Below are 72089 nucleotides of genomic sequence, written 5' to 3' on the forward strand. Positions count from 1 at the left end.
TAGGACGATTCCCCGCTGTATATCAATCGCTACATTAAAGTGCTTAAATTTTGGTTTAAAGTGTTAAAAACTAGAAATTGGGTGTTTTAAAAACGGTGTATTCAATTATGCTGGAAAACGTACAAAAGAATAAAAAACTAATTTGGTTGGGTCAAATGTAAAATCAATGTTATATACGTTTGGTTATGGGTATGTTTGGGAAAAAACCCTTTAAATTGTAATGAAAGTCACATTTATTATACAATTTAAACAGCGTTTGTTAGACTGTTTTCACTCAAGAATGGAAAAGTAGCTTAGAGAACAACAGAGTGTTAACTGTATATAAGGCATATTAAACATGACTTCAAAAACGAAGAGTTACTGAGTTCTGTTAAAAAACAAATTATTTTAGACAACTTATTACAAAATTTGATTATCCGCTCACAAATTACGCATCGAAACAGGAAGGTATGGACAAAATAGAATTGAAAGAACTGGAAGACGTTGTAGGAAATATGTAATTCTTCTGATATTGAAGATGAAAGTTCCATTTTGTTATTATGTGTCCCCAAGTATTAAATGGATTAGGAAAGTTATATTGACAATTTATTTATTTTGAACCGACCTGCATGTTTAAATTTCTTAAATTTAATGTCAGTCACAAAACATAGATGTTTTAAACAAATTAGCATGCTATCTTAATTGTGCTTTAAAAAATCGATCCAACGAACTGCTATAATTTAATGTTTGCTATAACCTCCACTAGTGACCATTTGTTTAAAAAAAAGCAACAACATTAAATACGTTATATTCAGAAATTGCCAAGAGTTACTGTGGCGATTTGTACTGTTTCTGTTACACATAAAATGTTATTCAGAAAGTTTATTTATCTCTCTCTGTACTCATGCTGTAATTGATTTGACTTTTGTTATTATATGTATTGTATTTATATAGACGAGGAGCGTAGAGCTCAAGCTCTACAATAAAGATTTTGTTCTGTTCTGTTCTATAAAGTTGGTAGTTTAGAAAGTAAAAGTACATATATTTAAATCTGTAATTAAAACAAAGTTCATTATGGTATGAGTCCCCTAATGCATTACCTCCGCTTTGAAGAGTATTCAAATAGGCTAGAACTCCTGTCAACTGCATTGGAACAGAAAGGCACGGGTTCATACCCCAGAAACTTTTTTCTTTCTTTTTTTCTTTTTACATTATTTATGTGTCTCTTGGATCACTCGTGGAAAGAAAAAAAAATGTTTAATTTTATTTCAATAATTATTATCATTATTCACTGGCTAAATAGAGCCAAATAAAATTAAAATATCAAATATGATAAGCGATATTTTCAAAGACTAATAAAATAATAACAACAAGGTAAAAGTATTTTATATTTGACAAGATCAGCCATTAAAGCAACAAGAAAAAATTAAGCCAATCTTTGAAAGCAGCCACTCATTTTAGTAAAAATTAGGGGTATTTTGAATAACGCCCGCTAAGTAGGAAAATGGTCAAACAAGTGTTTAAAATGAGTGGGATGGGGTGGGGTAAACTTTTTTATACATAGTTCAAATATTTTGTGTAGAAACAATTATTTTGCTCGTGCGATTTGTTTGCTGATTGCTCTTATTTGTTTTTTTTAAGCAATGACCATAGAGAAAGATTTTTTTCATAAAAATGATATTTAGAGTTTCTCATTTCTGAAAAAGACCCTTCTAATGTAAGAAAAATCTCGATAACTCGTACACCATACGCTTAACTCTTGTGTCCTTTAAGGTATATAACTGCCCTATCTGGTAAATTTTACAGTTTTTATATGCCCATTAGGTGGATCATACATTAACAGTCTTGAAATGATTTGTGTTATTTATTGTTGATTTCAAAATAACTTATAGGATGTGAACTCTTAACCGTACAAAGTGTTATTTGTTCTAACAAATACATTGATATGAAGGTTATATCGAGAAAAATAATTACAATCGTTAATTTTGAAAATGAAACAGCGAAACACACAGAAAGTAAAATACCTTAAATATTACAAATTCATTAGTGAATATAAATCTAAAATATTCCTGACTGGTTTAAATATGAAAATGTCACTTCTACATTATACAGTTCTTCATGAAATGTTTTGTGTTTCGCGAAAAAAGCAACAATACTTATTCTCTTAAAATATACTTGAATACTTTATACATGGACATATTTGATATTAATCTTGTCAGCTATTACATCTTTTTCCTATGTTTGCGCCTTTTTATTGATGCTATTTACAACCGGGGAAAAAGTATTGTCATATTTGTTGGATATCCTGTGGCGAAACTAAGACATAAATGTAATGCGAGAAGAAATAGTGAATCTTTGAAAATATTTCTCATTTAAATGCATAATTATATGACCATGAGCTAATGTCGTATCTGCTATACTACTTAATTACTTGCGACTTTTGAATATTTCACAAACCCAAACTTTGAATGTGTCTCTGACGGACAGGTACCGTAATGTCAAATAAATTCCTCTTTCTCAAAAAATTTTCAAACCCCGCTCCCGCTACTTAATTACTTGCAGTTAAATTATCAATTTTATCGAACGACGATATAATAAATTTATGTACAACTCATATATAACGGGCCTGTACCTTTAACTGTTTGGAAGTAACTAAGTGCATTGTATAAAGGAACGATAAACATAAACTGAAATCATTATTAGCTCAAGGTATCGGATATTTAGATATAAGATATTTTGACAGAATAAAGAGCTAGAGATTTATTTCATATACAGAGCATAATTGAACGATATGGTAAGAATTACCGTTGTTTTTATTGCTATCATTTTGTATTTATTTATATGGCAATTAATCAGTTTATTTTATGCTTTTCAGTGGATTACTGATTTATCCGTGAAAATTATATTTGATAATTTCACAGTGAAAATTATCAAAATATAATTTCACACTTTTCAATGACGAAACTACTTTTTTAAGATTTTCCCGATGTGGTACCTCAATTTTATTTTTGCTGACTATTCCGACAATGTCAGGCTGCTTAAAGAAAAGCAAAGCTGAAATTGATAAATAACTTACATATCAAAATTTAGAAAAAGAAGAAAACTTACAGTATGTCACTTCTATTCATTCAAATTACCAATCTCCAAATATCGTCTCTTTAATTTTTTGTTTCATTTTTACAGTCTGAAAAATAAATTCCTTCAACATGCAAAGCTGCTCTTGATGACATTTGGGAATATTTAAGTATCCTACGAGCAATAACTGCCGTATGCTTTATGAAAACTTGAAAAGCAATGGCAGCTTTCACTCGAAGAATATGTAAATAACCCAGCGTTCGTAAGGCTTCCAAGTTTTCCAATTTCCTATCCACTTTTTGAATGTTTACACATCTGTCAACACTTATTTATTGTCTGTTACAATCCTCCAATAAGTTTTCTTTCTTTTAAAAAGGTGTATGACTAACAAATCCAAATGATATCCTTCTGAATCAAACACAATTATTTTCCTCCAGTGAAATACACAACTTTAAAAATGGCGGCCGTTTACATTTAACAAAGCCAGGTCTAATATAAATTCGCAGTCAGTAACAGAAATATGGATGGATGGTTGGACTTTTTCTCCTACTAGAATTGTTTGTTTTTACTTTTTATTATTAAAACAAGCAATCAGACATATATTTTTAATAAAATGAATACTATCACTACCTTTTAACATTGATTGTGGAACTTATTTTTCAGCCCATGACTTCTTGTATTTAATGAGAAATTCGACTTTTTTGAGGCTCTCAATGGGGAAAACAGATTTTAATATTAACGTAAATATTAAGGAAATTTCGTTTTAACCTGTTTTTAAGCATAAAATAAAAAGAAAATTTGTTTGTTTGTTGTGTAAGATGTAATTTTATTTCATCTCGTGAACTTTAAAAACAGTATTCTCACTCGTGGCTACGCCATTCGTGAGAATACTGTTTTTAAAGCCCACTCGATGAAATAAAATTTCATCTTACACACAAACAAACAAATATCCTCTATTTATTAATTTTATTCCAGAAGTTGTTAATTATACGACAAAACACAATACGTGTATATATATGGACTAAGAAATATTTTTTTTTCAAAATCGGAAGACATAATTCATGGAATATTGTCTTGTGGTCTTTTAACTTGTAACATCTCCAAAACCAGCCTAACTTATAATTTATTCATTATTTATATGTTTCTTAACATTTTTTAAAACATTTTTTTATATAAATTTATCTTATCCTTTTGGGTGGATGCTTGAACATTATTTTTAATAATTTCACAGTGAAAATTATCAAAATATAATTTCACTCTGACTACTTTTTAAAGATTTTCCCCAGGTGGTACCTCAATTTTATTTTTGCTTACAATTCTGACATTGTCAGAAAAGCAAAGCTGAAATTGATTAATAACTTTCAAAAGTAATAAAAAGAAAAAAAAACTTACTTCAATAACTTCAAATTACCAATCTACGAATATCGTCTCTAAATTTTTTAATTTTGACATTTTTACAGTCTGAAAAATACACAGGAAAAAACTGCTCTTGATGACATTTGGGCATATTAAGTATCCTATGAGCAATAACTGCCTAATGCAATATGAAAAGCAATGACAGTCAAAAGCCCGAAGAATAGAATAAGTAAACAATCCAGCGTTCGTAAGGCAGTTTTCAACAATTCCATGTTTCCAAATTCCTAGCTGCTTTTTAAATGTAAACACATCTGTCAACATTTATTTATTGTCTGTAATAATCCTCAAATATGTTTTTTCTCTTATAAAATAATTAATGACTAACAAATCCAAATGATGCCCCTCTGAATCAAACACAATTATTTTCCTCCCGTGAAATACACAACTTTTAAATATGGAGGCCGCTTACATTATTCAAAGCCTTGTCTAATATAAATCCGCCTTAAGTAACGAAAATAAGTTCAGATAGTGTGACTCTTCCTGTTTCTAGAATTGTTCGTTTATATTATTAAAACAAACGGTCAGCCATTTTTTTACTAAAATAAATAAGATCATTGCCATTTAACGTTGATTGTCAAACTTATATTTTTAGCTCAAGACTTCTTGTATTTATGAGAAATTTGTCTCAAATTGAGGCTACATGTACCAGTGGGGTAAACAGATTTTAATATTAAAATTAATATTGAGGAAATTTCATTATACCCCCACAAACAAAGTTAAGGGGGTATATAGGAGTCAGCTAGTCGGTCGGTCTGTCTTCATCATGGTTTCCGGATGATTACTAGAGTTTGGAATGAGGTTTTGTAATCAAACTTGGTATATAACAACTTTATGTGGAAACCCCGGTGTGTTTGCATTTGGACCCCCTAGAGTCAAAGTCAAGGTCACCGTTACCTAAAATAGAAAAATGGTTGCTGGACAATATCTAGAGTTAGGAATGAGATAGTGTAATCAAACTTGGTGTACAGCAAGCTTATATGGAGACCCCGGTTGGTATTGCATTTGAATCCTTTGGGTCAATGTCAAGGTCACAGTTACTAAAAATAGAAAAATGGTTTTCGGACAATAACTAGTTAGAAATGAGATATTAACTTAGTGTCAAGCAAACTTATATGAAGATTAGTTGGTATCGCATTTGGACCCCTGGGGTCAAGGTCACCGTTACTGAAAATAGAAAAATGGTTTTAGGACAATAACTACAGTTAGGAACGAGATACTGTAATCAAAGTTGGTGTATAGCAACTTATAAGACTATCCTTATGGTGGCTGATTTGTGCCATTTGTGTTTTCGCCACGCGACCCCGCCAAGCGAAAGTCGAAAATAAACAAGTAAAAATGACGGGGCTGCGGAGCGAAAACACGCTAACTAGCGGGGGCAGGGGGGGGGGCAAAGTTTAAAAAATAAAACTTCGCCCAGCGGAGTTGCGGAGCAAGATTTAAGAATTAAAACGACGGGGACTTTTCGCTTGGCGGGGTCGCGGTGCGAAAACACGAATGGCACAAAAACCAGCCACTATAAATCTTGGATGGGATTGCAATAAATTGGAATCATTTTTTGTACACAGTTGATACTTTATTTACTATAGGTAGAACTAAAATTTTTCTTGTGGGGTATTAATCACCTTGAGTTATAGGTCTTTTTTAAATTTATCTATTAGCATAAAATAAAAAGAAAATTTGTTTGTTTGTTGTGTAAGATGTAATTTTTTTTCATCGAGTGACCTTTAAAAACAATATTCTTGCGAGTGGCGTACACACAAACAATAAAAAATATCCTCTATATAAACTTATCATAAATAATCGTTATTAATACAAACAATGTTATTTAGATTTTAGCTTCAAGATTTTTCTCTTTAAAAGTTCAGTTATTTAACCATACACATTTTTCCTGTAAATCGATGCCATATTTTGGTTGTAAATCTATAATCAATGTAGAAAAGATCTTATAAGATTTGATAAATTTCGTTCTTATTCATTTCCACATTGTATAAAAATGAATCCGCATATCATATATTGTGTATGTTCTGGAATAAAATGTTTAAACTAGAATCAGAAGACTTCTTGATAGGTTATGTTAGCTGCCATTATTGTTTTGGCAAATTTAACCAATTTTGCATGTGCGTTGAAAATTTAAAACTGAAATATTCAATTAATGTATATATTTATTGGTTTCAAATTTAATTATACGAGTATGTTTCCTTTATCCTTACTGTGTTTTTGTAAATATACTTGTTTAAGTTGTGTTTGACTTGAGAATATGGACTTTGCCGTGGCAAGCCGTTCTTTGAGAAAACCCACTGAATGTTATTCCAAGAAATACTTCAGAAAACTGTGCCATAACATAAACTGGTAATAATGCCCCCTCCCTAATTTTATTTATCATTCTCATGAAAATTAGCGGCAGTGAATGTTGTGCTTTGGCCATCAGTCATTAAATATTTTATTGAGAGCATTGTCGTTAAAAATATCATGTGTTGGCTTTGTTGTTAAGGCATTAACGGGTTTGAAAATATCTAAAGTCTAATGTGACAATAATTTCAAATCCGTGCCTTTTCCCATCGTACAAGGTTGAAAAACTACTATTTACATTTTGTAATATCCACAGGAACTTAGAAAAATCCTGTCAATACTAGAAAGTCTGATATCAAAAATCGGCAATTCTTCACTTCGCCATGACCTCACACAGTTGATAGATTTTGCAAACGAATGTGTGCATAGTTTTATGTATTCATTTGATGTTGATGGAAATGCAATATTGGAGGAAAATGAAAGACTAAGAAAAATAAAATGCCCTAGTAGAGTAGAAGTGGAGCGTTTGTATCAGACATTGCAGAGGTTCAAGTCTTCTATACAGATATCGAATGACAAAACGGATACGTTTAAATCAAAAATTCATGATAATGTTATGAATTACAATGAACAGAAAAAGAGAAATAAAGAAGAAATATCGAATAAACAACAAGATATCGCTAAATGTGAAGACCAAATTAAGAATGTAAACAGTACAATTGAAGCATGTGAAAAAAGGGCAATCGATATGGAAATTGGAGCGCATGAGCTTGAGAGAAGAGCTAGAAGTTTGCCAAAACGATCAGCTCGACATCGCGAAAACGGCTTCCTGTGGACACTTGCTAGTACAACAGGTGGAATTGTTTTTACTCCATTTACAGGTATGATTGATACCTCAGATAGAAATTTCTTTTGATTAAATGAGTATGACTACAGGCAAAACTTATTATTTCTATTAGCTTAAAACTATTTATCTCCTAAACTATTATAGTAATTATGTGAAATACCAACCGGGTTCACTTGCTTAATGAATCTTTATTTATTTTCTCCGCTATTTTATACGTTTCGTCTTTCAAGTTTACATTTGGGATATTTTATTAATAATAAAGATATATGATTTCTTCATAAATTAGCAGCAGCAGAGTATATATAACTAAATAGACATCGCGATTTTCCAATAAAAAGCGACGTTACAAACATGCATTATTATAAAAATATATAATGATAAAATCTCTTCTTTGCTGTATATAATTAATATCAAAACGCTGATTTAAAGTCGTCATAGCTTTTGGCCATTCCGTTGCATATATTAAACATACAAATATATATTTAAACAAAGCTAAGGAAGTGACATGTTGTGTGTCGTTATTTTTTAGTCTTTACTTCGTAAAGTCTATATAATATGTTTTTTGTGGTATTGATACGTCCCATATAGTTGATCGAGCCCCACTACCGAAAAGTCACTGACTGTTTTTTCCGTTTGTGTGAAAATGCGCAGCGACTGGATCGTTGTATTTGGTCCGCATTATTGATACTTAATGTCCTTGGTATAAAGTGCTTCATATTTTGCAAAATATAACATTGGCAACGCTTACAATGATCTGCAGCTTACAGTTTACTGCATAAACAACATTTGTCGATTTACACGTTATCTGAGTGCACCCCTTGTAAGAGGCCCCGTTCATATCAATAAATGTGTCTGCTTCAATGATGTAAGGACAAAACTCACAATTTTTAGATCTGAAAGGCTATTAGAAGAATTGCTTGTTGTTGTGGTCATGAACTAAAATGTCCTGCAAATTATTGTCCCGTCTAAATGCCGTTATTGGAGGATTTTGAACTATTTCTTGCATCCTGTTCTAGTATGTGTTTGCATATTATTTGTCCTATATTCGGAAGCACTCAGAAAAAACGTCAGTGAGTGCCAAGGGGACTCTCATGATTCTTCAGTCGGACGAAGTCCGTCTGAGAACAGTTCGACTTCGGTAAAATATATATTGAATATAGTTAGGATTTCTATTGTTTATTCTAAAATTACAAACTGAAATCAGGGAATCTTATTACCCATTGAACCATGTTTCCTCTAATTTAATATTTTACAACAGTTAATACTGCTTTTAAATATTTCATTAATTCTGGAACTTTATTAGCATAACAATTACGGTATTTTTCAATATGTATAAATGACATTTTGTAAGTTTTGTCTAAAATAACGAGACAACCAATGACGCTCATAATCATGAAAATATCGAGGTACAATAATACAAAGAACATTATAAAACAATTAGTTACCTTCTTTCTCTTTTCACATGCTTAAGAAACTTTTTCGGGGGCATTAGTCAGTTCTTGTGCGTGACAGTTCTTGTTTATGCATGTATCTTTGCATATATATACATAAAGCACATATTCGTTTAGCATCAAAACGTTAGAGAAAGGTACAACAGTTTCATTTAGCAACATTTCTTACAGTATTTCCTAAATCTAACTATAAAATTGTATGTTAACAATAATACTGTAGTTCCATATCCAAGGCTTAAGTATATCTATATTAACGGAGGAAGGTAGTCTAGTACTGGTGTAACTTTCCAGGAACGATGGTTAGGAAACCACCCGCCTATATGATTGAAATACTGTTCGGAAAAGGCGTAAAATAAAACAAACAAACAAACAAACACTATCTAACTTAAGTTTGATTCTCATTTCATAACATTAAACAACGCAACATTTTGCTTCATTAATGACGTTTATATATTTAAAACGACAATAATCATCTATAAACGATATGCATGAGGGAAAAATGAACTGAAGCAAAATTATTGAGAATGAAATAATTATGTTTTGTTCGTGGTAGCGTCTTCAATAAAATGTCAATTTTTTATTTGTTTGGTTTGGTGTTACGGCGCACTAACACAATTTAGGTCATATAGCGCCAAAACAGGAACGATGATGTTGGCTTACCTCGGGTGTAACAAACTGAAAGCAACACAAGGGGTCAAAACAACCTCACCTGCTGTCGCTATGAAACGCATAGAGTTCAGTAATTCGAACCCACTTAGACGCCTCTTAGAATAACGCAGGGATAAACGGTGACTTCAATTCTGATGCCCCAATCCTTAAAGGCAAACTCTCAGCCTCTAGGGGCAAAATAGTAATGAGAACTTGCACACGTAATTACTGCCATTATTAAACATGCGCTGAATATGTATTCAACTCCGAAATAACCTATGCAAGTAAAAACAGGTTACCTTCGACCGAGTCAAATACACGAACAAGTTATCACACTCAAGATAGAATAATCTTATGCAAGTAAATTTTAATCCAAACAAAGCTATACAGGACTGCACAAAACCGAAAGACTATTGAAAATCTAAGGAAAAATATGTTTAAAACATATCGACCTTACAAGTAGATACTAAAGAATAACATGACAGACGGCACAAAACGCCAAGGCGTTTGACGTTATATCCTTTGTTGTTTTTTGCCGAAATATAAATGCACCTGAAAAAGGCCGAATGGCGGAAAGCTACAACGATATTTTTTATCAGCGCTTGTAATTAAATATATTTATTGATTTAACAAAATCTTTAAAGATTTATGTGTAGTTTATGTAACAATCAATTATGTTTAATAAATGATCTGTTATTTTTTAACTGTTTGTGTCGGAAACGTTTTTGTTGTTAACTTATTAATAAGTAGCTAAGTAAGTAGCTTAGAGAAAATTTTATAAGTTTTATACGATTTAAAATTAGTAAAATCAATACTTTCTTTTTGACATCTTATCATAATTGTTATTGCCATGCATGAATTACAAATCAATATATGTAAATCAAACACCTTATAACACTTGTTTATTTGTGTGTGTGTCTTTTTACTTAACTTTGTATTTTATATTTCTATTTTCCAGCAGGTGCATCATTGGTTGCAGGCCTCACCTCAGCTGGAATAGGTTTGAAGGTTAACTTCGATTCTGCCAGTGACTGTGATAGAAAAGCGACTAGTTTAAGGTATGGAGCAAGTATTGAAAGAAGAAAGGTAGAAGATCAACATAAAAGAAAATGTGAACTTCTTGCAGAAAAGCAAAATATACACACAAAGATATATACCTATGAAAGGACAATAAGTAGGTTCACATTGCTTAATATTATCTTGACTACATATCCATTTAAACAAGATACCAAATTGCTAAGAGAACTGTTAATTGCTTTAGTTCAATTTATCTTCTCATTCATTTTTGTTTTAAATTTTTTGTAAGAATTAAAATATTGCACTTTTTAATAATTTTTTAAATTCAATTAGAAAATAATTATATGACTTTTTTATTCCCTTATATGACTTTTTTTTATTCCTTAGAAGAGTTATCCGAAGTACATGACACACTGGATTTATGCCTGAAAAAATACCTCTTGCCTTCAATTAAAGCTACTGAAGATGCAACATTTATCGTCTTGGTAAATGTAATATTTTCTTGTTTAAAGTCATATACTTATAAAGACTAAGACAACTTATAATCACACGTCTAATTACGCCGCTGTGAATTGTTAGACAACATACCAAAATGCAAGCTGCACGTGAATTTGGAATATGTTTTTGCATCCGAATTGCCATCCGATCTGTTCAGCTGAAACCAATCAATATCAAATTATCAATAATTAACGCTCCTATTCAAAAATACATATAAAAATATTATCACAGTTATATGGCATGTAAACGTGACTAACTACTAAGATAAGATTTATTTATATAAAAGCTTTACTTCTTTATATATGTTAACTTCAGGAAATAGAGAAAGCACTTAAAAAGACAGAACTTCAAGGTGATACACTTGTAATTTTGCAAAAATTGTTCGTAGAAGAACCAACGGGAGACTTTTATGACGACACCTATGAAGCAATAGACACTTTAAAGGTTTTACTTATTCTTGCTTAATAATCTTGTCTTGTTCATTACGATGAAATAGTCCATGTCGTTGAATTAAATATTATTACTTTTTCTTGTTTAAGACTTCATATACCATAGCATAACGAGCTGCATGATACGTAGGTTAGCGTTTTAAACTGTGTAGTTTGTTAAGATCTGTCACTCTAGTGTTTACAGAGGATCAAACAAACCCAATCTCATTAACATCATATCATGATTGATTTGAAAGATTAAACATACCCGGAAATACAATATCAATGAAATAGATATACAGAACTCGGGGGGGGGGGGGGCTATGCAAATTTGTTCGAGAGATCGGTAGTTCGAGCCAACTGGGTTGAACTATTGTTACCTAAAGGTTTTCTAGCTTACATCGGTCGAATGATAAATACGTCTATACAATTGTGTGTTGGTACATCTGTTCGTCGAATATGTCATATTCAAAATTATTATCCAATGTTTTTAATTAAGTATTAACGGTACGCTGTGTTAATCATTGTAATTTGTTGAGTTCGATTGGGCAATCAGAACAAACTTGTTGAACAATGTTCAAAATATTTTTATATGTTTATTATGGGATGAATTTAATTTATTATAATAAACAAATTAATCAATAAAAAAGCAGCATCTATTTATAGTCATTTACTAAAAGAGACACGCGTACAAGTACCATTCTATAGATAGATAAGGGGGCGTCCGTGGCCGAGTGGTTAAGGTCGTTGAAACCACTTGCCCCTCACCGCTGTGGGTTCGAATCCCGACAGGGACTTTGGATTCTTTCATGTGAGGAAGCTATCCAGCTAGCTTACGGAACGTCGGTGGTTCTACTCAAGTGCCCGTTCGTGCCTGAAATAATGCACGGAAGGGCACCTGAGGTCTTCCTCCACCAGTTAAGCTGGAACGTCGCGATATGACCCATACTGTGTCGATGTGACGTAAAAACCCATAGAACAAACAAACAATAAATAGATAACACTGTGACAATTCACGTTATATGAACCACGGTTGTAATTAAAGCCGTCCGGGTAAACGTTATTTTTTATTGACTTTTGCATATTTCACTTATTTAACGAGTTATTGTCTTTTTATCGTTACCATAAACGGCAAATCAACAAAATTATCATAACAAACAAATCGGTTACAACACCTCGTATTTTGTATTTTGTATCAGTTGTTTTAATTAACCTTAATTACCTTTATCACAATCACGAGGTGTTAAAAACAAGTGTTTCTGACTGTCATTTATTTAGGACATGTCGGCTTGTTGACCGAAAAGGTGCGATTTTTCACTATATTTCTGCCGAAGGGACCAGAGATAAGGTTCGAAAGTTCGAGCGATCGGTGTTTGAGCGATCCGAGGTAGAACCATATATATTATATAGGAATTTTGCCGGGACTGGGCGGTGAGTTCAAGCGAAGGGAGGTATTCGAACGATCCGAGTTAGAGCGAACGAAGTTTAACTGTATATTTAAGACACAAATGTAGGGTTTAACTAGTTTGTACCTTAATCAAATGTGCATAAAAAGAGAAAATATGGTTCAAAAATACCTTCGTGCTAAAACTTTTGTTCCTATTTAATTAAACAATCTCTTTAAAACTCCACCATAAAGTACCATTCAAAACATTTTGGTATATATTTTTCAGAAAAGATGGAAAGAACTAACAGACAAAATATTGATCTTCAGTGGATCAAGAGGAATAAAGGTCTGAAGTTTGAGGAATATCTTCTTCCATCGACACACTTTATGCTTATTCTTATTTATATTTGTATGTGTGTGTGCGCGCACGCTTGTGTGTTATGTTGTTTTTTTGTGTCAACTGAGAGGAATTAAATCTGAAACACCTTCAAATCAAGATCATACATTAGCCGTGAATGATGTCCCGTTTGTAAAATGACATCTAGTGACTAAGTTCTTGCTGCCCCATGTCCGACAACATTGTATTAGGGCATTGAGTAAAAAGAATTTAAGCTGAACATTGTAGGTGATTACGAGACAAATAGTACAATAACATATTGGGTGACCGCTAATGGCCGCGCCTATAATTAAAAGATATTTTCTAATTATTTGTTAAAACTTTCAATATTTGAATAATAACATGTACCTTGCATTAGGCAAATATTTACCGATTCCAATGGTACATGTTGTTTTCAATGTATCTCTTTTCATATATTACTGGAGTAATTTGTCATACAATCTTACAAAATATTGACGCATTTTAGATTTTCTGCAAACATAACGGGAGAAAAAACCCTACAAAAGTTATTTTGTTCCTTTGTTTGACTGGGGTTTACGTCACACCGACACAGTATAGGTCATATGGCGACGTTCCAGTTTTACTGGTCGAGGAAGACCTCAGATGCCCTTTCAAGCATTATTTCAGGCACGAACTGGCACCTGAGTAGAACCACCGACATTCCGTAAGCTAGCTGGATAGCTTCTTCACATGAAATAATCTAAAGTTCCTGTCGGGATTCGAAACCACAGCGGTGTGGGCCAAGTGGTTTGAAGTCAACGACCTTAACCACTCGGCCACGGACGCCCCACCATGCTATTTTAAATTGGAATCGGCAAATTTAATTTGCCTTGAACATCGTATCTGTTCATTATTCAAATATTGAAAATATATCGAACAATGAGCAAATACAATAAAGTTGTTGTCGCGGCCATTACTGATGACACAATGTTTCCGTAAATAAATGTCTTGTGACCACCCATCCTATTGGAAACATTTTTATAGAACGGTCTACTGATTAAAATTGTTTGCTGTTCTACTAACTTATCTAATTCGTAACAGAACATAATTTGATTTATTTTGTAAACGTAATTTGTAATTGAAGATCAACCAATTGCACATGGTAAGGTTTGTATAACTTTACTAATAAATAATATTTTACTGAATTTGGCATTGAATTGTCTGGAGTACGAAATGTTGTTAATATTGTTTCTGTCTCCTTTTATGCACATTTTTTATTATCGTGAAGATAACTGCATACATTTTGGCCAGAGCTAACTTATCACTTATCTAAATTTCTTTCATCGAATGAGGTTTCATAGATGAAATTGAAATTTTTTTACTGTTTAATCGTGTTATCTGTATTAAAGTGACGAAATCGTGACGAATAAAGTACGGTTTATATGCACGCTTTTAACACTTGGCAGTTCAGCACAAAAAACGATTTTTATTTTCATGGCATATTTCTGAAAGGTAAGCAAGCCAGACTTAAGATACCCAGTTTGTAGAATTATAATAAGAATAAATCAAAGTGCGGTTGCGAAATCGAATTGCTAGAGGCCGGATATTCTCTCAGACAGATATAAAATTATATTTTGTAAAATATGAAAATAATCATATAAATATAATTTGCCACACTATTATTTTGCTTATTTTAGGTAAATCAATTATTTGGCCTAAAATTTCTATTTTATTCAGGATTCAGCTGAAGTGCCAACGAACTGTTAAGCTATGAATAAATCAGAAAAATGTAACTTCTCTCAGAGAAGATTGCGTAGATAAACGACGATTATCTACTTTAGCTCACAAAGAAAAGAAACAACATTTCGTGGTAGACTTATCAATAGCGATACTATTTTTCGTGTTCAGGGCATTAAAGCTAGGTCACCATGTAATCGACTGGATCGAGAGGGCTTGGATTGTCAATATATACGTTGCACTAATGATGGTAGGATGAGTGTGTACTGGCATCAAGATGAAAGGGCAGAATTAAATCAATGCGTTCCAAGATAGTTGCAGCAGTCACAGGTTTGGGCGTGGAGAAGCATTAACAAACTTCCATGAGTATCATAGGAGCATTTCGTGATTTTGTAATTTTTACTTCTGTTTTAATTTATTAATTTGTCGTGTTTTACAATTATTTTAAATGTGATCGAACAGAAACTTATACTTGGTATATAATGTGTTTTTTTTTAAATTTTTCTGTCAGATTCGGAAGCAATCTGACTAAATTTCTTAAATCATAAACAATATGGTAAGTGACACGTTAGCTCTTGCTTTAAGTGTATATGCTTAGAAATGGTGTATGATAAGTTTATAAGAAAAAAGGATGAAAAGTACTTTCGAATTATAGAGGTATTTCTTTTGCCAAATATAACAGGAGAAATATTGTCATTTATTATAAGAAACCGTATTAATAGTTGTCATAAACAATAACATGTTCTAAATTATGAACCTCAATATGAAGTAAGTGATGATCGCTGAACTTCTATGCTATTTTCTATAATAGGCAGCTTCTTTGTAAGTTTTGTCTGAAAAACCAAATTTGTTGTGTGTCTTTAGCTCACTTGAGTTGAATGTATTTATAGTGAGCTATTGTGATCCTCCTCAGTACGTCGTCAACAATGTCTTTAATAAATCTCTTCTCTGAAAACAATGACTGCACATTTACCAAACTTTAAAGAAATGATCTTTTGTAGTCTTCTTTCAAAGCTGTTCAAGATTGTTCAAATGGTTCTGACCCATTCTATAAGTAGGTCACAGGAACAGAAAAGAAAGTTTTTCAAAAAGAAATTAAAAAATCTTCTTATCAACGTTAAGTATTTTGCTTAAAACATTGTGTTTGTTCAAATTATAATATTGGTGTCAAAACTGGTACTGTCCCGGGGGTCATTGATTTTTCCTAATATACATTACGTAAACACTTGAACAAATCACCAAAATGACAAAAGCTGTGATATATGTCCTGATATATATCCTGATTTGTATATTATATATATATATACAATGTAAAAGAAATTTAATAAATCTTCTCTTCTGCTAGAGGTTTGATATTTGGCAGACCTCCACCAAGTTTGTTAAAGTAATAGCCCTAGAGTCAAAATGACTCTTGGTGCAGGGTCAAAGATTTTCACCAGGTGAACAAAGTAAAATGAAATGTTATAGGAAAATTATCTTCTGAAGCTTTAAGGCATTGTTAGCCTGTACAAATATATTTGAAACTATAACACTAGGGTCAAAATAATTCCAGAGATAGATGCATGATTATTCTTCATCTCTGAATCGGGGAAGGCTAGAGCTTAGATATTTGAAATGAAACATCTAGTAGACTTGTATCGAGATTGTTTTGATTAAAACCTTGGGGTCAAAATTGACTAAGGGGGACACAGTGACCTACCGTTTTGTCATTTAAAATACAGCTGTGAATTTGGACCAGGTGCGCAGTTTCAGATGTTAAATCGAAGTTTGTTTGTTGGACCATGTTTTTATAGTAAAAATGAATAATATATTTTGCATAAAGTATAGTCTTGTATCAAGCATCGTTCAAATTCTTTTCTTAGAAACAATAGCTTGCATTACTTTAACTCGAATAACAGGGCGATTTGGGGTCAATGCCCCATTTTGTTAGTCCATTTGAGAACGAATGCTGTCCAATTAAATCAACCCTGCATGATTTTAAATTATTTAGGTCGGGTGGGGGCTGCGTTCATTGAGCGCCACCTTTCCTTGTCGATCTTGTTCATCATATTTTAGACGGCGTTCTTAAAGGAGTCCGTTTTTCTCACAAATGTTATTTCTCCGTGTGGCGCCCCAAACATGAAATCAAAGATGTTATATTTTTGATCTTCTTATCAGTAACTTTTGTCTTTCATAAAGTGTTACTAAGCAGAAAGTGTATTGTACTGTCCAGCAAACAAACAGAGGGCTATAACTTATAAATTAGGTGCCTGCTAAAAATTGAAACAAAAAACGGAAAAAGTGGTCATTCTTCATTATAAAAGTTGAAACAGTATGGACGTGGTTGTCAAACCCAAGCAGTTGTGAAATATTTTTATATAGATAAGTATTAGATTTTATCAAAACTGTCACTATATTATTATATTTTATTGTGTTTTAAAGAAAGAAATGGAGGAAGAATTTACACTGTATGACCGAAAGTCCTGTTCGAGTCAAGGGGACGTACCAAATGGCTCCCAAACTACACAACAACCTACCGAAGTAAGCTTTTTCAATATACCCAAGTAAATAAGAGCTAATTTTTAGATAAAATATGTTAAGAAGTTACAAAAAAAATAAAGAGTGGCCCATGACATTTTGCACGAAATTTTACCCATCTGCATTTGTATTTTGTCATATTTTAAAGGGTGTCTTAGGCCGAGTTGTTAAGTTCATTGACTTGTAACTATATGCCCCTCACTGCTGTGTTCTCAAATCCCTGGATTCTTTCATACGAGGAAACCATACATCTTGCTTATGGAATTTTGGTGGTTCTACTAGATTATGTTTGCGCCTGAAATAATACACTGATCGTTCAGCAAGTGTTGTGTTTGTTTGTTTATGTACGTAAATTAATTCTATTTGACCTTTTCCAAGATTGGTGGTTCCGGTAGTCTCACTTTAAATACTGTATAATCATCCCAAGGATATAGTACCTGCTTTTTAATTTGTCTTTTGCCGTCTTATGTGTGATATGAAAGCATTCAAAATTCCACTGTGTTTAATTAAACCCATTGTTTCCTCATTGAGGACACGCGGATATTGCTGAAGCCGGTTCTATGGTAGTGGACGTTACCTTGCACTTTACAGTACCTTTATTTAACAAACTAAGTTGAAAAAGATTAGATGAAGATGCACCAGTAGTCGTTGAGGAATAGTCCGTACATTTGATTTGACGGACGGTCCGAGGAACAGATGTCGGAGGAGTTATACCTGTTCTATAGCAGGTGACACAAAAAAATATTTATCATAAATATAAGCAATATTTCGAATGTAATTATGCCCGACTATATGGGGCATTTAGTACATTTGCTCCGTCCGTGTGTGCGATCTCATGTACAGTCACCTGTAGCTCAAAAAGTGCATGAGCTTGAGTCAACAAACTTTACAGATGGTCAGCATGTGTACTTGTGCGCCTGGGATTTTACATAAGGAAAAATCGGTTTACCAGAGTTATTGTCCTTGACTCTATAAAGATTTGCAAGTCGTGCGTAGCCTTAAACGTATTTAAACTACGGTAAAATTACTTTACAAAGATGTCTCTCAGCATGTGTATTTGTACGCAAGAGGGTTTGCGTATGAGTTAATTCATTATTTGTTGAATTATTGTTTGTTTTAACTAATTTGCAATTTTCAATTTGTGTCCAGCATAGATTAAAAGTATTTAACATATAATTATATAACTTTATAGAAATGTTAGTCAGAATTCGTAGTTGTTTACATATGGTTTTGCTTATTTTTTTATTCATTATTTGTTATCGTTATTGTCCTTTTCTTAGGACAAAATTTGCTATTTAAAATTTGTGTCGCCCATTACTCCAAATTATTTTACCTGGAGTCATGAAACTGTACAGGAATGTTGATCAGCATGTGGTTTTGTGCACATGGGGGTTAACTTGAATATTTATTCAGATGTGTAGTTTCAAGAAATAGCTATTAATTAAGTAATAAACCATTCCAATATTTTGTGTCATGTGTACCTCTAAAAGTGCTTAAGCTTGAATAAACAACCAATACAGGAATGTTTATCAGCATGTAATGCTGTGAACCAGGCGATTTTCTTGTAGATTAATTCAGTTATGTAAGACCATGAATAAGTGCAATACCCTTAGATTTTAACCAGTGTTACCGCCAATGAACGGTTTCAATCCAAGCTAGCCGTCAACATTTTCTTTTTTTGTAGTTTTGGGAGTTCTTTAGGGATTCCGTTTTTTTTCTATTTTATAGCCACATCAATAAATTTGTACCACGTGGAGGCCTCAAATAGTTCCCCAGTACATATAGTCAATGAAGATCATTCAGCACGACAAAATGGTTGCAAAATCATGTTTGTGGTATTTTAAGTTTCTTTCTATTTGACATTTTTCACTTTGTGTGGTTTCAGTATTGTTTTTGAATGTCTACATGGAGTTAATTCTATACTTGAATACTGTATAATCACCCTTAGGATATGTTACCTGCTTTTTAGCTCATCAGAGCCGAAGGCTCAGGGTGAGCTATTAATATCAAAGGTGGATGCACCGGCCTCCGTCGTCCGTCGTCATGCGTCAACAATCGTCTTCTTCTCTGAACTTACTGGGCAAATTTACTTCAAATTTGGTCTGAAGCATCCTTGTGACAGTCACACTTGAATTTGCTCATGTCATTCTAATTGGCCCCTTTTAGGGGTCAGCAGAGCTAAAAATAGAAAAACCTTTAAACATCTTCTTCTACAGAACTAATGGTTGGATGATCACCAAACTTTCTCTGTAGCATTCTTGGCTAGTGTCTTATCAAGTTTGCTCATATTAAATTTATTGGCCGATTTTATGGGTCAGCAGAGCTGGAAATAGAAAAAAACCTTTAAACATCTTCTTCTACAGAACTAACGGATGGATGATCACCAAACTTTGTCTGTAGCATTCTTGGGTAGTGTTTTATCAAGTTTGCTCATATTAATTTATTTGGTCCCTTTTAGGGGCCGCAAAAGATAAAAAATAGAAATACCTTTAAATGCCTATTTCTAGAGAAGTAATTGATGGATGATCACCAAACTTTGTCTGTAGCATTCTTATGTAGTCTTTTATCAAGTTTGCTAATATTATTTTGATTGGCCCCTTTTAGGGATCTCTAGGACTAAAAATAGAAATACCTTTAAACATCTTCTCATACAGAAATAATTGATGGATGATCACTAAATTTTGTTTGTAGCATTCTTGGGTAGTGTTTTATCAAGTTTGCTCATATTAATTTGATTGATCCCTTTAAGGGACCGCTAAAGCTAAAAATAGAAATACCGTCAAATGTCTATTTCTAGAGAACTAATTGATGGATGATCACCAAACTTTGTCTGTAGCATTCTTGGGTAGTCTTTTATCAAGTTTGCTAATATTATTTTGATTGGCCTCTTTTAGGGGTCTGTAGGGCTAAATATAGAAAAAACCTTTCAACATCTTTTCCTATAGAACTAATTGATGGATGATCACCAAACTAAGTAGGTAAAATGTTCGGGTAGTGGCTTATCAAGTTTGCTCATATTAATTTGATTGGCCCCTTTTAGGGGCCGCAAAAGCTAAAAATAGAAATACCGTTAAATGTCTATTTCTAGAGAACTAATTGATGGATGATCACCAAACTTTGTCTGTAGCATTCTTGGGTAGTCTTTTATCAAGTTTGCTCATATTAATTTGATTAGCCCCTTTTAGTGGCCACTAAAATTAAAAATAGATATACATTTAAACATTTATTGCTATAGAACCAATTGATGGATGATCACTAAACTTTGTCTGTAGCATTATTGGGTTGTCGTTTATTAAGTTTGCTCATATTAATTTGATTAGCCCCTTTTAGGGGCCGCTAAAATTAAAAATACTAATACGTTTAAACATCTTCTCCTACAGAACTAATTAATGGATGATCACCAAACTTTGTCTGTAGCATTTTTGGGTAATCTTTTATCAAGTTTGCTCATATTCATTTGATTGGTCCCTTTTAGGGGCTGCTAAAGCTAAAAATAGATAAACCTTTAAACATCTTCTACTCCAGAACCAATTGATGGATGATCACCAAACTTTGTCTGTAGCATTCTTCGGTACTCTTTTATCAAGTTTGCTTATATTTATTTGATTAGCCCATATTAGGGGCCACTAAAGCTAAATATAGAAAAAACCTTCGAACATCATTTCCTACTGAAATAATTGAAAGATGATCACCAAGCTTTGTAGTATTCTAAGGCAGTCTTTTATCAAGTTTGCTCATATTTATTTGATAAGCTTGGTTTAACTTTAAGCTAAAGCTAAATGCCCCAGGTCATTGCATTTTTTCAAATTATTGTTTAAACATATTCTATGCTCAAATTTAATATTAGAATATATTGACATTCTAACACTGAAAAGCAGTTGTTTCTGGTGAGCGAGTCAGGGCCATCATGTCCCTCTTGTTAAATTTGCCTTTTGACGTCTTATCTGTGATATGTAGGCCTCCTTACCTCTGATCCCCATTCTTAATTCATTTTGTTTAGTTCCTCCAATTTCTTCTTAATTTGAAACCATACACCGCTTTTCATGGAATTGCATGATATAGTCACATTGACGATTCCATGACAATCGCCGTATTTACACATTTCCAGATGTGTCTGAATTCAAAATTTCACTTTTTTGTGATTAAACGTTGAATTTTGCTTAAGTCGGTGCTAGGGGGAACAGAATACTTCATAATGACACAATGGAAATCTATGTGGTTGGAGCTACAATTGTGTGCGGATTTATTACATGCAAGTTTTTCGCGGATAACTTAAAAAGCGCGAAATAATTTCTACGAATACAGTAGCTTTAGAGTTATGTCCCAGACAAAGTTCAAAGTGTAAAAATAAACAAAGCGCAATAACTCCAAAATTAGGCAAGACAGAATTATGGCTCTTTAGCACTGCACTTCAACATAATGAGATCTATGAACTTACAAAGGGTCATGTTGATATTGTTACGCGCTAGCGGTCCTGGCGTCCGGATGGCCTTGGTATTGTATAGCACAATATACTATAGACAATGTAATGTCCGGATGAATGAGTGTGTGAGTGCTTGACCTTGATACCAGCTCCACTTATTAAAAATATGCTACGTGCTAGCGGTCCTTGCGTCCGGATGGCCTTTGTATTGCAAAATACACTATGCTATAGACAATGTAGTGTCCGGATGACTGAGTGTGTGAGTGCTCGACCTTGGTATCAGCTCCACTTATACTGCTCAGTTCACCAGGCTGGTTATCCCAATGCTCCGAGTCCCTTGCAATATTGTCAGGATACAGGACTTAGGCTTCAGGGTGAAGGGCAAACAAATGGGCTATGGACTTCAGTACTCAATAAAAGGGGGGGAAGGTCTCAACCAGTATGGGTAAATAAGAATTAAAATCTATTTTTGTACACAATGACAAAAGACAAGTGATAAAGTATAATCAATTTAATTTCTGTTAAATCTAAAGCAATCAGAACATGCTCATAAATAAATGCTTTAACAACTTAATTAAAACTCATTAAATTATCTACCAACCTAATGCTAACCACTATATTTACTGAAATGCTAAACCCTTGTGCAAGTATTTGAATAACTTATAATTTACTGTTCACTGTATATAGAACTTACAAGCCTCAAACTCATATGACAATGTAATAAATGATTTAAAATGCACAAGTTTACTTAAAGATATTTAGAAAAAACTATTATTACTTATCAATGAGAAATCTACAAAAACATTACAAGATTTCTCTTACAAAAATATTACTTTGAAGATATAAAATCTTTTATTAAGCCAAGAAAAATGTACTATAAATAATTTTTGTCTAGTGTCTATTCGCTATTTTGTTAAGTCACACTAACCTTTTAGAAAAATAAATGCTTTAAAATGCTCTTAAAATATATAGCTAGAATCTACTAGAGTAACGGGTGCCCAGGCCGAAAAAAATATCTGAAGTCCCAGAACGCAGCAAGACGTCTGGTATTTATACAAAACTGAGTGCTACCGATGTAGCATGCAACAAAATGATGCACTTATGCATCATTCTTGTAGCATAAAACAAGAACGCATCAATGCAGCATTAATGACGTAGCAAAAGCGCGCATCTACTGCAGCAGTGATGCAAACTTAAAATCTTGAATAAACATACCGAGTAGACACTAAAAATAAAGATAGAGATGTAAGACAAAAATAATTACATGATAAGGACGTTTTCTACAGTTTAACAAGCTGGCCATAACTATCTATTCTCAAATCAAGACAATGTAAACGATACGGAAAAAATATCCTTAGTGCACCGGCGTCCGTAGCAATACAACCGGAAGTTGTCATAACAAAATGGCCGCCTCCTGTACAACAACAATGTGCCAGTAATTACAAATTAAATCAATAAATTAGGAAGGTTTAACATGGATTTTAAGCAAGTTACTTCACACAATAAAAGAAAACATGTGTTATTAACGATTTAAACTGGATTTAACACAAAAACTTCACGGACTAGGATAAACGGAGCAGCAAAAGTGAAAATACAAACACTTTACATTTTTGAACGGAGACAGTGCGATGTAAAAGCTAAGAAATCCTGGCAAAACGCATAGATAAGGCAAGTTGAGCTGAATATTTAAACAGTCCAACTGTCTTGATTTATACGGGAAGCCAGTGAAAGCTGCAAAAATATTTGTTGTTACAAAAAGAAAAAAAATAACAAAAGGTCACAGAATAGATGAAAATCACCAGGTAAGTATCAGTTACCATTAAATACCGGGGCACTACATTACCCCCGACTTCAGATGCAGCAACTCCTGTTGCTGGTATTTAACAACAAATTATTAACAGGTAAGTAAATAAAGACATCTTAATATGCATACAATATACACAATCAATAACATTTAAAACAAGTTCATGATAAATTAAATATCACATTCTAAAATAAAATGACTAGATAAAATATTTTGATTAAATAATCAACACTGTTTCACAGAATCTATATAGTCCATCTATATGAATGAAATTTCAAGTTCCTTCAGCGCGTTAAACTTTTCACTATTTAATAAGTCCAATAATTTGATTTCACTATGAAGCACTAATAAGTTTAAAGTATATAGTAGAACACAATATAAGTCTTTCACCGGTAGTAGTTAAACGTCCATTTCCAACGAAATATGGCATTTACCAATCTTAAGATTAAACGAAATTGTGGTAAGTTCACAATTAATAGTTCACAATATAATTATCCAAGTTCATTTCCCTGATCTCTTTGGGTCCTTCACTACTGATTGCATCTTTGGCGGGCGGTTCTCCTTCGACTCTAGACGTGGCTTCTTATTACCCGAATCTGAGCACTCACTTCGGCGGCCCTGAACATTTTGCCGCATAACAACATTATCCACGGACCGCTCCATCCTAGTGATTGAATCTGCAACCGTTCCCATTGTACGATTCACCTCCTCAATTCGTCGGCTGTTTCTCTCCAGTGCCTGGTAAATCTTCTCCATACCAATTCTTATGGTTTCTGACAGCTGGGTTATGGCCATTGATGATGCCGTAGGGGTCAGGTCTGTCTTAGTGTGGGTAACCTTGGTCTGTGACCCTTTATCAACCCTGGTTGTCACTGGTGAGAAACAAGACTCACTCTCATCCCTGCCCAGAAGTTGCCCACTGATGTCTTCCACTTCCGGGGTACCGGTAAAATCCAAGGGTGTCCTGTGGATAACTGGGGTGTTGAGTGTCTCCTTGACAGCAGGCGTGACACTAGCGACTGTAGTTGTTGTCGTTGCTGGAGCAGAAGTTGTTGCCAATGTCGGAAGGGTCAACAATGTATCAAGACTGGCATTTGTCAAAGAATCCCCAAATGATGGCACATACTGGTAATCAACAGGAACATACGGTGACGTGCTCACTGCCGTGAAAACAGAAGTGGAAGATGTTGATGACACGACTGGCCTAATAGGCATGAAAGGGCTGCTCACTGTAGCACTTGACTGATACACAGGAAGAGTTGCTGTGGTAGCCATCACTGCCTTGCTTCGAACCATAGGGCTTCTCTCAGGAACTCCGACAATACCTGACGGACTCTTAGGCACTGCTGGCTTTAACAGGTTTGCCTGGCCAGACAAACCTGTTGGCGTGTACTCCGGCATCGTTGGATCGTACCCGGGTATGGAGATCTGCCTCTTGTCTGTAGGGACATACAATGTCTGAGATCCTGTTCTCCTGCCCAAGAGCTCCGTCAACAACTGCGGTGTGACGCTTATGTTCACCAGACCTTGGTTTGACTCCGTGTCATCAAGCTCCTCCTCCGGTGAAAGGTCTTCCCGTGAAGGGTTACCCCTACGTACAGCCTCTGCCTCCGTCGCTAGCCTAAAATCTACTCCCTCCACCACCATCTTCGGAGTATGGTTTTGCCCGAGGAACCTGCGAGCCTCGCCTCCCCTCATGCTGGCGTCAGACAGATGCTTCGGCTGAAGCGCATGCTTCTCAAGCACCCCCATTGTCATACACCGAAACTGGCACAGCGAACAAAAAAACGGTGCTTGATCCAAAGCCATATGGTTGCGATACACATGAATCGTCATCCTGTAACGCTCAGATACATGCACCCTTTGACCCCTCTCACAATGCAGGCAAGTATACAACCTTCTCCCAGAACGTCTAGCATCCATGACAGCCTGTAATATACAAAATAAGGGGGCTTTTACTTTAAGGAATCCCTCAGCAAAGGCATGAAGAGTTTAAGGCTTGTCAGTTCCAATGCTCCCAAAATTGGTTTTTCCCCTCCAAAACCCCTTGCACTTTCATTAAGATTGCTACTCTTGTACTTATGGCTCCTTTATCTCTACTGCTATGGTGGTTTCTACCTACTGGCTACTACGTGTTATTCTACATTATTTTAACCTATTTAAGCTTTTTAAGTAATGCCTTTATCCATTTAGGCCTATTAGTACCCTCATACATTTTCAATTTGTCATGATGGGCTAATCTTTGTTCACCCTTCTGGTTTATTTGTATTTTAAAAGTTATCGGCGACAGTTTTTGTACAACAATACATGGTCCGTCAAACTTCTTTTCAAGCTTTGGGGTAACGCCAACTTTTCTCGCTTCATGTAACAACCACACCACATCTCCAACTTTATAATTAGTTAAAGACGCTTTGATGTCATATCGGTCTTTGCTTCTCTGAGCGCTCACTTTAAGATATGTCCGTGCCACCTCGTGCGCTCTTAACATGTGATCACGTATATCTTGCACATGCTCAACTTCTGATTTTGGTTCATTATGCAGGGCATATCCATGAACTAAATCCACAGGCATTCTCACCTCCCTACCAAGGCACATAAGGTTTGGCGTGAGCTTTGTCGACTCATTTGGAGCTGACCTATAAGCACCAGCGAGGCACCCAAGGTACTTGTCCCACTCATCTTGCTCAACTAGGTATGCTTTAACCATCTTTATCAGGCTCCGGTTAAATCGTTCACACTGTCCATTGGCCTTCGGATTCCGTGGCGTGGTCCGCGTTTTCCGCACCTCAAACAGGCGGCAAAGTTCCTTAAAGATTTTGCTTTCGAATGTCGCACCTAAGTCCGAGTGGATTGAAAGCGGACATCCCCACCTAGCAATGAACTCATTTGCAATCTTCAATGCGCAAACATCAGCCTGCTGAGAAGGAACCGGAAACACCTCGGCGTACTTCGTGAAGTGATCAGTGAGCACCATAACATATCGGTTGCCATTTTCGGTTATCGGCAAAGGACCCATAAAGTCGATGGCAAGCACGTCCCAGGGAGCACCACTTGGTAGATGACCCATTGGAGCCTTTGGCGTCTTCTTTGGATCTGCATTGGCAGCACAAATATCACAACCCCTGACAAAGAGCTTGACATCATCTTTGAGTTGATACCAGTAATAGCCTTGTAAGATTCTATGTTTGGTCTTCTTGGTACCAAGGTGACCTGCTAATAAATTGTCATGAGCCTGCTTCAGCACTTGTTTTTTCATCAAACTCGGGACTATTAACTGTATATATATGTCTGTGCCATTTTGCTTCTCAAACTTTTTGCACAAAACCCCCTCATACAGCACTAATGAGTCCCAGATCATCACATAATGTCTGGCTGCAGGGCTTTCAGACTCCATTTGTGAAATGCCTGGTTTTGTATTTGCCTTCATTGCCTTATATACTGTCGCGATGTCTGGGTCATTTTCCTGTTGCTTTGCGACCTCTTGTGCACTGGTCGCTTCTGTCCATGGCACGTGCCTTTCTACCTTCTTGTTAACCGTAGCCCTGATCTGCGCCATGGACGTGTCCGGCTTTTGAGATATGCTTTCCTGTTCAACTTTATCGCCGAGTGGCTCACCTGTCACCCCTGGCCATGACAACTCCATTAGATCTGCCCGCCTTCGGCATTTACTGCAAGGCCCGCACTTTAATGGCTCACTAGTATCAATTTCGCTGCAAGTGCATGCCCTTGGATCTTCGCATCTGGATAGTGCATCGCAATGTGATTGAAGTCGACCAGGTCTGTACTGGATCGAAAACTGGTACGCGGCGAGTATCTCTATCCACCTTGCGATTTTCCCGCTTGGTTCCTTCAGGCTAAACAACCATACTAGGGCTTGGTGGTCGCTTCTCACGATAAATTTCCTACCTAGCAAGTATTGCCTGAAATACTGAATGTAATACACTACAGCAAGCAACTCCTTTTCCGTTACGCAATAATTTCGCTCTGCTTTGTTCATTGACCTGCTGGCATAGGCGATGACTCTCTCACGACCAGACTGCACCTGTGACAACACTCCTCCCAGCCCAAATCCCGACGCATCAACATCTAGGTAAAAGTCTCCTCCTTCATTTAAAGGGTAGCCCATGATGTCAGCGCCAATGAGCTTTGCCTTTAAAGTTTCAAAGGCCATTTGGCACTCAGAGGTCCAATTGAACACTGTGTCTTTCTTAGTTAACTCTGTCAACGGCTTGGCCATCTTCGCAAAGTCTTTAATAAACCGCCTGTAATAAGACGCGGTCGCGACAAACTGCTTTACTTGTTTCGCAGTTGATGGCGTAGGCCAGTCTGCAACTTTTGCGACATTTGTCCGGTCAGGTCTCACGCCATCCTTAGACACTATATGACCAAGGAAGGTTACTTCGGTCTGAAGCAGATGGCATTTCTCCGGACGAAGCTTCAACCCCGCATTATTTATTCTTGAAAGAACCGTATCAACACGACACATATGTTCATCAAAGCTGGCACTGTAGACAATAATGTCATCGACATACACAAGACAGGTTTGCCATTGAAGGTCTTTCAGTACCAATTCCATTGTCCTTTGGAAAGTACTGCTGCTGTTGCTTAAGCCGAACGGCATCCTGGTCATCTCAAACAGTCCATACTTGCACGTAAAGGCGGTCTTGGGAATATCTTCCTTCTTGAGGGGGATCTGAAAGTAACCCGAGGTCAAGTCAAAATAACTGAAGAGGCTCATGCCTGCCACTGCATCCAGGCAGTCCTGGACTCTAGGCAGTGGAAAGGCATCTTGCTTGACAAGTGCGTTAACCTTTCTATAATCCACGCATGGACGAACAGCACCAGACTTCTTGCGCACGAATACGATTGGGCTTGCCCAAGGCGAAGTGCTTTTCCGGATGACGCCTTTCTTTAGCAAGTCCTCAACTGCGGCCTTTTCTTCAGCAGCAAACGCCAAGGGCACACGTCTTGGTCTCTGCTTAACTGGCGCTGCGTCACCCGTGTCAATGGAATGTTCGACCAATGATGTAACTCCCAAGTCCCATTCATCCTTAGAAAATGTACCACTATGCTTGCACAGGAGGTTCTTAACCTGAACCTTCTCATAAGTGCTCTTGCCTTTTGTCGCCTTCTCATATAGGCTCAACAGGTGGACTGGTACATCACCTATATTCACCATCTCGGCATTGGCCCTAACACCCGGATTACTGTTCCCCTTCGGACCCACTCTTCGAACTCTATTTAGGTTTTCTTCCTCGTCATCATGCTCTCTCTCGGCTAACACACTCACTATCCTCTCGATTTGCTCAGCCTCGCCAATACAAGCATCCTGCTTCAAAGTTACATCTACCGGAAAAGGATTCATTATTCGCACCTTACAAGTGGGACCGCTATTTATATCGATCAGTGTAGAGGCCATCAGTAAATTATACCGCTCTTTGAAATTTTCATTTGGTTCAACTAGATACTCGCAGTTCCTCAGTAAATCATCATACTCGAGCCTCTCGACAAAAACATCAACTATTGTCTCAGCTCTACCCGGAAGGCTTATATCATCGGCCACGGTCACTCGCCTAGGCCCTTTCATCCCACCAATCTTTTGGCATGGTATTTCTACCCCATCAATAATTATCAGGCCTTTACTCAAGAGAAGGTCAGCCGGTCCCTTCTCTCCACCCATGAGAATGTCAAACCCAAGAAGCGCATCATCCTCGATGTCAGCCACGACAACCTCATGAGTAAGCTCGTAACTGCCGAGCTTCAAAGTAAATTCCGCCTTTCCGAACTCTGCTATCGGTAAGCCATTTGCCCCGCGAAGGTTACCAGATTTAGTTAACTTGGGCCTCACGCCCTCATCCATAGCCTCGAACACCCTCGACGATATCACAGTCCTGACAGCCCCTGTGTCCGCTGTGAACAGGATGTTAACCCCTTGTATGGATCCATTAACATACAATCCTTCACTTAACCTTCGCTTCGCAGTCCTATTTTTCCTCCCTAACTTTACTTTATCCTCAGCTTCTCCCATGCCCCCCATACTATTATGGCCTTCAATCTCTAATTGGACCGCCTCCCGGCCACCGGGGCTGGTCCCTTGAAGTTTAAATCCACTTTATTACCCGAACCATTTTGACCCTTTGACCTTCACTTGTTTTCGCATTATGTGAAGGTTCAACATTTAACCTTGGTCTCTTTTGAGGGCAGTTCCTCGCATAGTGCCCCATGGCATGACAGAAATAACACTCCACTGAGTTACTATTTCGGGGTAACTGGTCTCTTTTAGGCTGCTGAGCTGCAGATCTACCTGTCCCTTCCAACCTATCGAGTCTTTCCAAAATGCTAGCCAACAACTCTTCTTGCTTATTTTGGACTTGCCGACTACTGCTACTGCTTGGTTGACTTCTGTCGCTTTCAGTAGGAGGTCTAGACCATGGCACTACTTTCTCCGGAACCCTACAAAGACTCTCGCTCGGACTTCCAAAGTCGATATCTGAGTCCTCGCTTTTCTGTATTGCACGCCTCGCAGCCCTATATTTCCTGTCAGAGCCTACACTGTTCCGTGTCTGCACAAAATTGACAACATGGTATACCGCTTCGTCAATTGTTTCGGGCTCCTTATGGAATTCGATTTCGAACCGTACCTCTTCATCGCGAAGTCCATCAAGAAACCTCCTGACTAGGTCTTCATCCCTGGTTCGCCTATCGCGATACCCATGAGCTTTATCGTAAAGCATTTTCAGGTCAGCTGCATAATCTTCGGCAGTCTCTCCTGACTTCTGATTTCTACGACTAAATTTGGCAGCAAACGATCGAGTAGTTTCAACGACACGAAATCTATTGTTCATCTCTCTAACAAGCTCTTCATAGTCATTTATAAGGTGTCTCGGTAACTGTCCGTATAAGAATTGGGCGGCTTGACCCTCCATGCGGGGCAATAACTGGTCCAACCTGTCTTCGTTACCCCATCCAAACCTATCTGCTATGGCCTCAAACCTCGCTATCCAGACCTGCCAGTCCTCTTTTCCTGTAAATGATGGAATCTTGACTGTATCTGGCATCCTAGATCTAGACGCATACCTCCTATCTGACCGAATCATATTTTCCCTCGCGTAAGGTCTTCTGGGAGCAACATTCATCATGGGCTCCGCCGAGTTGAAATTAAAATCATACCCATAACTTCTTGGTTCAGCTCTCCCAGAGGGATAATGATGATCATTCCAAGTATTACGGTCTTGGCGCCTATGAGGCTCGTAATCTCCTCGACCTGGATCGGTTTGTCGATGAATAGAAGTGGGGACTTCATTTTGCTGAGCTGGGTGCTTCAAGTTCTTAAGTTCGACGACCACCTCTTTCAACACCCCTGCTATTTCATTAAACATCCTATCAGACCCTGCCTGATACTGATCAGTTGCGACAAATGGCGAAGTATTTGCCGCAGCATCTGTATATCTAGATGCGCCTGGATTTGTCGCCTGTCCTTCATATGGCCGAATTGTTAAAGACCCCTCTTCGTCGGACAATGTTCGTAAACTGCTCGCTCTAGACAATCCGCTATGGGTTGACCCCTCATGATCTTGCCGTCGGAAAAATACCTCCCCTTCACTATCCCCTGGTATGTAATTTTCCATCATACCAAGCTCTTGCGTGCGGTTTGTATCACTGGATCCTTTAAAAATCAAGGATCCCACTTCTGACACCAAAAATATGTTACGCGCTAGCGGTCCTGGCGTCCGGATGGCCTTGGTATTGTATAGCACAATATACTATAGACAATGTAATGTCCGGATGAATGAGTGTGTGAGTGCTTGACCTTGATACCAGCTCCACTTATTAAAAATATGCTACGTGCTAGCGGTCCTTGCGTCCGGATGGCCTTGGTATTGCAAAATACACTATGCTATAGACAATGTAGTGTCCGGATGACTGAGTGTGTGAGTGCTCGACCTTGGTATCAGCTCCACTTATACTGCTCAGTTCACCAGGCTGGTTATCCCAATGCTCCGAGTCCCTTGCAATATTGTCAGGATACAGGACTTAGGCTTCAGGGTGAAGGGCAAACAAATGGGCTATGGACTTCAGTACTCAATAAAAGGGGGGGGGAAGGTCTCAACCAGTATGGGTAAATAAGAATTAAAATCTATTTTTGTACACAATGACAAAAGACAAGTGATAAAGTATAATCAATTTAATTTCTGTTAAATCTAAAGCAATCAGAACATGCTCATAAATAAATGCTTTAACAACTTAATTAAAACTCATTAAATTATCTACCAACCTAATGCTAACCACTATATTTACTGAAATGCTAAACCCTTGTGCAAGTATTTGAATAACTTATAATTTACTGTTCACTGTATATAGAACCTACAAGCCTCAAACTCATATGGCAAGATAATAAATGATTTAAAATGCACAAGTTTACTTAAAGATATTTAGAAAAACTATTATTACTTATCAATGAGAAATCTACAAAAACATTACAAGATTTCTCTTACAAAAATATTACTTTGAAGATATAAAATCTTTTATTAAGCCAAGAAAAATGTACTATAAATAATTTTTGTCTAGTGTCTATTCGCTATTTTGTTAAGTCACACTAACCTTTTAGAAAAATAAATGCTTTAAAATGCTCTTAAAATATATAGCTAGAATCTACTAGAGTAACGGGTGCCCAGGCCGAAAAAAATATCTGAAGTCCCAGAACGCAGCAAGACGTCTGGTATTTATACAAAACTGAGTGCTACCGATGTAGCATGCAACAAAATGATGCATAAATGCATCATTCTTGTAGCATAACACAAGAACGCATCAATGCAGCATTAATGACGTAGCAAAAGCGCGCATCTACTGCAGCAGTGATGCAAACTTAAAATCTCGAATAAACATACCGAGTAGACACTAAAAATAATGATAGAAATGTAAGACAAAAATAATTACATGATATGGACGTTTTCTACAGTTTAACAAGCTGGCCATAGCTATCTATTCTCAAATCAAGACAATATAAACGATACGGAAAAAATATCCTTAGTGCACCGGCGTCCGTAGCAATACAACCGGAAGTTGTCATAACAAAATGGCCGCCTCCTGTACAACAACAATGTGCCAGTAATTACAAATTAAATCAATAAATTAGGAAGGTTTAACATGGATTTTAAGCAAGTTACTTCACACAATAAAAGAAAACATGTGTTATTAACGATTTAAACTGGATTTCTCACAAATACATCACGGACTAGGATAAACGGAGCAGCAAAAGTGAAAATACAAACTGTTTACATTTTGAACGGAGACAGTGCGATGTAAAAACTAAGAAATCCTGGCAAAACGCATAGATAAGGCAAGTTGAGCTGAATATTTAAACAGTCCAACTGTCTTGATTTATACGGGAAGCCAGTGAAAGCTGCAAAACTATTTGTTGTTACAAAAAGAAAAAAAAAATAACAAAAGGTCACAGAATAGATGAAAATCACCAGGTAAGTATCAGTTACCATTAAATACCGGGGCACTACAATATCTCTTATAGTTTTATAGTTATGTCACTGACAATGTTCAAAGTGTAAAAAAACAAAAACAAAAACAAAGGGCAGTAACTCAAAATATTAAGCAAGGCAGAGTTAAGATTCTTTTGTACTGCACTTCTACCTCATGAGATCTGTCTACCTACAAAGTTCACGTTGATATTTCTTATAGATTAAGAGTAATTTTCCGAAAAAAGTTCAAAAGTGTACAAATGAACAAATAGCAATAACTCTAAAATTAGGCAAGACAGAGTTATGGTTCTTTAGCACTGTATTTTAAGCAATGAAATATATATACCTAAAAGGTTTCATGTTTATATCTCTTTAAATTTCAGAGTTATGTCCCGGACAAAGTTCAAAATTAAAACATAAACAAAGCGCAATTACTCTAAAATTAGACAAGATATAGTTATGGTTCTTATGCAATTACTCCAAAATTAGGCAGGACAGAGTTATGATTCTTTAGACTGCACTTAAACACAATGAGATCTATTTACCTACAAAGTTTCATGTTGATATATCTTATAGTTTCAGAGTTATGTCCCGGACCAAGTTCAAAGTGTAAAAATAAACAAGTCCCATATTTCCAAAGGGCATGGCAGAGTTACGGTTCTTCTGCACTGCACATCTACTCAATGAGATCTTCCTACCTACAAAGTTTCATGTTGATACCTTTTGTTGTTTCAAAGTTATGTCCCGGACAAGAATAGCGGACGGGCGGAAAGACAAACGGACGAATACATTGACGACTATATGCTCACCCTTCGGGGAGCATAACAATTTATGGCCTTGATCTCCAAGGGTGACCTTGACCTTTGAGGTGGGGGTCTGGGTGTTGCGCATGACCTGTACTTTTAATATTGTAAACAGTTGTGCCAAGTTATCTTAAAATTATTTTATTGATACAAGACTAGACCATATTAAAAGCTTTGGCCCCCAAGTAAGACCTTGACTTTGAAGGCAGGGGTCAAGTTGTTGAACATAACCTCCTATTATTGTGAACATTTGTGCCAAAAAGAAGACACAAAATATATCCTTTAAAAGACCATGCTGTGACATTGACCTTGGAGGTAGGGGTCGGCATATTATTAATGACAAGTAATTTTGATTTCCCTTGATCCATGAAAAAATTATGAACTGGACTCAAAATATACCCTATGACAGACCATGTTATGATTTGACCTCAAAGTGTGACATTGACCTTGGAAACATGACACTACGTCTCATAATTGTGAACATTTATGCCAAATATTTTCAAAATCCCATGATAGATGAGAAAGTTATTATAGTTTAAACTATTGAATATAGGGATTCGGGTGATACGCGTGACACATTGTCTTATTATGAAAAACATTTCTGCCAAGTAATTTAAAATTCCTTTGATAAATGACTAAATTATGGACCGGACACGAAAGTTTGACGGACGGACGGACCAATGAACGGAGCCTTTCCTATATCCAACTTTTTTCCGAATTTTTCGAAAATGCGGGGACATTAAAATTAATGAATGAATGAAATTAAACTTCAATTCTTTAAAAGTATCGAATGTATATATCTTAAACGCATTGAAATATCTATTTTGTTTTGAGAACTAGTTTGATCCGACAAATTCAGTGTAAACTCCTCCATCGTAAACCTCATTATGCACCAAGTGCAAATGTACGAACAAGTCAAAGTGTTTATTCATTGACGAGGTAATAAAACAATACGCGAACGATTCGCCCTAATTTGGTGACGATTCTCATCACATTTATTTAAACATTTTATATTTAATTTGGTAAAGAAGAAAACATATAGTTTAGGTATTTCTTGCTTTTTTGTATACTTTTTATAAATTACAATTGATTATGAGATGGAATATGAAAAATATCAGTTTAACAGAATTTACAATTACTCGTTCCGTTTGTATCATTTTCATTTATCTTTTAGAGTAATAAGTAATGAATTAGGTTTATGTTCTTTATACGTAATAATAGTTTGATTTGTGATAATTGTTACTCAAAACAGATTGTTATACAGTGTTGAAAGTTTATATGAATGCTAAAGTATATATTTTGTCATTTTCTAAATATTTGTAAAAAAAGCTTAGGGCCTTAAACTAACATAAGATGTAGTGTTTCAACGCATACCACCACTGGAAAACTTATCTTTATCAGCAAATACAAAGAATATATATCTAACGTAAACATTCCTGTAGGAAACTTATTAAAAACATGATACTATGATGATTACTGAAGCTGGGCGAAACGTCACTGAACTGAGGGCGAACTGTTATCAGTTTTAATATTGTAAAAGCAACAGTTAAAATGGTCAATTTCTGTTCTTTAAGATAAAGATAGGGAACATTTAAATGCACAAATATAGAAAAAGAATTAATGTTATTATTTCTTAATTTTGATAATTTGAAGGACGTCTTCAATGATTATATTGAAGTAGGGCGAATCGTCACTTATCTAGGGTGAATCCTTCAAAACCTGGGTTATTTGGGGAATACAATGATAGGATATAATTGCTCTAGTTGCAGACCGTCGACTTTAGAAATACGTCCTATATATAGAAGCCAAGCTTTTATGTGATGTTGAGAAGTGCTTTCAACTTCTATTTACAGTGTCAAATACATATAAATTTTCTTATAGTAAACGTACCATTGATTAAGTAGATTAAGAAATGATTAATGTTTATATGGTGATCAACTTAATCAATGAAACAAATTATATTACAAAAACACTTGACGAAACGGACACAGCTTTAACAACTTATAGTCAACCAACATCATATAAAAGCTGGGCTTCTATATTTATTGGTGACTGCTCAAGTAAATGGCGAAGCTTGAAAAATAATATATACAACTGATGTCAGTACAAAATCAGTTATGTGAACAAATTAAAACAGTGCAAACAATGACACCTTACGTCTATGTTAATGACACCTTACGTCTATGTCGTCGCTATCAACATGCACACAATTCATTATAATAAAAAGAAGCTATTAAAAAAAGCCTTAGTTTTATGAAGTCGGCCGAACCTACACTCCCTTAGAAAAAGAAAGTTAAGTTTGACCCGAGAAAATAATTTGTTGGAACAAGTTGTACGGCCAAGAAATTTGAGAAGTAATCAATTGAAAATTTGATTAAATAATGGCCGGAGGGTAATTATCTATTCAGAACTCGTCCGTCTTTGATTTGTATTGATGTCTTGAATAAACTGGATCATAGATTTAAAAAACAAAACTATTTCTGTGAGTAAAATCTAGTTCTTTCCAAGTTCACATGTATTAAACAGTTATATTTACTATTGAGCGGAAACTATTTTCACATTCAAGGTCACCGTTACCGTGACCTTCACGCTTCTGCTAAAAGAGGGTGAACATCCTATGAAATGCGAAGACTGTTGGTCTAATGGTTCACTAGTTTTGGAGCGGAAACGAAGCAGGTAACCAGTTGACCAACATTTCCAAAACAAGACATTCCCTGTTTATGTCGCCATAAAGGGATCACTTCTCCGTTGCTGTCTTTCGGTCGGTCTGCCCGTCCGTTACAAAACTTGTCCGGACATCTCAGTAAATACTAGTGCAATTTCATCGAAACGTTACTAGAATGATCAGCACTAAGTCTAGTTGTGCATGTCGTCGGCATTTGCAATGATTTTTTGGGTCAGAGTTATGGATCTTTAATAATTTTTACTATTTCTAAGTTTTGTCTAGAGTACATCTCTTATACTACTAAAGTAATTTAAATGAACCCTTACATGATTGATTGTTACCTTAAGTACTTGCGCATGTTAAACGGGTTTACCGGGTGAACAATCTTTAGGTGAGCACATAAACAAAAAAAAAACGCGTTTTGCCTGTTAATGATTTGTGTTGCTTCTACTCCACAGCTCTGACATGCAATTGGCTGTCATTAGACGACACGTGTGATCACTGATCGCATTTCTCTTAGAAAAGGGAAATTTTAAATATGGTAATTACATTTTCTTTCACTTACAAAATCCCTAAAACCCTAATTACATGTCATGGTTCAGTGACATTAATATGTAACTTATCAGATGAACACATCTGCGGATGTTTCTAATTCAACATTTAGCCATTTTATATTAAATGTTTATTCTGCTTAAGCTGGTACTATGGGGCGTTGGCGGAAGCTTGTACTTATCAGTTCCGATCAGGAACAGGTTCAATCTAACAGAGTCAGCAACATTATCAATTTTACCGCTTTGAAGGTTCTTCAAGAATTCTTTATTTCTCTCTTTTTATGCCCCCGCCATATCAAGGCTGGGGCATATAGTGCTACTCTGTTCCGTCATTCCGTCATCATTACTTTCCGTTCATTATCTTAGTAACGGTTGCACACATTCAACTCAAATTTGACATATGGATATCTCATATTAAATTACAGGTCAAGTTCGAATTTGGTTATGGTCTGATGATTTTTGACAAAGTTATGCCCTTTGAAGATACTTTCAGTTTCCGTTCATTATCTCCCCAACCACATTTGACATATGGATACGTTAAAGGAATGCGCAGGTCAACTTCATATTTGGTCATGGTTCAATGATTTTTGGCAGAGTTATGCCCCTTACTTTGAAAATAATATGAAATTATCAGTTTCCCGTTCATTATCTTACCAACAGTATTAAACATTCAACTCAAATTTGACATATGGATATGTCGAAGAAATGCACAAAGTTCCAATTTGGTCATGGTTCGATGATTTTTGGCAGAGTCATGCCCCTTTCACTTTGAAAATAATATGACATTTTCAGTTTCCGTTTATTATTTCCCAAACGGTATTACACATTTAACTTAAATTTGAATTATGGATACGTCAAAAGAATGCGCAGGTCAAGCTCAAGTTTGGCATCTACATAACTGGTATTAATCATGTCCCTTAGGTCAATGTTGGCTCATTGAGTTTTTATAGTTTTGTAATACTTGTAGGAGAAAACATACAGTCTTATTTGGTGAAACTTCAATACCAGGAGCTACAATATTTAGCACGTAGCATTATCTTGCGAAATCTGTTAAATTGATATTAATCGTACTCGATTTTGCGAAACAACAAAGGATAGCGCTTAGATATTTGGCATTTATCACACCAATTTGTAGATTTCTATAATTTTAAAGTGATATAAATCATGACCATTAGGTCATAATTCGTCCTACCCCGGAATCACTTGCATTTGATAGACTAAGATAGAGAAAAACGCATCTTATATTTTTGTGGATAAATTCTTTGCCACAATATTTGGCATAAAGCATTGACAAGTATGACGGAAAATGCTTTATTGCTTAAGTAAAACCCCTTGGACAAATGTTTGATAAAGAATATTTTATTTTTAAGATACTATTATAAGAATTGGCTTTTGAACGTTTATTTGAGATAAGAGATTGTTGATTTGAGATATTAATGTAAGAAATAAGAGAAAGGTTTAAGAATATAAATTTTTGTTTGTTTGACAGTTAGTGTGAATAGAGTAATTGCTTCTTGAAATATATATTTTGGATAATTCAAGAATTAGTTTTAGATTGTTATTTTGCACTTTATTATTTCTGGAATAATATTATTTTTTATAAGTTGATATCTTATCAAAAAGTTAAGATACCACAAGAAAAAATTATATTTGAATATTTCAAATCATTCCGGATAAGTATCCCAAGAAAAAATATATATTTGCTTTTGAGAATATTGTGATTTTATTTTGTAATTATAGAATAATAATCAAACGCTCGATACACGCTGTACAAGTAGACCGTAGTAAATATATTGTGAATTATGCATTTAGGGTAAACATTCCTTTGTTTTGGAAGTCATATAGTGTCATCATTTGTAAGAAAAGTTTCTTCCCTAATTGAAACGCCTTTGTGGTGCCCTTAAAATGTGCATATTTGTTTTTGAAATCACGTCACCACAGCATAAACTACATAGTTACGTGATAATGTGCTGTCAGGCACGAAATAACGCTTAAATAGATATATATATATATATATATATATATATTATATATATATATATATATATATATATATATATATATATATATATATATATATATATATATATATATATATATATATATATATATATATATATATATATAGATGTAAAAAGGTTGAGCAATATTGTTTCAAATAATGGTATCCTTTTTTCTGCAGATAAACTTGATTATGAAAAGTAGTGACGCAAATACAATACTATACAGATATAGGGTCTGATTTTAAGGTTATTATTTTTCAGGCTTCATCTGAGACGGAATCAGGATCATCTGAGATGGAATCAAAAGCATTTAAGAGAAACCTTTTATTTGAATTATATTATGCACAAAAGGAAGCAGCAAGATTCCTTGAACTTGCATATTTGGCATTGAAAGAAGACCCAATATTAGCACGAAAGGTATAACAAGTTATTACTGTTATTTCTACTTAAGTCATTCAAGCTCCTGTTTTAAAAATAATTCAAAACGTTCATTTTAATAAGTTGTTTGAGCCAGTCTTTGGTGGTTGTTACTTTTGTCGATAGTTCAATTATTAAACAAGCATAATTTGGTCTAGTTTTTTACTTTGATTTATAAAATATATTTAAGGTTCGAAAAACTGCAGATGATGCTCAAAATCAGCATATGAGGACGCATGGTTTGATGATTGGCTACCAAGATACTGCTATGCATGTAGTTAAATCCATGATGCCACTTTTTAAGAAGGCCCTTGAAAAAAAGGTAGTAATGTTTATTTATTTTATTTATATAAATTTCTATATGAAATATAAATGTTACTTGAGTTCCAATACCACAACATAAGTTTTCCTTTTTCTGTTTTAACAATTATTTGGGTATTACATTTTCCGTATCTTACCTTATTTATTTCTCATCAGTGCTGTTTTGGCGCGTAAGGACTGTAAAAAGTCAATCAAAGACTTTGATGTTTTCGGTTCTAGAAGATCGTTCAGCACATTTTTGTATGTATTTGGTATCTCAAATATTTGCTATCTGATCTGTTTTGAGTTAAGTGATTTAAGTATTCGTACTTCAATACTGCACAATTGTCCTAAAGATATGTTTCCAAAATTTAAAATGTATCGTTTAAAAGTTGTGTCATTTAAATGCAGGCTTAATAATATGAGATCTCCATCCTCAAAAACATTATATAGTTTAAAGAAATCTAAATGACACTTCAAAATGTTCATATTTTAACATTCTTGCTATGAAAACTACCAGTTTTCTTCGCTAATGGAATTAACATTCTTTTTAATATACTACGGAATTCCTTCATCGATTTAAAGCTCACAAGAGACGAAGGCTCAGGGTGAGCTATTAGTATCAAAGGGGGATGCTCCGGCGTCCGTCGTCCGTCGTCCGTCGTCATGCATCAACAATCGTCTTCTTCTCTGAATCTACTAAGCAGATTTACTTCATATTTGGTCTGTAGCATCCTTGTGACAGTCACACTTGAATTTGCTCAAGTCATTCCAATTGGCCCCTTTATAGGGGTCAGCAGAGCTAAAAATAGAAAAACCTTTAAACATCTTCTTCTACAGAACTAATGGATGGAAAGAAGACCCTCTCAAGTTTTAGGGGCCGCTTAAGCTAAAAATAGAAATACATTTAAATGTCTATTTCTACAGAACAAATGAATGGATGATCACCAAACTTTGTCTGTAGCATTCTTGGGTAGTCCTTTATCAAGTTTGCTCATATTAATTTTATTGGCCCCTTATAGGGGTCTCTAGGGCTAAAAATAGAAAAACCTTTAAACATTTTCTTCTACAGAACTAATGGATGGATGATCACCAAACTTTGTCTGTAGCTATCTTGGGTAGTCTTTTATCAAGTTTGCTCATATGAATATGATTGGCCCTTTTAGGGGCCGCTAAAGCTAAAAATAGAAAAACCTTTAAACGTCTATTTCTACAGAACTAATTAATGGATGATCACCAAACTTTGTCTGTAGCTTTCTTGGGTAGTCTTTTATCAAGTTTGCTCATATGAATTTTATTGTCCCTTTTAGGGGTCGCTAAAGCTAAATATAGAAAAACCTTTAAACGTCTATTTCTACAGAACTAATTAATGGATGATCACCAAACTTTGTCTGTAGCATTCTTAGGTAGTCTTTTATCAAGTTTGCCAATATTATTTTGATTGGCCCCTTTTAGGGGTCTCTAGGGCTAAAAATAGAAAAACCTTTAAACATTCTCTCCTACAGAACTAATTGATGGATGATCACCAAACTTTGTCTGTAGCATTCTCGGGTAGTGTTTTATCAAGTTTGCTCATATTATTTGATTGGCCCCTTTTAAGGGTCTCTATAGCTAAAAATAGAAATACTGTTAAAAGTCTATTTCTAGAGAACTAATTGATGGATGATCACCAAACTTTGTCTGTAGCATTCTTTGGTAGTTTTTTTTATCAAATATGAAAAACAAGATCAACAAGGAAAGGCGGCGTTCAATGAACGCAACCCCCATATGACCGTTTGCTGATATAAATTTGATTGGCCCTTTCTAGGGGCCGATTACGCTTAAAATAGAAATACCTTTAAATGTCTATTTCTACAGAACTAATGGATGGATGATCACCAAACTTTGTCTGAAGCATTGTTGGGTAGTCTTTTATCAGGTTTGCTCATATTATTTTAATTGGCCCCTTTTAGGGCCCGCTAAAATTAAAAATAGATATGCATTTAGACGTCTATTGCTACAGAACTAATTGATGGATGATCACCAAACTTTGTCTGTAGCATTATTGGGTAGTCTTTTATTAAGTTTGCTCATATTAATTTCGAAAAGCCCCTTTTAGGGGCCGCTAAAATTAAAAATAGAAATACGTTCAAACATCATCTCCTGCAGAACTAATTAATGGATGATCACCAAACTTTGTCTGTAGCATTTTTGGGTAATCTTTTATCAAGTTTGCTCATATTAATTTAATTGGCCTTTTTTAGGGGCCGCTAAAGCTAAAAATAGAAAAACCTTTTTAAAAACATCTTCTACTTCAGAACCAATTGATGGATGATCACCAAACTTTGTCTGTAGCATTCTTCGGTACTCTTTTATCAAGTTTGCTTATATTTATTTGATTAGCCCCTTGTAGGGGCCACTAAAGCTAAAAATAGAAAAAAAACCTTTAAACATCTTCTCCTACAGAACTAATTGATGGATGATCACCAAACTTTGTCTGTAGCATTCTCGGGCAGTGTTTTATCAAGTTTGCTCATATTAATTTGATTGGCCCCTTTTAAGGGTCTCTATAGCTAAAAATAGAAATACTGTTAAAAGTCTAATTCTAGAGAACTAATTGATGGATGATCACCAAACTTTGTCTGTAGCATTCTTTGGTAGTTTTTTTATCAAGTTTGCTCATATAAATTTGATTGGCCCTTTCTAGGGGCCGATTACGCTAAAAATAGAAATACCTTTAAATGTCTATTTCTACAGAACTAATGGATGGATGATCACCAAACTTTGTCTGAAGCATTGTTGGGTAGTCTTTTATCAAGTTTGCTCATATTATTTAAATTGGCCCCTTTTAGGGCCTGCTAAAATTAAAAATAGATATGCATTTAGACGTCTATTGCTACAGAACTAATTGATGGATGATCACCAAACTTTGTCTGTAGCATTATTGGGTAGTCGCTTATTAAGTTTGCTCATATTAATTTCGAATAGCCCCCTTTAGGGGCCGCTAAAATTAAAAATAGAAATACGTTCAAACTTTATCTCCTGCAGAACTAATTAATGGATGATCACCAAACTTTGTCTGTAGCATTTTTGGGTAATCTTTTATCAAGTTTGCTCATATTAATTTAATTGGCCTTTTTTAGGGGCCGCTAAAGCTAAAAATAGAAAAACCTTTAAACATCTTCTACTTCAGAACCAATTGATGGATGATCACCAAACTTTGTCTGTAGCATTCTTTGGTACTCTTTTATCAAGTTTGCTTATATTTATTTGATTAGCCCCTTGTAGGGGCCACTAAAGCTAAAAATAGAAAAAACCTTGGAACATCATTCCTACTGAAATAATTGATGGATGATCACCAAACTTTGTAGCATTCTTAGGTAGTCTTTTATCAAGTTTGCTCATATTAATTTGATTAGCCCCGTTTAAGCTAAAGCTTAAATACCCCAGGTCATGGGATTTCTTCAAGTTATTATTGTATTATTTGGACATTTATTCTATGCTCAAATTTAAAATTAGAATATATTGACATACCAACACTGAAAAGCACTTGTTTCTGGTGAGCGACTCAGGGCCATCATGGCCCTTTTGTTTAATTGTACCACATGATTGTACAGAACAATATCGCGACCTGCGATCCGGAACGCAGGGAATCTGCAATCGAATCAAACATAGAGGGGCACAAATAGAATGCTTTGGTTGGGATATTTGTGGAAATTTGTGGCACTAAAATTATTATTTGTCGATTTACACTTTAGCCTGAAATATGATTAGGGCCTACTCAGACAAACATTAATGTTCTACTCCGGGTGAACCTGATACCCGGATACCGGGCTTTTTCCGAACCATTGTTGTAACACGTGATCACGTTGAGTGAGTTATCTTCTCCTATTTTTATTGGCTATGACATTAGTAACGTAGCAGATAATGTAGAGAAGAAACACGATGTATTGACGCTTTTGTCAACATTTTTTCTTGAATTAAGAAGTCAGTAATAATGGTTTTACAAATTAAACTTACCATTATTTACCGTTTAATTGAAATGTTATTTCACTTTCTTTCTTCATTTTAGCATCTAGGGATCAGTAGCTTTAAGCACGTTTATTTGCTAATTTTGAAACCACACGGTTTAATACGGCACATTGGAACCATGCGTCGCTTTTAATGGAATGGCTCGAACGTAATACATTGAAGGTTTTCTAAATACCAACGTATGAACACATCCTCAGATGATCTTTTTTTCCAAATATCATGTATAAATGTAAAATACTACTTTAGCAGATGGTAGGATTGTGGACGGTAGCATGCACGTAGCACTATCGTTCATGAATAGATTTTATCTAACCGAGCCTACAGCATCGTTCAATTTTGCCGTTTTGGGTATTCTTGTAGGATTCCGTTTGATCGCATCAATGTTGTTTGAAGCCTAAACTTTCAATCACAGATTTTATACTTTTAATCCTTGAAAATCTTTCTGCACGACATTACTGTTGTTTTTATAGTGTTCCTATTTCATCTCTTTCTTGTTTGTTTGTCCGAGTATTCCTACTCGAATGCTGAATAACCACTATTAGGAGTGCAACCTGCTTTTAAAACTTTGTGATATGCCTGTTTAATCATCCCTGATAACCTTTCAAATTCAATTTGAATTGATTTCGCCATTTTTCCCCAATAGGGCACGCGCATTCTTTTACTTGGGGATCATACGCCACTTTTCTCAAAATTGCACAACTGCGTTAGAATGAAGGTCCAATTTAAACACCAATGGACACTTTACCTTTAATCATTCTACATATTTACATAAAAAGGAATTGTTTACCAATCATTCATTGATAATGAATAAAATATAACATCAATTGTTTATAAATATATGTAAAAATATCATTATTTATTATCAAATTAAGTAAACCTGTAAAATTATTATTCAATGTTTCCTTGTGCAGAATTATTTTTTTTTTCGACGTTAGTCATTTCCTATTTTATCAATGTAATTTTTTTAAAAAACACAATACAGAAAAATAACAAGAAGGCGATGATGACATTTTTATCGCTCACCTGATTTGATATGCTTTGAGCTGAAAATATTGCTTTCATATTTTTAACTAGGCTTTTCCATTTTTTGTCTGAATGACCTAGCTTTTGACCCTAAAAGACCCATATTCTACATTTACAACCTTTTTGACCAATTTCCAGGATATTTTGGTTGAACATAAATTGCCTCCACAGTGTAAACATGGTTTTTCCATATTTGACCTACGTTACTTGGTTATTGACTGCTGATCACCGATATTCAATCTTGAGCCAGAAAATATCTAAACAAAATTTTTGACCAATTTCCAGGACATTTGGACTAAAACGGTAGCCTTTTGAGTTTTAACAAGGTTTTTCATATTCGGGCAAGGTGACCTGGTTTTTGATCCCAGATGACCGATATTCATATTTGAGCTAGAAATCATAAAACAAACCTTGCTGACAAATAAGCAATATAGATGGGCTAAAATATTGCCTCTAGAGTGATAACAATGGTCTTCCATATATGGAATGTGTGACCTAGTTAAAATAAATTCAGGTTATTTGAGCTAGAAATCATACAAACAAACTTGTTGACAAGTAATCAAGATATTTGGGCTACAAATGTCAATTCAAAGGCGATAACTAGGTTTTTCTATAATTTATATGGTCTGTGTGACCCCGGATGACCCATATTCAAACATGAGCTAGAAATGATCAAAACAACCTTCTGACAAATTTTAATGATGTTTGGGTTGAAAACATTACCTTTTGAGTGTAAATAAGGTTTTTCCATATCATAAGCTTTTCATTAATGTACTTAAAATTTAAAATTAAAAGAACAATATATATATACAACAATACACAACTTGTACAACAAACTAGAGCGCTTGCACCTATCATTCATACAGGTTATTTTCCTTTTAGAGCAAGCACATCATTTAGAGACAATTTGAACAGTTGTTGTCGTTAAAACATAATGCATGCACTTTCCAAATTCATATTCGTGTAAATTCCTAACAAAATTTAATACAGGTAAGACATTTATCCTTTTGAAATACCTGAGTTTCAAAATTCACCAAATTTCAATATAATATAACACTCGCCATCATAAAATAATTTAGTCCTAAGATCTGAATGTTTTTGCGTCAAAATCTTGTTGGCATCGTCAATTTAAAGTCAGTATAATGTACAGAACAGAACAGCCGTTTACTTAAGACTTGTGCATAGTACATCGACATGCAAATAGATAAATAAAATAATTATTTCGTAACGTAATCATACTTAGACAATAAAGGACAATTCCCGCCTAAAATGTGCTATTTACATCAACGGTGTATAATAGAAGTAATGTTCACACTCTATCAAACCTAGTCTGCAATTTTGTTGTGATTAATGCTTCTAAGGGATCATCTTTTTTGAACATCATATTTGAAGCAAACGTGCTTAGCAATATTGTCAAGAAACTGTTATCATTAGTAAATAAGCAAGTATTTTTGGCAATATTGACCTGAGACTAATTAATTTTCGGAAGGTGTTTCGTTCGTTTCCGTAACTTATTATGATGAACGTTAAAGTTTTTTGTAAGTTATTATGATTAATGTGCAAAATCAGATAACCATTTGAATGTCCTATTTTTAAAATATTCTATGTTAGTATCTTTAAATGACCCGACTCGTAAAATTGTTGATTGTTTTGAATTAAGGGTTTTTAAACCGGAAACTTTAGTTATTTCTGTAATCACATAGATAGTTATTCGAAAGACTTCACTGAGCTATCATTTAGGAAAATTACATCATCTGCATAGCAAAGAAGGATTGTTTTATATCTTAAACTAGACTTCAATTCCTTTTATTTCACTACCTTTTTCTATGTAATTGGATACAATTCCTACGCATACGATAAATAATAATGATGATAAAGGACATCCTTGTCGAACACCCCTTTCTATGGTAAAAGATTCTGAGAATGACCGTTATTAACAATTATACTTGAGATATCAGTGTAAAATGTTTGACCCATTGAACAAAATCTTTACCAAAATTTTACTTTTGAAGCGTATTTAAAATGAACTGATAGCTGAAACTAATATATGCTTTTTCCAATCTGAATTAAGTTCAGATCTACTTATTTCTGTCATGTAGATCTGAAGACGACCGTAAATGTTTCGCCTTTTTTATAATTTGGATTTCCCGAGAAAGCTATTTTTAGCCATGCAATCAAACCGGTTATTAAATAGGCATTAGAAGAAGTATCAAAAAACCGTTGTCCATGGAAGTTCAACAAATTATTGACTTTTGTTAAGAAATTAAACGTTTAAACTATTACTTAACAAATCAATTTGATAAACCGGTAATAGTTGTCTCTTTTCAGGGTGTTTAATGCGCCAGATATCACTTAAACTCATGTTTCTATCATACCGATTATTTTATGTCGACATTTTCTACTTGTTGACGTTTTCCATTCTTTATATCGATATTTGTATTGATCACTGTATTAAAGTCGCCACCGATTATACAATTATTATCATCGTTTTTAAGAATAAAATCTTTAAGCGATTTTTTTTTATTTTACCATCATTTGGGCCATAAATGGTCAGCAAGGTGAAAGCTTTTACATTTATTGTTACTTCAAGTGCTATTTATCTTTCAATATTTAGTTCCATTTTATTCAGATTTTTTTTCAAATCAAATCCAACATCTTCTTTGTTTGACTTATTTCCACTGAAAAATTCATGCCTCTCCGTTCATTTCCTTTTATGATTGATTTGTTGAGTAGGTTTCTTGTAGCATAAAAACAGAATAAGGCATTCAAAGAGTTGTTTGCATTTTCTTTTATATCCTTACCCTCTATCATTTTATGTAGCTATTATAGTTTCAATGTCGAAGAAACAGGCTTTACATGTATAAGTGTACAACCATAAAACCTTAAATTGAAACTGAGTCACTATGACGTTCATATAAACCAAACGAAAGAACGGGGAACTGTAAGGAATGTAGACTGATCCATGTATTTGTGTAATTCATTGTATTTCACGTTTACTTGAGACTTTATAACAGGTGAAAAATTATGTTATATATGATTAAATTGTAGAGTACTTGGTGATATTTGATCTTTATCTTATCTTTGTTTGTTTTAGTTAATTTCACATAAACATGCATGCATGTACGCATACATACATACGTACGTACATAAATACATACATACATACATACAAAAATACATACATACGTACGTACGTACATACGTACATACGTACATACATACATACATACATACATACAAAATACATACATACATACATTCGTACGTACGTACGTACGTACGTACATACATACATACATACATACAAATATACAAAATATGCATGTAAAGATACAAATATTTATTACAAATCATACAGAAATATAATTAGGTATTTAGCTTAAATATATATTTTTTCAATTCAGTGTTTGCTGTTTATTTTATTTTAATTTTTTAATGATGAATAGAAAAAGAAGAACTGTTCTTATATTTTAAAGGCTTATTTTGACGAATATTAACAGAATTAAGATTTGTACTCCTTTGAAAATGTATCAACATTATGATAAAACAAAAATCCTCATACAGGATGATTATCTTTTTTAGATACAATTTATAAGTAAAAGATTCTTCTCCACTTTTATTGTGATTAAAATCGCCTTAACATACTAGACACAAATGGCATTTAACAATTGCAAACTGTGCATAGAAGCAAAAGCCTTATAATACGATACTATACAGTAAGATACTATTTCATGTATGTATAACTTATCTTTGAAAAAATTAACTATGAAAGGATGTCCCAGAATTCATGAAATTGTGTATTGCTATTTTTAATTTACCATAAGAAAGGTCTTAAAAGAAATGATTTTTCTCACAAAAAAATTATCATGAAATTGTGTAATTACTGTTAGAAATAATCTTTCCAGAGTTACTTTATTTTTCTTCATTTTTTTGACGTTTATTCACATTCGAATGGAAATTACGGGAAATCGAAACTGAGTCCACTTAGTGAGAAATTTATGCCACATAGTTAAGAGCATGTTAAAGCAATTTTCGTGATGTCATTTTTAAAATTGATTATTAAATGAGGCTCAATACTTATAAACCTCAGTTGTTAAGCTCAATGCCAGTTGCAAATTTACAGTACAAAATGAAAACAAACATCAATAAGGCAATGCAACATTCACGCAAAGCTAGCCGCACCAGCACGGCACCCAGAATGCACCGAATCAAATCCAGAGGAGGGCACAGGAGGCGGAGAAATAAGGAGAGGGACATGTAATAAGTGAAATGATAATAACCAAAATGGCCGATATGGGTGACGAGGGTGACGAGGGATGTACCCTCAGAGTATCGAGGTCTAGAAAACTCTTCTCTTTAAGAGAAAGTCAACAACTCTGGAGTGATATGAGAAAAATTCAACCATATTTTTTATTTATGAGAAATTATTTTCAATGGGACGAAATAAGAATGCATAAGGGATTTCTGGCAAAGTATATTGAGATCTGCTTCAAAAGACATTCATTTTTAGAATTTTGTAAAACATTAAGGATTTCAAAAGGATTATAAGTTGTGTATTCTAAAATTTCATACTATTTTGTTAGCTGCCCAAATGTAAACCGAAGCACGTGTAACTCAACATTGCTACGAATGTGATTAAACCAATTATGACATGGGTGTGCTGGACATTTTATTTCTTATTTAACAATTTAACTTTTAGGGAAGATAAAAATGGAAACGTTTATAGAAACCAGACTTGAATCTGGCTTAATTTTACGTATGAATTACCTGTATTTTTTTTTCTCTTATTTAATATTAAAATGGAAACGTTTATAGAAACCAAACTTGATTCTGACTGGATTTTGCGTATGAATTACCTGTTACATTTTTTCTCTTATTTCTTAAATAAACAGAAAGTGGAACTTATTAAAAAGATTTTAGAAAAAGTCTTGCGATATGTAAACAGAATGATCAAAGAAACTAAGGACACAACAGACAGGTAAGCAGATATTTTAGATATTATCTAAACTTACTTAAATCTGCCTAAACAAAGCGATAAATCTCTTTCGTTGCCTATAAACAACCTGAAAAATGAATAATATATACACATACAATTTTTGGTTCAAACACATCTACATTTTTTAGAATAAGTAGTTAATAAGGTAATAAATATCAATTTTAAACGGACATGCAGTTGATCAGAACCCAACTCTTGAAATTTTGAAAGGAGGCTCTACCAAGGGGTTTCTTTAATTTTCCAGGATCTTTTAGCCCCCCTCCCTCTCATTGATAAGGAAAGTTCAGATTAACTCGAAAAAATTTTTTATGTTTATTTTATATTTCGTCAGTTGGCAAATAATAATTTAAGTATTACAGGACAAATAGAATGAATAGACACAAATTTGTTCTGCACGTTGCAGGTACTATGCTATAAAAGGAGAAGTACAAGACCAGATTTCTGATATAGTTGATAAAAACAAAGAAGTGAAGAGTATGAAAACCGACATAGAATTAGAAGCAAAACAATTGAAAGAATTACTACTTTCAAGGAAAGTCGAATATGACTTGTTACAAGTCAAAATAGAAAAAATTGCAGAGGAAATAAAAGGATTAGAAAAGAAGCATCTTGATTATCTAGACAAATCAAGTATGTCAATATAATTTATTTGAAATGAAAACATTAACGTGTTCGAGCAATTATGAGTGTGGCTGCATGCATGTATGCATTCATGTATGAGAGCAAGCATTTTAAGCCTGACATTTCGAAGAATGGGGAGAGCTATTGTACTCATTCTGGCATCTGAATCGCCGTCATACTTCGGTTAAGTTTTTATTACGTGCAAGTTGAAATCTCAAAAACTACTGAAGGAAATGGATAAATACTTTACACATTTAGTTCAGAACATATAAAATACTTTACACATTTAGTTTAGAACATATAGAAGATCACTTTCCAAGATCACTTTTTTTTAGACGCTAACATGCTTTTAACAGAAGAAAATACTGCGCTTTTCGAACCAATTTTGAAAATTCGTCTTAAAAGCCTTACATGCAACACCAATTCATAAACATTCTAAAGTTATTCGCTTGAATCTAACTACATGTCTCTGTGCTCATAGTTGAAGGCTCAAAATACTTGGCATGGATTTTGATTTAATTTTTGCACTTTTTGAACTTTGAACATGCTAAGTTTAAATTTTACATGCAACAACAATGTACAAGAACCTATTGGAAGTTTTCATTTGAATCTTTATACCTCTCTTCGGGGTCATAATTTGAGGTCAATATCAATAGTCCATAACTGAGGCAATGGTTCGGACTGGTTTATTGCCATTTTGTCAACATTTAAAATTCTTTGTTACGGTTTTACACGAAAACTACTAAAACATTCATTTGAATCTCAGTACATGTCTGTGGGATAGTAATATAATTTTCCAGAATTGTTCAAAAGTCCCTAACCCTAGCATGGATTTTGACTGAATTATGACACTTGAGTGAATCTTTCGTTTAAGTTTGCTTGCAGCATCAATCCTCAAATCTGCTGAAGGTATTCGTTTGAAACTTTATACATGTCTTTGTGACCGTAATAGGAGTACACAGTCTACACAGTCAAAGGACCATAACTCTAGCATGGCTTTTGACTATATTATGGCCATATTTGAACATCGGAATACTTTGTTTATGTTTTGAATGCAGCATCAATCTTTAACGCTACTTAAGTTATCCATTTTAATCTTGATACGTGTCTGCCGGCTTTGCACGCAATAACCAGCTTTAAAACTAATAAATGTATTCACTTGAAACTTAAATATTGACATCTTGATCATAATTGGAGATCAGTTCACACGGTCCATGACATTGACATGGACTGTTAGCCTTTTTGAATAGAGAAAAATCTCTTTCAGGACTTAAATTTGAAAGTGTCATTAATATTAACGACATTATTTTCTCTTTTACGCAAGCTTTGAGTAAATCTAAAAATTTTCAAAGTTTTTTTTTCAAATCTTTATACGCCATGTTAATATTTTTACCTTTTGTGAGCTATAATTATCTTTAATTGGAAATCTGCTGAATTTTAATTGGTATTCAATTGAATGATTTTGTAGTTCAAACTGAAGATTGTAAAGAAAGAGAATCGATAATAGATGGCCTATTTATTCCCGGAGCATCAGTTGCTGCAGCTGCATATGGAGGTCCAGTTCTTGGTGGCGCTGTTCTGTTTGGAGGTTTGGTTGCAAGTCATTGTAGGAGAAGTCAGGCAGTAAGGTTCATTTAAGCATATATTGATTGTATTAAATAAATAAAATGGAATATGCGTTTTTAGTCATTTTATTTTATTTTTTTGATATAGTTTATGTTCCTTTTCAGAAGGAATGGTTTATCACGTGTCTTCGATTGAACTCAAAAATATCGTTTGATCGTTAAGATTATTCAAGTTCCTTTTTGTTCTTTTTTGGTATAAAGTGTTCTTTTTATTTAAAAAGAAAATTTGTTTTATAAACTTAAGATAGAACATGATTTTTAAAAAGCCGCTTCAAAACCTATTTTGCTTCCAAATATCTTTGTTAAAATATTAGATTTAAAATATTGAATACTCAATTCAATCAGAACTAAGTCTATCTGATATTATAAATGGTCGCTATTGTTGTAGAGCAAGAAAGCTGTTGATGCTGGTGATAAAGTGGCAAAAAAAATCGAAAAGTCAGAAAATACTTTAGATGATGCTGAAAAAAGAATGTTCAAGATAAGAGACGATTCGATAGTAAAGATAACAATGCTGCGTAAACTGGTTTTAAAAAGTGGTACAGTACCGAACAAATTTATTTATACAAGTCCAGACACTGATTTAATCAAATATTAAAATCTTACCATATAATTTCAAAACATTTCAACTAAAATCATTAGAGTGACAAGAAGGCTGTTAACTTCTTTTTATTATTAAAATTGAAATCAATTTAATGTTATATGTTTCGATTTACATGTTTATAAAACTAAGGTAAGGTAATTTCATTGGTGCCTTACAACATTGTACACATTTTCCATTTTTAGCCAATGAGATCGATGAAAAAAGCCTTGAAAAAGCCTGCCAAGAACTAGGAGTGGTAGGAGAGCATTTTAAGAAAATAGTTTTCTTTTGGGAAAACTTTGCTGTAAAACTCAATACTTTAATCGAAGAAAATGATGTTGTTGAGGCTCTTCTTGAGGAAATCCATGATGAGGATTTTAAAGCAGATCTAGATAAATCAACTAATAATATCACAGAGGTAGGTTTCACTTATTCTTCTAAAGTGTACCTATAAATGTATTTTAAGAAATGTAACAGCCATACTTTTGATAATAAATATAAAAAAAACGAACACTGCCGTTATTGATTTACCATATTGTAAAATATTTGTTAATTCTTATTTCCGTATTCGTCTCCATTCTAAAAATTTAACACGAGTTTTCCTTTTTAAACATTAAACCATTCAATTATGATTACTTTGATAATGCCACACTTCATTAAATTTAATTTCGATTTAATACTTATTTGGATGTTGATAATTTATAGTATTGGTTTTGACTTTTTAAAGAACGGTTTCTATTTCATGGACTATTCACCTAGGTATGGTCCAGTTTTGGAATGGTTTGTGCCTACTATGTCAACACAAGTGAACAAGAAATTCATGATCTGTATACTTTCTTGTCGGATCCGGTTGACCAACTGTCTATTGAGGATTGTCAACGTAGGAAAGAAAAGGTGCTTGCTATAATGGAAGATGAAGTGAAAACACTAAAACTATAAAGATTACATTGCAGTCTTTTTTGCATCTGTCATGGACAACAGTTGAGACTTTTTGTTACCATAATTGCTGCAGTTGCTAAATACTGATTGTATGCTACTTATTTACTTTTATAGCTGTTAACAATGAATTTAAGAACGTTTAGGTTTCTGTTAGAAAGCCTAGTGTTGTAGTTTGCTTTAGTTGGTGTGGTGTGTTTTCTTGACCAATATTTGTGATATCATTACTTAATGTAATGTAGAAGTGTTAATTGGGAATATCTTGTAAATGTTTATTTTCTGTCGGTCATAACTTGCACATTTAGATACTGCTTTGTAAAATATGTATCATATTTCTTACTTAAACGCATATGCACAATTTTACATGTAAATGTAGTTGTATCATCGTATTTTTATACCCACGCACAACGAAGATGTAAGGGGGATATACTGGAATCAGCTTGTCCGTCCGGCCGTCCGTTGGTTTTTCCTTGTCCGCCCAATAACTTAAGATTCCTTTAACTCACAGTCTTCATATTTGGTATTTAGATTGGTCATGATTAGAAGATGATCTCTATTGATTCTAAGGTTACAAGGTCAAAGGTCAAGGTCACAGGGGCGCCAAATAACTTTAAAGTCATTTGACCCACAATCTTCATATTTGGCATGGAGGTTAGTCATGATGAGTAAATGACCCCTGTTGATTTTGAGGTCACTGAGTCAAAGGTGAATGTCACATGGACTTTGACTAAAAAGAGCTTGACCCCTCAAAAACTCAAGATTCTTTTGACTCACAGTCTTTATATTTTGTATTGAGATTGGTCTTGATAAGAAGATGACCCCTATTGATTTTGAAGTCACCAGGTCAAAGGTCAAGGTGACAAAGACCTAAAAAAGCTTGTCCGTCCAAACACTTAGGATTTCTTTTACCCACAGTCTTCATATATGGCATGGAGGTAAGTCATGATTAGTAGATGATCACTACTGATTTTGAGGTCGTGGGTCAAAGGTCAAGGTCACAGGGGCCTTGAATTAAAAGTTTGTCTGCCCATTAACTTAAGAAACCTTTGACCCACAGTCTTCATATTTGGCATGGAGGTTGATCATGACAATAAGATGACCCCTATTGATTTTGAAGTCACGGGTCAGAGGTCAAGGTAACAGGGGCCTTGACTTAAAAAAATGTCCGCTCAATTGCTTTAGAATGCTTTGGTCAACAGTCTTCATATCTTGTATTGAGGTTGTTTATGACTAGCAGATGACCCCTTTGATTTTTAGGTCACTGTGTCAAAGGTCAAGGTCACAGGGATTTTTTTACTATAATAACCTTGTCTGCTAAAATGCTAAAGAACGCCTGTCCGCAGTGTATTGATTTTGACATCTTCACATTTGAAGCATGTAGAATACATAAGTTAGCAATGCACTTGCTTAGTAATGGCAGATTTGGCAGGGAGGTTGTCCTTCAGCTCTAAATGGCCACTGTTGATTCTGACAAAGTTGTATGCGGGCATATTCAAGCCATGACTGTGGCAGTTCTAGTTCCATATTGTCTCGTCATGTCATATTAGCGCCCCCCCCCCAAACAAACAGGTTACTAAGAAAAAAAGGAAAAGAGGAATAAGAAAAGAAAAAAGGACCGAATTTTGTTAACAAAAAAACAAAAACAAAATAAACCCCAAAAAACTATGCATTAAAACAATTTATGTTGTTTGTGGTATGAAGAGCATTAACTTGATCTAAATGATCTTGATTTTAAACGATATAGATACTTAATAGTATTAACCATGTTTTGACGAACTGCAGAGCGAAAACAGATTTCGATTTCCTTGGGTCAAGGTCACACTAAGTCAATGTATGTTAACTAAAAAATATCGTGTCCATCCTGTTTCTTTATAACCCATGTAAGGAATTTAAACTTTACGATACATATCGAGAACGCAGGCGCATGCAATCTTTTACTTTGTGACCATAAGCATCTTTTAATGGAATGGCATATATGTGCCGCCTCATTGAATGTATTAAATTTAAAATCTCACCATCACTATGTTAAAAAAACGCACACCTATTTTTACTTTGGGGCTATTCAGCCCTTTTTATGGACTGGCACTTACGTGTCCCATTGAAGGTTCCATGATAATCGCCATATAAACACATCTGCGGATGTTTTTATTCAAAAGTTCACCATTACCACATTATTCTTAAGCTGATCCTAGTGGGCGTAGAAGTAGCTTTCACTTTCCAGTATTATTCATCAACAAGGTTATTAACATCGAATCTGCAACCTTTTCAATTTTACCGTTTTGACTTTTTTTAGGGATTATATTTCACTCTATTTTCTGCTGCTAACTCTGAAGCTTAAAAGATCCTTATGTGTGTATGTATCAAAGGAAGATTACTGTGTATGTATTAGTTAATAAGCTTTTTACCTTCCCTTATTTCATAAAATATAAAATTCAAATATGATTTTTGTTTAAAGCAGCATGCCTCCAGATTCATGCTCATTTTCATGAAAATTTTAAAAATGTATTTAAATGTAAAATATTGTTAAATGATCAAAGAAAAAAACTTTCCACATTGCAAACAGCATTTGCAAGCCACGTAAATTACCAAAAAGAGGTCAAAATAAGCAAAAATAGCCCCTACTGCGTTAGTAACGCAGTAGAAGAATGGTGATAAGTACTGCAAAATTAGCCTTTAATAGCACAAAACATGTAAATTCATTACTCGAATCGTTAAATTTTTACTTTTCTTGAAACCTTAGTACATTTTCTCAAGTTTAATTTTCTTGACATATTTTGGCTCATCTGGAGGCATGCAGCTTTTTAGACTCTTGTTAGATTATTTTTATTATTATTATTGTTGAAATTATAATTGAAAAGTATGTGACTTTAATTTTTGAAATCAAAACATATTTCTTTATGATTAAAACATAAGATATGTAAATTCACTGAACTACAATTAGGAATATATATTGTATTTTATTAAAAGGAAAGTGGGCAAAACTTTGAACATGAATGTCGGAGGTAGAAGCATTTGTTATCTATTACAACAGTGCTTCTCTTATGCAGCTTTCGCCTTATTTGAAGACTGATATGGTTGGCTGGTCTGATATCGAGTTGTTGTGTCTGATATCATGATACATTATTATAATAGAGATGTTCAAAAGAAGATGTACCAATATTATTCGTTGCATAATGTTTGTCGGATTGCTACTACAGATCTTTTGAATGACTGCATTTAAGAAGCATTTAAATAAGCACACATTTTATATGCCCAGAAATATATTATGTTACAGGTAAGCATACGGCATGAGCATTCCATTGTGGATTTTTACAATAGTGATATTTACAAATGCTTTTATGTCAACATCGGCACTGCTTAAGTGGCTACTTATATTAGAAAATCATTCTCTGTACTTAAGATTATTTTGATTACTTGAAACAAATTTGGATTCGGACGCATGTTGCCCTGCCTATGTAGTGTTTTTGTTTTTAAACATTTTATGTTTTGTTGTGATTTTATTTTTAAATTTTGCACCAAACATTCATTCAATTTGTTTATTATATTATGCACGATGTTATCATGGTGAAGGTGTACATGTCATTTAGAATAATAGTTCTGTCATAAGCATCAACGACACACATTTTTTCAAAATCTTTAACATCATGGACCTTTTTAGATAAACCAGTTGTGATGTGTTGTTTGCATTCTGCAAAAACTTGACTTACGTCTTAGTGATTTTGACATAAACAGTCTTTGTTATAGAAAAAATGATAATGTTAAATTAGAGGTGGTAACAATTGATTTATTAGTACCAAGATGCTTATACATGCTAACCATGTAAATGAACATTATGTATCATATTTAATTGATGCTAATAAAGTCAGTAGTAGTTTATCTTTGGGTAATACTTTATCTATGATATATCCTCTCTCACTGTTCCTGTATACTAAAAAACTATATGATAAAGTGGTATCTTATACATTTTATGCCCCCTTCGAAGAAGAGGGGGTATATTGTTTTGCTAATGTCGGTCTGTCTGTCTGTCTGTTTGTCGGTCCGTCTGCCTGTCGGTCTGTCTGTCCATCGGTAGACCAGATGGTTTCTGCTGATTATCTTGAAAACTATTTATCTTCATTTTTCACATAGTGATTGGTCATAACTAGTAGATGACCTCTATTGATTTTTGGAGAACTAGTTCAATGTTCAAGGTCACAGGGGCCTTAAATGTCAAAATGGTTTCCGCTGATTATCTTGAAAAGTATTCATCACAAAGTCGTCATATTTCACATGGTGATTGGTCATAACTTGTTAATGACCCCTATTATTTTTGGGGTCACTAGGTCAAAGGTCAAGGTCACAAGGGGCTTAAATGTCAGAATGGTTTCTGCTGATTTTCTTAAAAGTATTCATCACAAAGTATTCATATTTCACATATTGATTGGTCATAACTAGTAAATAACCGCTATTGATTTTGGGGTCACTAGGTCAAAGGTCAAGGTCACCGGGGCCTTGATTTGTAATATGATTTCCACATATTTTGTTGGTTACTATTTATCACAAAGTCTTCATATTTCACATATTGATTGGTCATTACTAGTACACGACCTCTTTTGATGATTTTAGTGTCAAAGGTCAAGGTTACAGGGGCCTTAAATGTCTGAATGGTTTCCGCTGATTATCTTGAAATTTGATTCTTTGACAGTAGCGTGGCATAGGCAAGACATGGTATGAAATGACTTGACGTTTCGTGCCTAACATAGTACATGAATCTTCTAAATTCCCTGGATGTAATTCAAATGTAGAAAAAAGCATGACGATCATTCTTTACATATTTTGTTTTGTTGTAGGATAAAGTAAACACTGTAATACAAAATGTTATAAATAAGTGTAAATAACACATTATATTTTTATTTCATTTAAAGGTAATGTCAAAAGAAACATAATACTTAAAAATGTCACGAATCGTATATGTTCGTAATAATATTACAAGAATGAAGTATTATTTAAAAAAGGGTTTACATTAGTTCATTGGTCACAACATTGTAAATACATTTACGAGAGAAAGTAATACATCGTATTCATAAAATAACATTTGAACAAAGACTTCTTCTTTACCGTTCTTTTCTATAATTAGCAAATTACAAGAAGAATAACAACATCAAATCCACTCACACTAAAAGTAAAAAGAAACAAAACAAAAACGGTACTAACAGAAGAAAAACACAAAAAACACTTACAAAAAAACAACAACACACAAACAAAGAGGCATCATACAATTGTTTCTATTTTTTAATTAACAGTTCCCATTTCCTTCGTCTTTAGAACTTTATTCCTCTAGGCTCACTATACCTCAATATCATACCTGTCAGGTCTCTCCATCATTCCTTAGAAATATAAAACAAAACTTAATCGTTTTAAATGGTACATGAACAAAATATGTTCAAGAAGTGGCACAAACATTTTCAGCATTAATAAACTAAAACTGTAATCAGCACAAACTTATATTTTTAATGTATTCCGGTAAATATAAAATGAGCAGCGTCATGACAAAACCAACATAATGGGTTTGCGACCGGCATGGATCCAGACCAGCGTGCGCATCCGCGCAATCTGATCAGGATCCATGCTGTTCGCTATCAGTTTATCTACTTGTAATAGAGTTGGTAAGCGAACAGCATGGATCCTGGTCAGACTAAGCGGATGCGCAGGCTGGTCTGGATCCGTGCTGGTCGCAAACCCATTATGTTGGTTTTGTCATGGCTCGGCTCAAATATGTTTGCCTGTTATTCGAGTATATTCGTCTTAGGTAAAAAAATACATGTCTAATTTATTTATATTTAAGTTTCGTCTTCATGCCACTTGAATTTTTATTTGTGAAATGTATTTAAAAAGAAAAAAGCACTGATTACGCTAAAATATAATTTTTGGAAATTTAAATTTTACAAGCATAACAAGGAGACAAAGATCAACAAGGAGATTTTAGATGAAATGACTCTATTATGTAGTCTAACAATCAGGTGTGGTTGTGATCGTTTGATTTAACCAATGTACAGTGTGCAATAAAAAAGCTATACCATTCTCTAGGAAGAATAAATCATTTAAAAGAAATAACAACAAACCTGTAAATTTCTCATTTCTTCATGCGTCTCTTCATTAAATTCTTCTGTCGAATCATCTACAAAAATTCCTTGCAAAACTTCAAATGTTTCACCTTGAAGTTCTGTCATACGAAGTGGTTTCGCTAAATTCTGAAGAACACAAAACACCAAAACATGTGTACGTAAGGAACAGATGCCATTTTCACGTAAACATATTTTACACAAGAGCAACATTGTCGCAAAATCCACCCATCACAAAATATTTTGTCAGAGATGTGGGCATTATAGATATGTATATAGGAGATATGCTCTGGGAAATATCCAGATTATCTGGATTGTTTATCATCTCTAGTGACCTTGACCTGTCAAATATATACTTAAATTACATGTGTCAAACTTGTAGCCATGATAGTTATCATTTTTGTTACAATCTATCAATAAATGATGACTTAATAGTCCCCGTATACAAACTTTGACTTCTCTAAGTGACCTTGACTTTGCTTTACTTAGCTTTACAATGATAGTAATAATAATACCCATTAGTGTTTCATAGCCTCAATAAATGATAGCTAAATGGTCCGAATACACATTTTCATATTTCTATCTGAACTTTGACACCTATATGTGACCTCGGCCCTGGCCAGAGGCACTTGAATTTTGCACGCGACACTCAGCCTTACAATGGTTAACATTTGTGCCAAGGTATACTGAAATCCCCATATGCGTGTGAATAAACGCATGATTTACTGCGGAATGACACGATTTACCTTTCGAGTCGCCAATAATAACAAAAGTATATAAAAACATTCACATTCATCATCTTAACCCATTACGCGATATACACGCCTTTTAAGGCCTTTTCACCCCCCCCCACTTTTTGGTTGACTCAAATGGTGAAAAAATGCCTTGTTTAGGCCCCCAACACTTGTTTTTGTTTGAGAAATGTTGTTAAAAAAGTGAGCACTTGTTCGGCGCCGTCCCCCAACCAAAAGATACATCAGGGGGTTGTCAAAAGAGGGATGTGCCCCCGTCTGTTTGAGGGGGTTTGAAGAGGGCGGCAGTCCTCCTCATCGCAAAGAAAATTTGGACTTGTGAGAGGCTAGAAATGACCCCAGATCGATCATAAGGTAACGTGTAACCAACGCTGAAAAGCATTTGACTCTATCTCAACCCATTGAGAAGTTGCAGCACTTCGAAATCAATTTTGATGGAAAAAATGAACGCAAAATAATGAAATTATTCTCGTATCGGATATAGCTTGAATGAGCGTTTATGTATGGTTTCTGTACCTAAAATTAAATATGGAGTGATACCTTAGATATTTTCTTTTAACTGTGCACATGTATTTCGTGGGTTAGTGGGGTATATATATACTGTTTTCGCGGTTTTTCTTCACTCGACGCTTGCATTTGGTAGTACTTAAAGAACCTGTTTAAATACGCCCCACCCGACCCCACCCCTTCTTACAACAAACGTTTTTGTAATGAAGTACTTTAATACACATTCTTGCTGAATATTTAGGCTTTTAAGCTCACCTGAGCATGCTCAGGGTGAGCTTTTAGGATCGATGATTGTCCGTCGTCCGTCCGTCCGTCCGTCGTCCGTTCACATTTTGTTGTTAACACTCTAGCGGTCGCATTTTTGCCTCAATCATCATCAAACTTGGTCAGGATGCGTTTCTAGTTGATAGCTCGAATGAGTTCGAACATGGGTCATCTCGGATGAAAAAGTAGGTCACCGGAGCTAAAAATAGAAAAACCTTGTTAACACTCTAGAGGTCACAATTTTGCCTCAATCATCATCAAACTTGGTAAGGATGTTTGTCTAGGTGATAGCTTGGATGAGTTCGAACATGGGTCATCTCGGATGAAAAAGTAGGTCACCGGAGCTAAAAATAGAAAAACTTTGTTAACACTCTAGCGGTCACATTTTTGCATCAATCATCATCAAACTTTGTCAGGAAGCTTGTTTAAGTGATAGCTCGGATGAGTTTGAACACTGGTCATCTCGGATGAAAAAGTAGGTCACAAGAGCTAAAAATAGAAAAACCTTGTTAACACTCTAGAGGTCACAATTTTGCCTCAATCATCATCAAACTTGGTAAGGATGTTTGTCTAGGTGATAGCTTGGATGAGTTCGAACATGGGTCATCTCGGATGAAAAAGTAGGTCACCGGAGCTAAAAATAGAAAAACCTTGTTAACACTCTAGCGGTCACATTTTTGCATCAATCATCATCAAACTTTGTCAGGAAGCTTGTTTAAGTGCTAGCTCGGGTGAGTTCGAACATGGGTCATCGCGGATGAAAAAGTAGGTCACTGGACCTAAAAGTAGAAAAACCTTGTTAACACTCTAGCGGTCACATTTTTGCCTCAATCATCATCAAACTTGGTCAGGATGCTTATCTAGGTGATAGCTTGGATGAGTTCGAACATAGGTAATCCTGGATGAAAAACTAGGTCACCTGAGCTAAAAATAGAAAAACCTTGTTAACACTCTAGAGGTCACAATTTTGCCTCAATCATCATCAAACTTGGTAAGGATGTTTGTCTAGGTTATAGCTTGGATGAGTTCGAACATTGGTCATCTCGGATGAAAAACTAGGTCACAGAAGCTAAAAGTAGAAAAATCTTGTTAACACTCTAGTGGCTACTGTTTTGATCCAAATATCCTGTAAATTGGTCTGAAAGTTTGTTTTGATGATTTCTAAGTCAAGTTCGAACATGGGTCATCTTGGATGAAAAACTCGGTCACACCGCCCAAATATGGAAAAACATTGTTAACATTCTAGTGGTCACATTTTCTACTCAATTATCATCAAACTTGGTCAGGATGCTTGTCTAGATGAGTTTGAAATCGCATGTGAAACTAGGTCACCGGAGCTAAAAATAGAAAAATCTTGTTAACACTCTAGTTGCTACTGTTTTGATCCAAGTATCCTGGAAATTGGTCTGAAAGTTTGTTTTGATGATTTCTAGGTCAAGTTTGAATATGGGTCACCTGGGTAAAAAACTAGGTCACACTGCTCAAATATGGATAATCCTTGTTAACACAGTAGTGGTCACATTTTTGACTCACCTGTCATGAGACTTGGTCAGAATGCTTGTCTAGATAATTGTTTGGATGAGTTTGATGGGTCAGGTGAGCGATCTAGGGCCATCATGGCCCTCTTGTTTCATTATTCTTCACATGACACACAAAAAATCTTTTCTTGAAATATAACTTATTAAAGTTGCATATTTTCATGAATTTTCTTTGTTTTAATGAGCATAACTTGTTATTTAATATTTTACAGATTACACAATATAATTCTGTTTGTAATATTTTGTAACCACGTATTTAGATCTGTTCTAGTTTCGTTTCAGAGTTTCGGATACAGCAACAATGCTATACATCTGATGAATCCCAAATACAAGAACATAACAGATACAGATAAATACCGATTGATTCTATTGATTGTAATATGTACTACCAAATATTAAGCGTTATTCCTATGTATTTGTTGTTGTTTCTTGCTATAGTAGATTAGAGAATAATTGATTTACTCTCGACATAAGAGAGAGTTAGTGATTTTTGGCAATTTTGAGATGTCCCCTCGTTGCCATGGTAACAGAAAAATAAAGCCTGAGCATGTTGTTGCAAAGGTCCAGTCAACATTTGTGCAAAGTTTGATTAGTATTTAAGCAGTTTTTTTCTTTCTATAGCAATTTGAACTTGTAACGGGAGACTTTTCAATGCTCATGAAGTAATGGGTTAACAGTTCGGGACCAATTTAAGATTTCTTGCTTTGTTTTTTATTATCATTTTTTTTATTATCATTTTCCTCAAATGGAAAAACAAAGTTATCTTATCTCCGTATACAGATAATGGACTGTGCAACTGTCTGTTGTTTCCCGAGATTTAATATCGTTGAACCAAGTTAACATTAAATCATGCGTAAACACGTTTCATCTCAAATAGCAAAGGTAATCTTATCCCGAACTGTTTCGCATGGAATAAACGCATTGTTGTTGAATTGGGTTGTAATATTCAATCTGTCCGTTTGTTTACTTTTAGAAAGAAAATTATTTTTTGAAGAAATTTAAATGTTGATATTTTAAAGTTTGTATGTTTTCTTTTGGGATGATTTGAATAGTGCTGTACGGCTTCAAAAAAGTTTAATTCCCGCCTTTGATATAATAAAGCGATGTCACACGTGTATTTTTAGATTTGGTAAGGGGTCTGATGCCTTTAATGACTTATACATGTATGCTATGTTTATGCTCAAATTTGTTTTTATATTGTTGGTCATTTGCTTTTAAAAAGTTTAAATATCGTTTTATAGGGATAAAATAAATAATGTCCAATACATTAGAATAAAGCATTTCTAGCGTGTAAGCTCTGTCTATATATAAATAAGATACATTGTGGTGGATTCCTGGCACAATACGAATACAAAAAATTTCTTGTCGTTATGCTTTTCCTTTAATTTCAAAAACTGCGCAGCTCTAAACAGACATTCGTCTACGTAGCAATTTTTCAATTATTCTATAATTATACCATCAAACAACGGCTGTTGTCACAGACATGAATATTTAGCCAAAGGATATTTGTTTACGGCCCTAATCAAAATATTCCGACATATACCTGCAATCGCAACTTTTTGGCTTAAGACTTATCATCGAGATGTTCTGATTGAAAACGGAATCAATGTATGAAATACCGAATGATACATTTTAAACGAAAAAATGAAGAATGAAATACTTTTATCGGACTTACCCGTTTACAGGCTTTGCATAACAAGCATATTTGTTTTCAATATATTGACCAGATCTATCTGGACTTTTTGAACCGTTAAAAAAGATACGAATGCATTTTCAGTGTTCAAACTATCATCGAAGTATTCCGAGAATTTCCAAGTTTCCAAATATCCCGTCCGCCATTTTTGTTAATTTATAACCAGAATTGTTACGTCTGCTAGCAACAGTATGTATTGTGAAGACGTTTTAATTACATGTTTTTTAGCTTGTTTCAAAAGCGTCCTAAATAGTAATTATAGCTCAAATATAGAGCCAGTTCAAGAATTGCAATATGTCGGCGCCCAGCTAACTAACGATTTGTTAGACATCTATTCTTTTATTGATTTTAATAAGATTTCAATTTATAATATACTCGTCATACATTTTATCTAACAGCGTGGCTTTTGGCCCCGTTTGGACTTTACACATTTTAATATCAATTTTAGAAGTTGAAACGAAAACAAGATCACCCCTGAGGTATAAAAACGCTCATATGTCAAGGACTGCATCTATCAAAAAAAATTCTTTACGAACAAAAGTTAAAAAACATAACTCTTGAAAATATTGCTTTCAGAAATTTAACTAAGTTATGTCAAGATTGCAAGTATTTCTAGTTTTATGTTGATACCTTTCATAGTTATGAAAAAAGTCTCTCATTCTACCTAAAACGCAATCCGAAAATTCAACATTCTGACTAATACCACCTGTGCCTTATCGTGAAAACGGGGTGTTCCAAGTTTCATGTTCATAGCTTTCATAATTTTTAACCATCCACTTTGTAAAAGGTCAAAGTAAAAAAGGGCATGACTCCGAAAGTATAGTTTTCAGCATTATGCCCCTTGTTTTACGACTGCCCCTTGTCATGATAAGCAAATAATCTAAATTTCGTGTTCATATCTTTCAAAATGATTAAATAATGGGCTACATTAAAGTTTTTTTCACGACGAAGCAGCGATCATAATAATCTGACTTTTTCTTCTCAACACACAGACTAAAATTGATCAAAAGGCATTCTTATTTTCTGTTAAATGTCAGAAGTATATGTAGTCAAGACACGAAATGTGGATTAAAAAAAGTCAAAATGGCAACTTCGCTTTTGACAATATTAAAAGCATGTGTATAAAAGCCGAGATGTTCCGTTCGAAGTATAATAACGCCTCCTTTTTAAATATTCTTACGCAAATAAACTAAGACCAGATTATCTGAGCTTAGCTGCTATCACACACATACACACGCACACGCGCCCGCATTTACACACAAACACAATAAATGGATTTTTTAAAGTTATGCAAATTTTAAAATTATTGATTATCTTGAAAACAATTTTTGTTTGTCAATCGGAAAATCAAGTCATTATATTGTTTAAATGTATTGTTAAATCGTCATTCAGGCGGATATAGAAAATAAATGAACGTTATGAAATATTTCTTTTTAAGAAATTTAACTGAACATACACCACAATTTGTAACTGATCAAGAGTATTGATACCTAAACACTTGAAAGATAAAACCAGATAACTGATATGTTAAGTGTAGTCTATGAAGGTCCAAAGTGTTTTTCCAGTGATCAACTGACTACACTTAATATTGCTGATAAAAGTCCAAATTCTAAAATCAAGTTTGTTTTTTATTTCTTAGTATTGCTCATGAAAGTCCAAAATCTTATTTCAATTGGGGTCTATGGACATCACTTACTTATTAACACTGGCTATACACTCAAAAAGACAATAAAACATAGATTAGAATAACAATGGAAGTTACTGTAAAAATACATGTAGGTTTCTGCAATATATACCGTCCCTTTGAACATAAGCACGTGCAAAAAAACATGAAAACGTGACGTCAAAACAAACCGGCTGAAAGTAAAAGCATGGTTATTGGTATGGATTGGTATTGGTATGATTTAAACTCTAGCGTGACTTGTATAAATACAAAACTTTCGATAAAAATATCAACATCATTCAAAACAATATTTCATTTATCAACAACTGTATTCACGTTAATGAATGACGAAATAAGTGAGCATTTACCCTTATTTACTAATAACACTCTGACTAAGGCCCTGGAGACCGCACATCGTTTCGCGGGCGGATAATCATCATTCTGCACTACTCAGTCGTGTTTTACTATTTTTTGGACAGTTAGATATTAAGAAAATATAAATAACATTCATTTAAAATGATTACTTATAGTTTCTTCATATTTCCTTTTTTCATTGTGATTTTTTTTGCATTTCTGTGTTTGGTTCACATTTTCTTTCATGTTGTACTAATCCCTTTGTCGCTCGTCACTTGCTCTTTCTCTCAAGTTAGAGTGCTGCAACCATTGATGCACCTATTGTAAAACAGAACTACAAAAGTAATTAAGGTAAGCTTATGAGTGAATAGAAAATGAATATTTTGTATTTTTTGTAGTTTTGATGGGACTTGTCTGGCGTCCTGTAAACTTAAAATCTTTATGTTTATTGGTATGATTAACATGTTGGTAAATAGTTTAGCCACACATGTACTTGTTTTCTGTAAAATGAAGGAAGAAGACAAACAAGAGCAAAGTTTAAAACGTTTCCAGTGTTGTATTATTATTATTATACTGGTATGATAAGTTATTGTGTATTGGTATATAAAACATTACTGTTTCTTCTGTGACAGAAAAAGGCAAAAAATTTAGTGGTACTTATTTATATCTACCATAGTAAAACGTAATATTTTTTTTCATATATACTATGTACTTAAGTGCATGTCAGATTTTATGAAACACTGGAATACTGTTAACCTATCACAGTTAATGCTGTGGCCTAAACCGACCCCGCTTCAGGGTTGGAGTATTATGGTTTTTTCATATATGTATACTGACGCAAAAAAAGAAAATGTGCACTTGGGTTTCAATAAACTTTTCTTCAGAGTATCCATTATAACATTTGAATAATTGGTACAAAAAGCTAGGATACTCGTCGGCTAACGTGATGCAGTGTTTTCCGTTATACATGTAATCAAAGATAAACATCGCTGTTTATCTTAACCGTTAAACCATTAGGGGCCAGAATTAAAATTCGCAACTTTAAGATTGTCATTTTTTCTGTAGATGTCTTGATAACTTTTTACTGTACATGTGTTTAAAGTACTAAAATATCTTCAAAAAATAGATAAATACAGAATCCCTAAAGAAAGCCCAACACGGCAAAATTGAAAATGTTGCAGGCTCGGTTTGATTGAGCCTGTTCATGGACGGTACTGGAAAGTACAAGTTACCGTCCACGCCCCCTAGCACCGGCTTAAGCAGAATTCAACATTTAATATGAACTGGTAAAATTTAGAATTTTGAAACATCAAAACCGATTTTGTTTACCTTATGTACAGACTCAATCAAACCGAATCTGCAATTCTTAATTGTATTAATTACGCTCCAAGAACCAATTATCTTTAAAACGCTTTTCGCGATGGCTAAACAACGCTTACTCTTCAATTTGTAAAGCTTACATGTAAGCTGGACACGCCAGTAATCAATATTTTGCCAAATTTGCCAAAGTACGGTTACTAAGATTTAGTTTCATGGAATGACACTACTGTGTCACATTGAAGGTTCCATGATAACCGCCGTATGAACACATCTGCGGATGTTTCTAAATTCAAAATTCACCATTGTGTTTAAATGTTGAATTCTGCTTTAGCCGGTGCTAGGAGACGTGGACGGTAACTTGCACTTTCCAGTACCGTCCATGAGAGGCTCAATCAACCGAGCCTGCAACATCTTACAAATTTGCAGTGTTGGGCTTTCTTTACGGATTTTGTTTTTGTCTATTTCATTGTCACATTCGTGTTATTTGTGCCGTGTGGCGGCTGTAAAAAGTATCCCTGTACATTTAATCAATGATGTTATATCCTCGATCCTTGAAGATCGTTCAGCACGACATTATTGTTGAATATACGTTTTAGATGGTATTTTTAGTTTCATGTACATGTATTTGGCCTTTTTCAACTTGGGTGGTTCCAGTATTCCTACTTGAATACTGTATAATCACCCTTAGGATATGTTGCCTGCTTTTTAAATTTGTCTTTTGACGTCTTGTCTGTAATATGCAGGCTTCATAACCTCAGATCCCCTTTAAAAATTCCATTTTATTTAGTTCCGCCCATTGTTTTCTCGTTTAGGGCACACGCATTCTTTTACTTGGGGACCATACGCCGCTTTTCATGGAATGACACTACTGTGTCACATTGAAGGTTCCATGATAACCGCCGTATGAACACATCTGCGGATGTTTCTAAATTCAGAATTCACCATTGTGTTTAAATGTTGAATTCTGCTTAAGCCGGTGCTAGGGGGCGTGGACGGTAACTTGCACTTTCCAGTACCGTCCATGAACAGGCTCAATCAAACCGAACCTGAAACATTTTACAATAAGTTTGCCGTGTTGGGCTTTCTTTAGGGATTTTGTTTTTGTCTATATTATGTAATCCTGTTGTGATTACTGCTTTCGAGGGATCACTTTGTTTCCAGATTTTTTCCTATGAATCAACTCAATGATTCCCGACGCCATATACGTTACCTCCGGAACAGCATTTCTTTCCTGGACAAAAAACAAATGTCACGAATGTCATTTATAACACGACTTTTTTGCCCTCCGTCTAAGAAGATCCCATATGTGCTCAATCGGATTGATGTCTAGTTAGAAATCCGGTCATGGTAGCATGTTAACGTTGTGCCTACAAAGGTATTTTGCGTGAGCCCGGCACTTTTGTGCTTGGTAAACCTCAATCAAACCGAGTTTGCAATTCTCTTGTGATTGTGTTGTGATTAATGCTTCCGAGGGATCACTTTGTTTCCAGATTATCAAACAACGCTTACTCTTCAATCTGCAATGCTTACATGTAAGCTAGACTCGCCAGTAAACAATATTTTGCCAACTTTGCCAAAGTACGGTTACTAAGATTAATTATCTAGCCTACGTATTGCCACCTGGCCCTGGGTAGTTTGCACTCTTACTTAAACGATTCAGAATGTTTTTTTTTTTTAATATTCGAAATTGTCTTGCGGTATTTGTAGCGGTTTTAAGTCAGTTACGTAGATGCGTTACTGTAATGTACTGGTCTTGGCGTGCAGTCGTTACCGTTGGTCTTTCCTGAACAAACGCCATTTTGTACGCTTCCAGATTGCTGAAAACGTTGCCGAAGATTAATAATAGTTTTGCGATGACAGTTAAACTGTCTCAAAATGTCAGTGACGCTTCTTCTTTACGTATTATGCACACGAGTAAAACCCTGAAATATGGCGTTTTCTCGAAATATGAAAAACAAGATCAACAAGGAAAGGCGGCGTTCAATGAACGCAACCCCCGTATGACCCAGCAACAATAACCAATGGCAAGGAGCCCAGGCGGACCCCAAACATAAAAAGGACAGGGCAACGACACGTTAATCATTAAATGATAAATAATTTGTAACTGATTAGGAATTCAAAGAAAATAATAATAGGCCCACAAAGGGGAAGGGGACAGAAGACCGGGGGAAGGGGGGGGGGGGTTTAATCAAAGAAATAAAAACTAGAGGCAATGGGGAAGATACTTACCGTAGACGAGAAAACAACAAGGGACACAAGCAAAAGTGTCACCAAAACAGTATGAAACAACATAGACATACATCTGAGGAACACAGTGGGGCGCTGCCTTGGAACGGTCAGCAGCATAATAATGACTGCTGGGGAGTTTAAACCGGTTAATGGTGCACCAAACCTCGCTCTTAGCCCCACCATGTTCCTATAAACGAGACAGTGTAAATAAAATGAATCCCCGCCAAGTGAAATTCTAACAGTTGTCATGGTTACAAAAGGTTAAATAAGTAAAACACTAAAATGATCATGTAGAAACATATAAAAGTAAACCCAATGACCATAACAAAAGTACTCAATGTCCTAAAGGAAGACAGAGCAACAAGAAAATCACCTACAAGGGCCCGACGAAGCAAGGCAGAAGACGAACATTAAGACAATTCAGCACTATCCATCATAGAGTCTCCCACTTGGTCCGTCAGATGCAATCAAAAGAGGAAAGCGTAGTGTCCAACTGTAAAAGGGTTGAACACTAAACATGCAGTATGTCTTAAAATAGTAGGGTCATAACCTCTTTTAATAAAACGTTTAATGATTTTAGTAAAAACAGCAGAAAAATTACCATGACCCAAAATCTTACGAAGTTTGTAAACCACATCGCCATAAAAACCAGGCTGGCTAATCCCTTGTCGCAGAAGAGTTTTTAAATCACTATTGAATTTAGAAATTAAATCAAAGTTACGATTGTAAAATTTAGTAAAATATTTCCGTAATTTATGATAGCGGTAGCCCTGTTTTAGAAGCTTGCTGGTAATAAAAATAATATTCCGCTCGTTGAAATCCTTTACGTTGTTACAAGCTCTAGCGAATCTAATTAACTGAGAAACATAAACCCCGTAGGATGTTGCATGGGGTACGTCTCCATCCAAATGTGGATAATTAACTATACAAAAGTCAAAGTCATCTCTTTTATCATAAATTTTCGTGTGAATAGAATTGTTGTTGATAGTAATATGAAGATCCAAAAATGATGTACTAAAATTTCAAGAGTTCGTTTTATTAAGTTGTAGTTCATGCGGATAAATGTCAGACACCATTTGATCAAAATAAGGATTATCTAAATTAAAAATATCATCAAGGTATCTGGAAGTATTATTAAATGCGACTATAACATCTTGTTGTTTCTCTTCAGAGAGACTCAACATAAAGTCTCTTTCATAGCAGTATAAAAACAAATCGGCGACCAGGGGTGCACAATTAGTACCCATAGGAATTCCTATGATCTGTTTAAATAAGGTATTACCAAACCTGACATAAATGTTGTCTAAAAGAAAAGAGAGTGCTCTACAAACTTCGTCACAAGTCCACATAGTATAATGTTTAACAATACCGTTAGTAAAAAAAGCTTTGTTAGAATTACATGCTAGAAAGGTAACTTTTTCCCCGTGCAAAAGTTTTCTGAATTAGGGAAATTAGTTTATCATTGATTAATTTATGTGGCAAAGTTGTATAAAGTGTAGAAAAATCGTATGTACTGACAGTTGAAGCTTGAAAGTTATTAATTTTGAATTTATCCAAGATTTCACCAGAATTTTTAATTGACCAAAAGAGATGTTTGCCTGTGTTTTCATAGACTTTATCACAATATCTAATTACATGTGTTTTAATGGCAGTCAAACAAGACGTCAAAAAAAAAGAAAGTTTACTTGTAGTGCAAAATGTAGAATTAGCAATAAATCTGGCTTTGTAAGGTTTTTTATGTAATTTAGGAATCCAATACATAATAGGAAGTTTGAGTTGTTTTTCATTAATTTGGACTTTAAGATTGG

General features: G+C 34.5%; 1 protein-coding gene across 1 annotated transcript; it reads left to right on the top strand.

The window, feature by feature from the left end:
- The first annotated feature begins 2689 nt into the window (after nucleotides 1-2689).
- LOC132759722 (uncharacterized) lies at nucleotides 2690-55415 on the top strand. Its single transcript, XM_060751541.1, has 15 exons — nucleotides 2690-2773; nucleotides 7076-7640; nucleotides 10664-10879; nucleotides 11110-11207; nucleotides 11536-11664; nucleotides 13322-13381; nucleotides 17531-17629; nucleotides 39610-39765; nucleotides 39956-40087; nucleotides 49992-50077; nucleotides 50499-50725; nucleotides 52185-52339; nucleotides 52730-52880; nucleotides 53128-53342; nucleotides 53684-55415. The coding sequence occupies exons 1-15, from the start codon at nucleotides 2771-2773 to the stop codon at nucleotides 53861-53863; spliced, it is 2472 nt and encodes an 823-aa protein (XP_060607524.1). The 5' UTR covers nucleotides 2690-2770; the 3' UTR covers nucleotides 53864-55415.
- Nucleotides 55416-72089: the final 16674 nt, after the last annotated feature.

Source organism: Ruditapes philippinarum, unplaced genomic scaffold (genome assembly GCF_026571515.1).
Source record: "Ruditapes philippinarum isolate M1 unplaced genomic scaffold, ASM2657151v2 ctg5760_1_1_1_1, whole genome shotgun sequence".
Taxonomy (NCBI): domain Eukaryota; kingdom Metazoa; phylum Mollusca; class Bivalvia; order Venerida; family Veneridae; genus Ruditapes; species Ruditapes philippinarum.

Excerpts from the sequence above, each read along its gene's own strand:
- LOC132759722 (XM_060751541.1), top strand. Across the intron at positions 10,880-11,109 it reads TACCTATGAAAGGACAATAA|AAGAGTTATCCGAAGTACAT; the intron begins GTAGGTTCACAT and ends TTTATTCCTTAG. Across the intron at positions 11,208-11,535 it reads ATGCAACATTTATCGTCTTG|GAAATAGAGAAAGCACTTAA; the intron begins GTAAATGTAATA and ends TGTTAACTTCAG.